A 72,089-nucleotide genomic window follows, 5' to 3' on the forward strand; every position below is an offset into this window, starting at 1 on the left:
TGTATCAAATAAGTTGGCTAATTAAAGGAACCCTACTATTTTGCAGGGATTTCTTTGCCTGGTTGCTTCCAAGACGGTGCCAGTTCTGCTATCTTTATTTTATTTCATTAACGTCTATTAGATAAATGTGTGACTGAATATATTTATAAATACTTCAATAAATAAGACCTAATTTTAGAAATTATAAGCATTTCCCATAAATAAGTTCATAAAGAAGAAAAAAATACTACCAGAATTACCATAGACATACTAGTATTTTTGCTGAGACCCTACCACTGTGTGAAATTTGTATAGTTACTTTTGGGAAAATGTGATAAATCAGGGATGTGACAAGTGGCCAAAACATCTTTTGACTCAAAGTCATTTACTCTGAAGAATCCTAGGTGGTGGTTTTGAGAGATGTTACTTTGGGAATGATTGATAAAAATTAACATTTAATCTTTGCTCTCTGGCTAGAAAACAGCTAAATGCCCAGTGTGAAACCTCTAAGGTTTGGGAACTATGTAATACAGAGTGAATTAACCTAGATAGTATGAGAAAAAGTTTAAAGTTTCCATGTCAAGTTTAATTTTTTCAAAAGGATTGACTCAATTTTTCTCTGAAGTTGAAAGATCTTTTTGTCTCAAAAAATTTTGGTGGAATAAAGTAGTGAGTGAATGCTTGTTGAATATATCACTTGCCCCCTTCCTTGGTAGCTATCAAGAAACCTGCAGACACATTGGAGAAACCATTTAAGTATATAGGGCAGGAATGAGAAAGAATAGATTTCAAAAAAGTATATTTAGGGGGCCAAAGCAAGACATGTGAGAAATAAGAAAGAAATGAGGGCAACCTCTTCAGGTCTCTTCCCGCTGTGGGAACTTTCTGACCTCTCAATAAATCCTGCTTTCTTTCAGAAAGCAAGAAAGCAAGCAAGCAAGAAAGAAAGAAACAAAGAAAGGGAAATGCATGGCTTTCAAACTTGGGCATCTGAGTGGCTGGTGCTGACATCAAGTCAGTTAAGAGTAACTGTTGTCATTTCCAGGTCTGAGAAGAATGATGTTGGCAAATTAATGGGTATTGAGATGAATCTGTAGATTCTGTAGGATGGATATCTTAACAATGTTGATTCTTCCTACCCATGAGCATGGAATATTTTTCCATTTGTTTGTGTCTTCTTGGATTTCTTTGAGTAGTGTTTTGTAGTTCTCATTGTAAAGGTCTTTCACTTCTCTGATTAGGAAGATGCCGAGGTATTTCACTTTTTTGTGGCTGTTGTGAATGGGATTATGCTTTTTATTTGGGTCTCTGCCTGCTTGTTATTGGTGTATAAGAATACAACTTTTACACATTTATTTTGTACCCCACGCCTTTGCCGAAATCCTTTATCAGTGCAAGCAGGTTTTTGACGGATTTTTTTGGATGTTCGAGGTATAGGATCATATCGTCAGCAAAGAGGGATAACTTGACTCCCTCTTTTCCTGTTTGAATACCCTTGATTTCCTTCTCTTGTCTAATTACCCTAGCTAGGACTTCCAACACAATGTTGAACAAGAGAGGTGAGTGGACAGCCTTGTCTTGTTCCAGTTTTCAGGGGAAATGTTTCCAGTTTCTGTTCATTTAACAATATGTTAGCTGTGATTTTATCACAAATGGCACTTACTATTTTGAGGTATGTTTCTTCTATACCTAGGTGTTTGAGGGTTTTTTATCAAAAAGTGATGCTGGATTTTATCAAAAGCCTTTTCTGAATCTAATGAAATAATCACATGGTTCTTGTTTTTACATCTGTTGATGTATTTAATTCCACTTATGGTCTTGCAAATGTTGAACCAGTCATGCATCCTGGGGATGAAGCCTACTTGGTCATGGTGGATGATTTTTGAGATACGCTTTTGGATCTGATTTGCTAGAATCGTGTGAGGATTTTTGCATCTATGTTCATAAGTGATATTGACCTGTAATTCTCTTTTTTGTTAAATCTTTACCCCATTTATGTATCAGTATGATGTTAGCTTCGTAAAATGATTTGGGGAAAATTCCATCTTTCTAAATTGCCTGGAATACTTTAAATAGAATTGGTATCAGCTCCTCCATGTATGCTTTGTAGAATTCTGCTGGAAAATCAACTGGTCCAGGGCATTTTTTTTGTAGGTAGTTTTCTTATGACAGAGTCAATTTCCTGGGATGCTATTGGTCTATTTAGTGTCTCAATGTCTTCTTGTTTCAACCTGGGGAGGTTGTGTGATGTCAGAAAGTCCTCTATTTCATTTAGGTTATCAGGTTTGTTTCCATATAAGTGTGCATAGCAATCTCTGATAATCTTTTGTATTTATTCGGGGTCAGTTGTGATTTGATCTTTTATATTTCTGATTGCATTTATTTTGGCCTTTTCTCTCTTTTTCTTGGTCATTCTGGCTAGGGGTCCATCAATCTTGTTAATTCTTTCATAGATACCAGCTTTTTGTTTTGTTGATGTTTTCTATGATATTTTTGTCTTTTATCTCCCATATTTGGGATCTTGTTTTGGTGATTGGGATTCTTCTGCTAAGGTTAGGGTGTTGGTTGTCTTCTCTTTCTAGCTCCCTTAGGTGATTTGTTAGGCTCTCAACTTGTGATCTTTCAATTCTCTTGAGGTGTACTCATAGAGATATAAATTCCCCTCGTAGAACTGTTTTCATGTCATCCCAGAGGTTTTGGTAAGATGTTTCTTCATTTTCATTTGTTTCCAGGAATCTTTTAATTTCTGCTTTGATTTTAGTGTTGGTCCAGTAGTTGTTCAGCATCATGTTGTTTGGTGTCCATGTCTTTGTGGGCTTTGGGGAAATGTTGTTGGTGTTGATATTTATTTTTATTCCACTGTGGTATGAGAAGGTGTATGGCAATATTTCAACCTTATGGAATACTTGATTTATGGCCAAGGATGTGATCAATCTTGGAGTACATTCCTTGTGGTGATGAGTAGAATGCATATTCTGTGGTTGTTGGGTGGAATAATCTGTAGGTATCTATTAAGTCTGAAATTCATATGGAAACATAAATGACCAAAAATAGCAAAAACAATCCTTAGCAAAAGAAACAAGCAGGAGGTACCACACTTCCAGACTTCAAACTTTACTATAAGGCTACAGTAATCAAAATAGTCTGGTATTGGTACAAGAACAGGCATATAGATCAATGGAACCTGATAGAGATTCCAGAAGCAAAGCCTCAATTTCTCAACCAACTCATCTTTGACAAAGCCTCCTACAACAACCACTGGGGAGAGGAGAACCTATTCAGCAAATAGAGCTGGGAAAACTGGCTAATCTCATGCAGAAGATGGAAACAGGACCCCTACCTATCAACATACACAAAAATCGACTCTAAATGGATCAAAGACCTAAGTGGAAAACCTCAAACTATAAGAATCCTAGAAAATGCAGGAGGTACCCTTATGGAAATTGGAACTGGCAACCAATTCCTGATCAAAACCCTAAGTGCCCACACCATAAGAAATAAGATAGACAAGAGGGACCTCATCAAACTGACAAGCTTCTGCAAAGCCAAATAAACCATCAAGAGAGCAGGGGGACAGCCCACAGAATGGGAAAAAATAGTTTCCAACTGTATATCTGACAAAGGCCTAATATTTAGAATCTACAAGGAACTCAAATGCACCGAAAAGAAAAAAACAAACAGTCCCATTAAAAAGTGGGCAAGATATGAATAGACACTTCTCAAAAGAAGGTATATGGGCAGTCAACAGACACATGAAAAAGTGCTCAGCCACACTCATTAGCAGAGAAATGCAAATCAAAACAACCTTGAGATACCACCTAACCCCAGTAAGACTGCCCATCATTAATAAAACAAACAACAACGGATGCTGGCAAGGATATGGATAAAAAGAAATGCTTCTATACTGATGGTGGGAATGCAAACTAGCACAACCTCTTTGGAAGACAGTATGGCGATTTCTGAAAGAACTAGAAATTGACTTTCCATATGACCCAGCAACTTCCCTATTGGGAATATACCCAGAGGAACTCAAATCATTCTACAAAAAAGATACGTGCACATGCATGTTTGTTGCAGCTCTGTTCATAATAGCAAAGACATGGAACCAACCATGCTGCCCATTGAAGCTGGACTGTAAAAAAGAATGTGGTACATATACACAATGGAATATTATGCAACCATAAAGGACAAACATGGACTTTGCAGCAACTTGGATGGATTTAGAGTCGATTATACTCAGTGATCTATCACAGAAACAAAGAACAGAGTACCATATGTTCTCACTCATAAGCAGACCTTGAACAATTATCATAATACTATAAGAAAGGGATTGGCAGTAGTGGGAAACTGCCAGGGGAGGGAAGAGCACACCTCATCAACAAGGGTACCTGCATAATGAACACTTGTCTACCTAACCCTGAATTGTATCCCACATCTTTAAAATTAAAAAAAAGAGTAACTGTGAATCAGGTACAAACTATAATATTCTGTTGATGATACACTAAAAGCCACCATACAATTCACCAATGCTAAAGAAAAAAAAAACTTGTACTTCTAAAGTTATTGAAAATACAGTAATAACTGTGAAGTTTCCAGTGTTGAATGGACAGAAGAATTGCCCAGCAAGAGTGGATAGCAATTCTGGGCATCCAGAGGAGACAGGCAGTTGGTATGTTTGTCTGATGCCTGAAGGAAATATCAGAGTTAGAGATGTCAGTGTGGGAGTTGTCACCTTTATGTGTTATGTGTTACCGGTGCCTTGAAAATATATGTGAGGGTATAAGAGAGAGGAAAGCATGGCAGGGAAAGATCCCACAGGACACTACCAGCTCTTACCTGGCTGGTAGAGGAGACAAGGAAAGAATCACCAATAATATACAATGAATATGCAAAGCGAGCTATTGTAGGATCCTCAGAGCCAAAGACTTGAAAAGGAGAGACTGACCAGCCCCGTATACCTATTAAACCCACACGTGAAATGAGACTAAGAGGTTTCTCAGCATTGGAGAGAAGAACATTCATGGTCCAAGCAGTTAGAAAGACCCAGATGTACGTCATTCAATCGGCCAATGACTTATGACCAGTCCCTTAACTTTTCTGAGCCTCAGTTCTCTCATCTAAAAAATCAGGATAATGGTAATTAAACTCCTTCTGCTCACCTTATGGGGTTATTGGAGTTTAATGACAAGTGCATATGAAAGTCCAGTCCATTGGGAACTAAAAAGCATGAATTTATATAAAGTTTTACCTTAGCTTTGGAAGGCAGATGGATGATTGTTAATAAATGCTTGAAACTAACAGTATATGAGAAGAGCATTTAACTCTTCATTGATGAAGCTTTTTAAACTGTAAAGACTGAAAAACACTGTGGTGTAATTTTTTCAGAGAACATGTTAGTCCCTCTCTAGATGCAATAGCCCTGAGCTGAAATTCAGGGCCCTCAACCCAGGCCTTTCTCATCGTCTGTGTCTGTCTCTGTTGTCAGTGTGCCACAGCCGGTTGTGATTATTTGATGCTAGGTCGGCCTCCCTTCCAGATTATAAGTTCCTTGAAGGCAGACCATGCGTATCCATTGTTCATCTATTTTTGTCCGTGGCCTCCAGCACAATACTTGGAACATGAAAGGGGCTTCATAAATATTCACTGAAAGAGAAAAACTTAATAATAACTCCAGGTTGATATTTAACCTTACCCTCACTATAAGAGAACAAAATTAGATGGTAAATTTTCCCTAAATCCTTACGGCATTAATATTTTCCTCAGACTCATTAAGCCATACCAAGAAATGCTTGATATATTATTTGGAGTAGATAATTATGAATGTACATAGAGATGAAAGTCACAAGTATTTGCAGTCATGTCTAATGGGTTTAAAACCTTAAAAGATAGCATTGCCATTATATAATTTCAAGCATTTATCACTGGCAGAGTAATTGCCTCCACAGATAACTAAAAATAACAGCGTAGGCAGCAAGTGAAGCTCCAATCTGGAAAAGATCTTTGACCTCATGTCTGTTTATGTTGCTGCTTGTCCCTGAGCCCACCTCCATGTGTCAACCCTCACTCACCCCACCCCCAGGTAAAAGATACTAGGTAGCTCTCACCCCAGATAAAGTATGCAAGAACCTTAAGAACAAGAGTGATGACTGCAGAGGTAACTCTGGCACCTCAAGATGGGGCATCTTTGACCCACAGCAACTGCAACCTACAATTGACCCTTGAGCTTCTGGAGGAGACGCTGAAGGTCACCAGAGGATGAGCACTATTTTGTTCAGTTGGTTGGGTAACAAAAACTATAGTTATTATTTGTAGGGGCTTGTTATAATTGTTGCAAAATATACTCGGGTTCGTTGATTTCTATGACCTTATGTACACTGCTTATCTATATAAAAAATTACATTTGAGGTGTTTTTTCTTCCAGTGCTATCTACCATCCTTGGAAACTTGGAAATAAGTGGCTCAAATTCAAAAGTCAAATGTCACTTAAGCAATGAGTACCGTCAGGGAGCAGTAGGCATGACTCCACAAGGGGAACAATGTGAGTCTGGTTTAGAGGCAAAACTGGATACTCCTCAATTAATTTTTTTTAATCATTTTCTCATAAGTTAGATACCAGATATGCCTCCAGACAGCCAACCAAGAAATGTCCCTCTTCTAGGAATATCAGGAACAGCTGGAGTACTAGAAAGTTTACATTTCAGGCTACCCATTTCAATACAGGTCACGATGGGCACAAACACCAGCACTCTGCCTGGTGGGGACAGTCTCCATCAGTTACCTTTGGATCCAGCCTGAGTGTCTTGTTGGTGTCTCAGAGATGTTTTCATTCTTCAGCATAGAGCGATGTTCTACATTTCATGACTTGAATTGATCTGGTCAGCTATCAGCACATGAGGTTTATCATCCCAGCTTTGGCAATATTATTCAAGCACTAACACTATCACTTTCAACTCTCCACTTTGAAGAGCTCCTTAAGAAAAAAACAAGCCCACAGACAACTTCAGTGATTCACTGAAAGCACACTGTTTTTCTAAAATGATCCAGTGTCACAGAAAAAAAATAAAACAAGAATAAGACAATTTTTAAAAATGTAGGAACTTTGTCACTGCCAGAAAAGCACAGTTCCACAGAGCAGCCTCAAACCACAGAGAAAATAGCAGAAAGGGTAGAGAACTGGCCTGGTTTCTGCAATGCTGTTATAACAAACTTGGCAGCCTTGCCTGGAAAGGCCTCCAATTCAGCAGCTAAAAATGCTTTTCATTTGAGAGACTCTCAGTGTAAGATTCATGGTCTACCCTGAAACACCAAAAGAGAACAGGACAGGACACTAACTCTTCAATAATGTTGCTACTAAGTCTTATGTGGGGCTTCAAAAAGCCATCTTCTTAAGAACTTAATCAGTGAAACTTCCTAATTTAGAGCATATCATAGAAGTAAAAGTTTCATCTCTTGGCATCACAATTAGATTCTTGGATTTGCTGTGCTCCTGTAATTTATGTTATTATCTAATTGGTTTCAGGTTGTATTTTGTCAGAACTCAGCTTTTCTTCATACTTACATCTCTTTTGAGGCACATGTTTATGTCAGTTTTAGACTCTCAGGGAGCATGTTCCTTGACTTATTTTACCTTGATCTCTTTTCCAGTAGTTACTGGATACTGACTATGAACCAGGAACTGTACAGAGTTCCTCATGTGCTATCACTTTGGCTCTTATGATCACAATCCTACAAGGGCTTCATAAGATTTAAACAATGTTCAAGTTCAAAGTCACACAAGTATCAGACCTGTATTCAAACCTAGGGTTGTCTGCTTCTCTGGGTGTCCCTCCCTAGAGTTTTATCATTTTCTCAGTGTGAAATGTTGCCCCTCCTCTCAAACTCATCTTCCAAGTATTTAAGAAGAAAGTGAAAACTTATTTGTACTACAATTCCTTGGACCATACTTCAAGCTATCTATTTCAAGGGCTCCCTGCAGACTTATTTCCTCCAGTATTTTCTCCTGATCATGCTCACAGATCAATATATGAGACTGGTGGAGCCCAAGTTTCATGTGAGCTGAGTTCAGTGAAGTAGTCAAGCTTACCTTAAACCTTTCCCCAAAAGTAAGAGGTGAAGGGTATTATGACAGAGGAGAAAGGAGCATTTATTTCCGGTGTCCCTAGGAAGCGGGTAGCTCCATGTTAGGTGGTGGAGCGGCCGAGGGGGCAGGTCCCTCTGGGTTACAGAGACAGAAGGTTCCTAGGAAGGGTTCCCTACATCTATCTACCTCTTGCTTCCCCCTCACCTCCACACACAACTTGAGTGCTTGCTGCAGGGTAGAGTTAACACACAATGTGTCCTGTGACAGATCATATTTCCCAAACTAAAATCAATACACATTGTTCTCACAGTGGAACACAAGGTTTGAAATTGAAAAGGAATAAGGTCCCCCTATAATTATAGTTGCTTTCTATGAACTGCTTATTACTTGCAATCAATATGCCTATAACTAAAAATGCATGATTGACCTTTCCTAAATTTTATTATAATAGTAAACTATATATATGTGTGTGTATATATATATACACACATACACAGAGAGAGACTACATAATTTGTTCTTTCTTATGAAGACTGTAAATGTTGAAGTAAACTAAGGAAGATTTATAATGTATACATTAATAAAATAAATTGCCTAATAAGTACATTATAATATATACTCCTATACTACAAAGTATAACCCAAGACTCTCTGGAAAAGTCCTACCTATTTATGATTATTAGTCAAAAATCACATTATCAACTCCACCTTTATGGCAAATGGCATATTCTTATAACTTGGCTCAAGATGACATTTGACAAAATTTTCTTAAATAGAATGTGATAACTCAAAATCAACAACTAAAAACAACAGCTCCTCTTGTCAATTATAATTATTTGTTTGCTTAAGCAGAGACCCAATCAATTTCAAGTTCTGCTTTGTAAAGTAAGAAATACAAGTTTAAATTTCATAAGTATGTGATAACAAATATAGAAACTTTTACTCACATTGCCCAAGTTTGTTCATAGTTTAGCCTGAAAGTTTCCATAAACATTTTTGTTGTTATTCCAATTTCTTCCATAACAGAAAGTCAATGATTAGAGCATGGCATGTCAGAACTAATTGGGATCTTAAAGACCTCCTCATTTTATTTCATTGCCTTATCAGCATCTGTTTTCTCATTGTGTTGATTATTCAAAGACAATATTCGTGTTATGCACTGTTCCAAATAGTGGTTGTATCAGCCAGGATGCATTCAGTTACAAGAAACAGAAAACTCAGCTAACTGTGACTTAAACAATGAGGGGAAAAAATGTGTTACTGGATGAAGCAAGAAGTCTAGAGATGATCCGTTCCCAAGAACTGGGTGCCTTGCATCTTTCCACTCTGCTATGCTCAGCAGGGTTGGTAAAGCCCTCCCTTATACTTGCAAGTTGGCTGTAGAAATTCCAGATGGTACATGCAGATGCAACATTCAGCAAAGAGAAGGCATTCCTTCCAGGCTTCTCTTTATATATTCCAAGGGAAGCATTTCCTAGGAGTTTCTTGTACACTTTCTACAATGGTCTTATAGTAATCAGCATTTGCCTCTAGGGCTTGGGAGAAGGGGTCTCTGATGTTCCTATAACCCAATTTCTAAATAAATTCAGTCAATACTCTACTAGGAAGTAAGAAGGGTGTGCTCACTTTGGAATAAATAACCGATAGTTTCTGCCACAGGAGTCCCCCAAAATATTCTATCTTGCCCTACTCACCTTAGGATTAGTATGAGTTTATTTATATCTGTTCAACCTTTTAACATTTTTATCTCCACAGCTTACTCTTGCTTCCAGATTTTTAGGAAGTCAACTAAAATTCTCAACAGATTTTCCTTTTCTATCCTGAGCCATTCTTTTTCCTGAAAAATTCTGAAGAGTAACTAAATATAGAACCATGTGTCCTGTGTAGGCCTACCTAGAAATCACACCTCCACAAGCATTCACTTCTAGAAGAAAATTCACCTGATTTTGCCCTTCAGCAAGGAAACACATCACCACATCCACAAACCACTCATCTAGGAAAGACTAAGCATCTCAAACTTTCCCAGCCACAACTTTTTTCCAGAATATATACATACTCACAGAGTGGTGTAGATTAACTTCACTGCTCTTCACGCTCTTGTCTGTGCTCACAGATTCCCACCAAGTAGAACTAAAAAAAAGAAAACATGCCTTAATGCTGATTCTTATCTAACCAGACTATTTGGTAGCTGAATTGAGTGTGCCTCATTTTAACATTCTTTCTCTCCCCCTCCACCTGATTTGCTTCAGTCCAGGGACTGTTGGGCCAACCATGATTCTCCTGGCTGAAATGAGTCTGCTCTAGAATTTCCAGCTTTTTTGTTGTTGTTCTTTTTACTCTTGGCCCACAGACATAGGATTTGGCTGGTGAGACCATTATTGATAGCCAGGTGGTCATCAAAGGAAAAAACCAGATCGCTGGGAGTGTTGTCATAATCTATAATTTATAAACCCTGTCACTGTGTTAATTGCTCTTAGAAATTCATTATTGTCACCACCACAGCATTCACTGATGAGACATAGGTCAGAGCTCTCTCCAGCTGCTGGAAGAGTGAAATGTGCCCAGGTCTCTGGGGGAAGGGGGTGGGAGGATTTCGACAGACCCTCCCCAGGTGCAAGGGCTTGAACTTCATTAGCTCTTTCCCTGCGGCTGTTTACAGATATGTGTGTGCCAAGATTGCGTACACCTTGGGGAATTTCCACCTAAACTTGAACGGTGAGATCCATAAAAGAATGATAAAGAGACGCATTCTAGTAAGATTATACGAACAGTCTCATCCCGGGAGGTAGTTCCAAGTCATCTACCCGCACCCCACGTCTATTATGTAGAACCCATACATGGAAGCCTAAATGTATGGGAATGTTCAATGATTCTGTTTGCAGCCATCTGCCTTTTCAAAGCATTTCTATTTTCATATTAACACAGCCACAGCTACACTAGAGGGCAGTTGAGCCCCACTTTTATTGCAGACCAAGTCATTGACACAGGTACTAGTGGCGCTTTTGGGAGGGAGGTGAGGAGTGGGGTGTTGGAGGGGGCTGATGGGAGGGGTATATTTATTTTAACATGTCTTCGATAAACCCATCAGTATTTGAGGAAGCTTCTGAGTCAGACTTTGGGGACCCAAACCTTAATTATACAATATAATTGTTGTTAATGGAACATGTACATTTCAACCCAGCAAGAGTGGTGGTGTTTAATGTCAGCATGACATATTTCCCAAATCGTTGTCTTTATTTGTATAAATAGGAAAGAAGCAAAAATTGTATCAGCTCTTTGCATAATGAAGAGGGAGGGAATGTGCAGCCTGTACTATGGTGGCCAGATGCTCTTTTATCTCTTTTCAAATCAACATGCAGAGCTGGTGGTCCTCAAATAGAAAGCATCTTTCCTAAGGGAGGGCAGAACTGAACGTTTGGAATGATAACATTCTATAAATAAATAAAAAAGATTATTAAGAACGCTGTGTAAATCTCCTAGTCAAACACCCCTTCAAGCAACCATCATCAGTAATTCAGTTTGGTCCCTTAATCCCACTGTATACAAATACACAGCATAAATACAGTATTTAACAAGCACCAGAGAGAAGGCAGCACTCTTGCCATAGAGGCTCATTTAGGAAGAACCAGAATGCTTTGCCCCTAGTCTGGTTGGCAACCCCCAGATTTCAGTTCTTGAGTTGACCCTCCTGCCTGAATGAGACATCCACCTCATGTGAGTGAATCTCAGGCATAAACCCCTATTTAAATAAAATCTAAAAATATTAACTTGATTCCCACATCCTTTTTGTTCCACATCAGTGAACTTACAGAGTGTCCATTAGAAGTCACATTACACTTACAAAGATCCACTGGTCTCCTCAAGCCTTGACATTCCCAATAGAGTCTAAGGGGACCAGAGGTGGAGAAGGCAGCAGATCTGAAGTAGCTCTGGTGAAGATCTCACGGGATCTGGTGACTTGCTCTCCCTGAGGCTGTCTAGTTCTCTCTGCTTGTTCTCTGTGTCACTCACTCTGTATGTTTTGTTTCGCTTTTTCTCTTCTAATCTCCATCTCTCCCTCTTTCTGACTCTCTCTCCTTCTCCCCCTCCCTTTCGTCCTCGCTGTTTCTGCCCTTGTAGCTCTGTCTCAATCTTATTCTCCTTTGTTGTTGTTCACTGTCTGGATCAAGGACCTTGGTCAGCAGGGGCACTGGTTCACAGAGAGGTGACACACTCTCTGGTGGTGAGAACAGTCTAAATGTAGTGTCCTGGCTTTCCCTGCTGGCTTCTGGAGAATTGTGACAACCCACAATCTCCAGGTTTGGGGCTACAAATAGGTCAGTGCCCAGTTGTTCTGGCCACCTCGTTACTAGCCTGAATACAAGCACTTTTGGTATCTAGTTAAATGAATGCTGTATTTTGTTCTTTTTTTCTCAGCCTGAATGAGAGACATAAGATGGCCCAGGTGACCCCAGGACATTCTGCCCATTAAGGATGTTCTGGGCGAGAGGCCAATTTTCAAGCAGCCCAGCACAGCATCCCACCACCCCAGGCTGCTTTTCTCCATGCTGATTGGTATGTGAGAAGGCAGACCAGACCACTGAACTCATTTCTCATCATGGACACCTGCCACTAGGATATACCCTAATCTACTCTTCTCTTCTCCTTCAAGACCTCCATTTCAATGTCCCTCCCCTGACAGTTTCCGAAACATTACAAGAGGGACTGGGGACAAGCCCTGAGGACACTCCACTAAGAGTCTGAGGCTCGAAGTTCCGACTCTGAAAACCCAAGCTCAGTCCAACTTGACACTTTAGAACTTCAGTTCACAAGTGATGGGGCCAGTGTAATCCTATATGTGATACATTTCTTAACTATTATCTAATAATACCTGATTTTTCAACTGTTAGCAAAAGTTTTTAGAAGTGTCTTATTCTGAATATTTACATGCTCTTCTTTGTTTTAGCTAACTTTTAAATCAGATATGGTAGAAGATGAGCTGCATTAATTTGCTAGGGCTGCCATAACAAAATACCATAGACTGAGTGGCTTAAATAGTAGAAATTTATTTTCTCACTGTTGTAGAGGCTGAAAGTCCAAGATCAAGGTGGTTTCTTCTAAGACCTCTCTCCTTAGTTTGCAGATCTCTGTTTTCTTGCTGTGTCCTCATATGGTCCTTCCTTTGGGTATGTGCATGGTGTCTCTGTTCAAATTTTCTCTTCTTATCAGGATACCCGTTAGATTGGATTAGAGCCCATCCATATAACCTCATTTAACCTTAATTACCTCTCTACCAGCCCTATCTTCAAAGAGTCACATTCTGAGGTACTGGGGGTTAGAACTTCAGCATATGAATTTGGGGGACAAGATTTAGCCCGTAAAGAGGAAACTTTATATTTTGGATAGTATCCCACATTCTTGCCAAACTTTGCATGAAAATAAATAGAAACTTGTTTTTGTTTTTAATTCACTGTTGATACCATTTTGTAACCATGACATTTAATGAACATGGCAATGATCTTTAAAATTTAGCTATGCACAAGTGAGGTTTTTTCCTCCTGGTTAGAGAGACAGAGAAAGAAAGAAAGAAAAAGATAGTTTTATCTACAGTTTTTTTGTTTGGTTTGGTTTAGGGGAGGGGGTTATTATGGTACCTTATTCTTACAATATTTTCTGCCTGGCACTTTCTTGATTGCTTAATTTTTTGTTTTGTTTATATTTATTGCACTATTTGAATAAGCATTGCTCTTCTCCAGTTCTTTACAGGACACTTTGTGAGAACTTAAAAAATATTAGCTAGTAACAGTCTGCTCACAAGTTGAACAGGCAGATAAGGAGGAAAATACAGGCAGTAGCAGGACACTGCCAGGGGAAGCGGGGGTCACATAACATCAGTAAGGGTATGTGGTCCTAAATTGGGCAAAGTAAGGACCAACGGGAGGCCCAACTTCACTGTACGTTGACCATTTGTGTACCTAATCCTGAATTGTACCCCACATCTTTAAAATAAAATAACAATAAAAAAGGAGGAAAACACATATGTATGTGTGAAGTCTTTCCTATTTGACAAGCTTTCCATGAAACATGATAACCCTAGATGTGTTTCTTCATTTATTTTTTCCTTTAATAAAAGTGATCAGGGAGTTTGGAGTGAGTATGAACATTGTGGATAAATTTTAAAATTTCTGCTTCAGAACTTCACTAATTACACAAAAGTCATCCCAGAACTCTATCTCTTGTACTCCTGTGCCTGTTTCCCCAGCTGCTCAAGGGGAGACAATTCCCTCCGGTATCTGGCCCTCTTATCTCTGGTGGAGCCAGGCACAGTGAAGGATTCTCAGAGGCCGAAGGACCCAACTGCCCAGCAGGGCTTCTCCTTGTGAGGGGGGCCTCTTAGACACAAATAAATTCTTATTAGGCTGGGCACTATGGCTCACACCTGTAATCCCAGCACTTTGAGAGGCCAAGGTAGGAGGATTGCTTGAGCCCGGGAGTTCAAGACCAGCCTGGGCAATATGGAAAGACCTCCTTCTCTAAAAAAATCAAAAAATTAACCATGTATGGTGGTGTGTGTCTATAGTCCTAGCTACTTGGGAGGCTGAGGTGGGAGGATCACTTAAACCCAAGAGTTCTAGGCTATGATAGTCATGATCATGCTACTGCACTCCAGTTTGGGCAACAGAGTGAGACCCTGACTCAAAAAAATTAAAAAGAAAGAAAGTCTTACTTACTATGTACTGGATATTAACTACAGCCCATGGTGTTCTCAGTGCCTGGGTCTGTTTGTGTGATTTCTGAAAATCATGTTTTTAAAAAAGAGGACTTTGGGCCAAATGCAGTAAATAGAATACATGTGATTATCTCTTCTCCCATCTGAATCCTGACCAAAGTGACAGTGAAAGAATTTAAAAGATGTAAACCCACAAGTCAACAAGAACTAGAGAGGTAGCAGCTGTGAATGAGAACTATCAAAACATTTTTGGAATAAAAAGTGATGGAGAAATGGCAATTATCTCAGCAGAGTAGAAGAGGCTGTATCCAGAGAACAGGCAAGTTCACCACAGAACTCTCAAAAGTCTGGGCACTTGCTGGCTATGGATTCCTTGGGAACTGGGGGTTGAGGCATGGGCTTGGAACAGAAATACTGACTAAATATCAGTGTCCATAGTATTTGTACCCAATAGGTATTTACTTCTTCCCTCATCCCGCCTCAGCCTGCCAGACACTAGCTATTCCCCTCTGACCACTCCCAGTGCATCCCTGCTCCATCCGTTCTAGGAGGGTGAACCTGTATTCCTTAAAGAACTTGAACCAGAGAATCTTCAGGCTCGGGTAACAACAGTGTGCTAGGCTGAAAACAAGGCACTTAGGTGAAAACCAGTGTTGTAAGTGCCCATCTTATCTCTGCTCTCAGAACACAGGTATTCAGAAGTATACCATCCAGGTAGGAGAATAAAAGATAATTCTCAAAAAAAAATTGATTGACCCTAGGGACAAGATCCACAGAGACTCCCTTTGAAGTGTTCTCATTGAATAAGCCAGCTCATCTCCTCACAAGTCTTACTGAGGAATAAGCCACTCCCGTGTACAGTCTCCTGTTAGCTTTTTATTGCATCACCATAAATGGACATTTGAGAATCACCAGACATTTGAGGAAGGCCACAAATATTAAAAATAAAAGAATTAAACCAATTTTTTATTTGAGGAGCTAAGAAGATATGGAGGCAAGAGAAGGAGCAGAAGAAAACAAACAACAAAAACAAACACAAATCCTATAATCATTATAGAAAGTTACAAGAAAATGTTCCATTCATAAAACAAGAATAGGATACTTCAAGGTGGGGACTCAAAAAAAAACCCCAGAACTTATTTATAAAAAATTGCATGTTTGCTCTTACTTGTTTAAACTTCAGTCACCATCAAAGTACTCCCATCTGATGCAATACAACTATCAAGATGCTTTCTCCACTGCTCAAAACAGTTTTTTAACTCATCAATTTTGATGCCTTTTAGAGCTTCTGCCATTTTTTATTTCACCTCTTCCACTTCAGCAAAACGTTTCTCTTTGAGGACGTTTTTTCATCCAGGCAAACAAGAAAAGGGGCAGGATCAGGTGAATAGGGAGGGTGGGGCATAAAGGTCAGGCCATTTTTGGTCAAAAACTACTGAATACTCAGCGCAGTGTGGGCAGATGCCTTGTCATGGTGGAAGAACCAGTCACCTGTTTGTCACAACTTGGGATGTTTCTTCCACTAACTGTGATGTAACCTTTTCAAAACTTCCAGATAAAAAGTTTGGTTAACTGTTTGATCTGGAGGAACAAATTCCAAGCATACTACAAGAAGGCCACCCTCCAAAAGATAATTCTAATCTTTTGGGTCCCCCCTCTTATAAAAAGGTATAATCAGTATGAGAAAAAAAAGTTTGAGGAATTAAATGGGTAATAATCAAAATAAAAAGATTCAATAGAGCGCTCAGATGATAAGGTTGAATACCTCTCTTCAAAAAGTCAAAGAAAAGGACAAGAAGGAAGAAGACAGAATTAGGGGATCAATCCAATGTGTTCAACATCTAAAATTCCAGGAAGAGAAATCTGAGAAAACAAAGGGGTAAAAATAATCAAAGAAGTGGTTTAATTTCCCAGAACTGAAAGACATGAGTTTCCAGAGAGGGCCTAGCATTCAAAATGTAAGGTATATTTTGTTAAACAAAATTAACAGATAAACGGCCTAAGCAAATATTATACAATTTCAGGATGCCAGAAATAGAAAAGATCTGAAGTTTGCAGAGAAAAGAGCCTATCACAAAGAACAAGGAATAAAAATGGCATCATGCCTCTTACTAACAGCACTGATGCCGAATGGCAATACAATATTCTGAGGAAAAACAGTTTTCTGTCTACATCTCACCAAGCCAGGCTTTTAACCAAGTATGTACGTAGAATAAAGAATTTCTCGGATGGACAAAGACAAAAACTATGCCGTCTTTTGTTGTTGTTTTTTGGGAGGGTTTCACTTTATATTAATCTTTTTTTATTATTTTTAAAGATGTGGGGTACAATTCAGGATTAGTTATACAAGTGGTCATCGTACAGGTGGAGTATGGGCCTCCCTTTGGTCCTCTCACTTCATCTGTTTTGAAATCAGGTACCTTTATTGATATTGTGCCGCCCCCCCGCCCCACCTTTCTTGGCAGTGTCCTGCTACTGTCAATCCCTTTCTTATAGTATTACGGTAAATGTTCAGGGTCCACTTATGAGTGAGAACATGTGGTACTCAGTTCTCTGTTTCTGTGATAGACCACTGAATATTATAGACTCTAAACCTTCCAAGTAGCCATGAAGTCCATATGTTTATCCTTCTTTATGGCCGCGTAATATTCCATTGTGTATATGTACCACACTTTTTTAATTCAGTCCAGTTTTGATGGGCAGCATGGTTGGTTCTGTGTTTTTGCTGTTGGGAATAGTGCTATGCAGTCTTTCTAAAGACACTAAGAAACTAACTGCAGCTAGTACTTCACCAAAGAAAGAAAGAATAACAAGGTAAAACAAAAATTAAAATCCAGGAAAGGACAGAAGGGAAAATAAATCCCAGAATAACATGGAAGAGGAATCCCAAGACAAATGTTCAGTTAGCCTGAAGAGCAACCAACACAGACTGCAGAAATTTGGAGAACTAGGAGAAAAATCTCGGAGCTGGGGGTGGAAGCCAGGTAGGAGAATTCTAGATTATTTACTACATCTAACTTATAGAAAACTATATGAGAATTATTTACACAGCTGTCAGAGGATTTGAGGAAAATTAGTACTAGGTTCACAGAACACTAAGCAAATAAAAAAAGGCAGTTATTAATTCTGGGGAAAACATTGTACAATAAGCTGGAAGTAAATATAGCACTTCTTTCGGTCAGTAGTAAATAATATTTACATAGCTACAATAATGTAAACCCTGAATATGGACTATAAACATGCTAATGAGCTGTACATATGTTGAGAGTGATTAGAGAAAAGTTTCATGACCATAATTTGAAGTACATAGATGATGTCTCAGATAAATCAAAAGTTTGTAATATTAGCAAATTATTTCTAAATGTATAGGTACAAAAGAAAAGAGTTAGAAGTAATTAACAATGGATAGATAGAGTATAGGGGTGGGGAGAAGTGGAATGGGGGTGCTGTGGGTGTGACTAAGCCTTTTGGTGGTATTGAATTATTGAATTTTTGTTTTTACTTATCTATTTGTTGTTTTTGTTGTTGTTAGAGACAGAGTCTCCCTCTGTGGCCCAGGATGAAGTGCAGTGGTCACTTGAAACTCCTGATCTCAAGTGATCCTCCCACCTAAGCCTCTCAAGTAGCGAGCATGGGGACTCACTATGTTACCCAGGCTGGTCTTGCCCTCCTGAACTCAAGTGATCCTCCCACCTAAGCCTCTCAAGTAGCAAGGACTACAGGCACATGCATACCCAGCTAACTTTTGTTGTTGTTGTTGTTGTTGTTATTGTTAGAGTCTCACTATGTTACCCAGACTGGTCTTGCACTCCTGGGCTCAAGTGATCCTCCCACCTCAGCCTCCCAAAGCACTAAGATTATATGCATGAGCCACCACACCCAGTCAAATTTTTAAAATTATGTTCACAGAGATGACTTGAATAACTATAAAAATAATACTAGTTAAATGAATAAATAGAAATAAATAAGTGAGGGAGAAAGACAGGAGAATGCATAGGGAGGCAAGGTTTGAATGAATCATCAGGAAGCCGTCTGTTGACACTAGAAGCAAGGAGGAGAGACCCAGGCTGAGCCAAGCACAGGTGCTATGTTGCCAGAAATGGAAGACGGGCATTGGGGAGTTAGGCAGAAAGAAATTGCTTTTTAGATTATGTAGGAAAGATTCTGGCTTGAACTGCGAGAAAAATAACATTGGAACTAAAGAAAATGTACTGACTTCTGGGAGAGTCTGGCAGAAACAAACCTGCAATAGTCGTGAGCCAGCTCCACATTGCCCAACTGCAGGGGACACTATTCTCATCAAACTCCAGGTGACCGGTGCTCCCTGGAGTTATGCAGGTGTACTCACCAGCCCTGTGGGTAGATAAAGAGGTCCAGGAGTTAAGTTTTTCTTCTTAAATTACAACTCAACTCTTCAATTATATTTGGTCTTTGTAACTACCTGCCTGTCCATAACTGTATCTGATAATTCTTCAGACCTTCAGCAGTTGCCCTGACGAATGACATTGGTGCCTTAGTCTTGAGAAGATTTGCCACTAGGAGAAATAATCAACTACAATCCCCCAAGAAGGAGTTCTTAAATCCTCAAGTAGTAGCAGAAGTGTTAGCAAAGCAGACAGTAGAGTCGGCTTGGCATTGGGTTTCACAGCCTTTCCCTAACAAAAGTGAGAACTCTCAGGCAGATCACTTACCTAACCTTACCGAAGTGTCAAGATGTTTCTTGAGAGAGGGTTTGGGCCAAATAAACTATATGGACCGTTCCAGCTCTTGAACACTTAGCTATATCTAAATTACACTCTGCTGAGAGCAGCAGCAGTCTCATGTCAGAAGTCCTAGGATATGGTTACTTTGCTGGGTTCCTCCATAAGATTGGGTGTCATTTTACAGTATTTCAGGTTCTGCTCAAAGGGATCCTTCTTTGTGCTACAGAAGCTACTATCCTCAATAAGATTTCCTCCTTTTCTTCTGATTTTAATAACTCCATAGTGAAGAAATAACATAATTCTCTACTGGTCACTTTTGGAACAGATGTTTTGGTAACAAAGGTTGTCACATGGCATCCTTTGGAGTGTCCCTCTTTATTTCACTTGGGTTGGAAAGTGACTAAAAAGACTTCACATGTAAGATAATATTCCATGTAGTTGCTTAAAAAAAAAGTGCTAGGTGGTAAAAAACAAAACACACAGGGTTGTAGGCTGGCCATCGATTCAAGCTCTAATCCTTTTGATCCACACATCCTCCACTGAGCTTATGGAAGCCCACTTATTATTAATGCAGTGCCCCAGTTGACAAGCAATGTTGTCATTTCCACTTTTCTGAACTAGAGTAATCAAGACTTCTGCAATCAGATTCCAAATTTTCTTTTCAGCCTTTTCTTCTTCACATACTATACCAAATGGTTGTTCCCTGAACATGACTTATCACTTCTAGTTTTTCACCCTTTTTTCTCAAAATTCCAAATCCCTGGAATGTTTCTCCTTTACTTTATATTTGGAGTCCTATGCACCTTTTCAAGTACACCAGACCCTCATGCCCACCCTAGTACACTTTCCCCAAACCTCACTGGCTGAAGGGTTGACTGCCCCCTAAGTTTCAAGGCGCTTATCCCCTCTAGCATTTCATTTTATACATATAAACATTTTAAGCTCTTCTTCTATCATCTTGAATATTACTTAATGTTTCCTCTATCTCTGATAGTCTCACAACATTGTAAGTGCCTTAAAAGCAGGAAACGACTTTTATACTTCTTGATCCCTCCCACAGCAGTTGGTATATCCCTCAATAAATATTCCTTTATTGTGATTATTATCATTACTGAATAAGATATGTTTCAACAAAAGACACCTGTCATAGGTCACAATGGACATGAATAACACTCAAAGATCATTTTTGCTCAATGTAACTAATCATCCAAATTTGATGACTTTCATTACCAGAAGCCCAGAGTTCTAGGGTTAGCCACATCCTGCTTGACCTTAGCACAGTATTGGCCAGAGCATGAGTATGAGAAAGAATACCCAATGGAGCTTGGTAGTTAACTGGATGGAATCTAGAGTCAGATTCCACTTTGAAGCTTTGAGCAAGTTATTTTATCTCTTTGAGCATCTGTGTCCACCTCTGTAAAATTGTCCTCTCCCCACCATCCAAACAAAAAGAATTCCCCTTTGCTTGTTTTTAAGCTTCTTTATGATTCTTTTATATTTTGCAATTATTCTTTCACAGTAGAGTTCTACACAGGACTCTGAAGACAATCACAGAAATGAATCCAAACCTCAGTTGGGTTGACAAGACAATTACCTTGGCCTCCCCATTTACAAGTTCCATTTGAATGACTTTGGTTCCTTAGCATAATAAAAATACTTCTAATAATAAATGTGAGATTTCCACAGGAAGATAACAGTAAGAGTATGATGGTTGAAGATAATGTTTTACCAAATTTTTCTGGTCAGCTTTTCCTCACCCCGTGGGGAGGGAGAGGGGCAGACAGCCTACTTCTGACAGAAACTCATCTCTTGACCGTAACTAGTAACGGTTGCAATTTACATATTGAATATCTGTTTTCTGCTGGGGCTAAAAATTATATATTGAACTATCTTTCTCCTGGAACTGCCCTGAACTCTTGATATTCGGTTCTCAAGAGAGGGAGGCCGCTGGGGGCTGTGATCAGTCTGTCTGCAGGCTGGAGCCCTGTCACAAGGAACCACTTTTACTGTCTTCCATATCAGTGTAAGACAAGAGAAATGACACAAGAAAAAAACTGTGCACTCAAAAATCACAGTATTCATCTAGGAGTCTGAAGAACCATTTGCTACCCTAATGATCATCTAGTTATACTTGGGAGATTAAGGAGAATGGAAGAGTAAGAAAAAAAGTGGTTCTCTCTCTCTCTCTCTCTCTCTCTCTCTCTCTCTCTCACACACACACACACACACACACACACACACAGAACAAGAGAGGATAGAGAAAAGAGGGAGAGAGAGAATGAGAGAATTGATTTGAAAAACTAGTGTGGAGATAAAATACAATATATCCTCCGAAGCCTCACAAATGGGTGACAAGCCACACAGCAGCTGTCCTGCAGAAGGGCTTTGATGACTTAATCCTCCAGCCAGACAACAGACCTGGAGTCCTGGAGCTAGGCGTGCAGCAGCTGCACCCTGCCTCTACCTGCTGCAACTGAGATCTGTCCTTAAGGTGCCCACGAGGCTACGTTTTCATGAGCTGCCTCAACAATTGATAAGTCGTTGGTCGAAGTGGAGATGTTCACAGGTTCAGACCTGAATCTTGGTCCTTAAAATGAATTGGAAGCATCTGGCTGTTTTGCTGTCTGTAGGTAATGATGCAGCCGCGTCACACACCCAGATGTGATTCTACATTTCTGCAGCTGTTCTGGTGGGAGTTCCAACACCCAAAACATCTGCTGCTGGGACTCTGTGGTACAATTCTCACTCCATCTCTCTGGGTTCTTATTCTTTTCCCAGAAAATGTACTTTCTTTCTGCTCAGTATTTTTCTATTTTGCAAAGGAGTTATTCCCAGAAAAGGGATACCACCAAATATATGCAACATGGAAGAGAAATTCATATCATCTTCAAAATTCACAGGCAAACTGGGGAGGGGGGTGTGATGCTAATTTGTTTTATGAGGTTTGATGAGATAGAACATTATAACCAGGCAAAGAACTCATAGTTTATTGCACATTTAGAGGAAATGGCTCTAATAAAGTCACTTCTGTGTGTTATACAAAAGGGGCATTGTGTTTAACATTAACTTCTGTATGTTGAACATAAAGGGAACACCTTTAAACTCGAAAATGCTTATCTCCAGGATATTTGTCAGCATCATCAAACTGCACACATAAAGCTCTCTCAGAATTACATATTCAGTAGATAAAAGACCCTCTTAAAGCACAATTCCTTAAACATTTTAGGTGATAATATAAATTCACACAATAGTTTTGAAGATCAACAGGAAATATCAAGAGTTATAAAATATTCACTTTGACCCAGTAATTTCTGGGAATTTATCCCTAAAAAAATTATATATGGAAAAGACTTGTACATAAAGATGCATATCGGGGGATTAATTACAGTGAAAAATGGATCTGACCTATTGTCTCAAAATATGGAACTAGTTAAGCTAATATGGTGTCTCCACTTCCATACGATACATGGAAAATCAATATGAGGGACTGAATTGTTCCAGCTGTTCAGGCAGCAATTAAAAAGATATTGACTGAAGGCAAAAATAATATGGGAAGATGCTTCTGACATATATTAAGTGAAAAAGTAACATGCAAAGTTGTGTGTTCTGCTCAGAATCATATCAAAACTCAACATTTGAAAACGATCCAATTTAAGTTCTCCAAAACAATCAGAGCTATTATGTTTGAGTGATAGAATTGTGAGCAAGTTTCTTCTTTTCTCTATTTTCCTACTTATTTATGAAGTGGTAATATTACTTGAATCAATAAAAAGACCAAAAAAAAAAAAAAGCGAGTCCCTACAGTATGGCCAAGACATGGAATCCGCCAAGGCAAGGGAGTCTGAAGAAAAGCACGACCAATTGAGTATGAGGCATGTCATCAAACAAAATCTGGAACTAGCAGACTTCAGAGAGAGGCCTGTTTCCCCATCACAACCACAGCTTTCTGCCTAATTTCTCCAGCATTTTAAAGAATCCAGAGTGAAATGAACCCAAGATTCTGACTTCCACCCGACCGGACTGGAAATACAGTGACTGATCATGAGAAAACCAACCCAGTTTCAGAGGACACTCCTGAATAGCCACATATGGGGAAACTTATTTTCCTTAATTTCAGTGATTGAAAAAAAACGGGAACGAGGCTCCTCTCTTTGGTTCCACCAGGTAACTTTTCCAAGCCGGCAAAGCTTGGGAGGGGTGAATCTAGTACTCGAATCTCACTGTACCCAAATGTCTTTGCCAACTTCCTATTAAACTTGAAGGAGAAAAACAGACAAGCTAATATTGCTTGGGGCTGACTTTTTTAGTAACCCTCCTCTCAAATTTTAAAACAGTACAACTAGTTTTTTAATATCCAAAAATAAATGGCTATTTCTTCACATTTTGGAGGACAATTTTCCTTTAGATGTGAAAAAGAATGATTGAGTGATAGTAAACTGATTAATCTCAGGATTTCTCAAGGAAATGCCAACCCAGCATCCTCGCCCTCACATACACCATTATAATTATTTGATTTCCTGTCACTGCAGACAGTTTAAAAACTGAAAGTAAAGAGGAGACATGGAAAATCAATGTGAGGTGCTGAATTGTTCCAGCTGCTGCAGCTCTGTTAATTACATCATATTTTCATGGAGACATTCGGCTCAGACGTGCCAAGTGCCCGCATCTGGAGTCATCGCCTGCCGTCCTGTTGGGGGAAGCGCCTCTCCCCAGGCATCGCGGTTAACTGCAAAAGGACAAGCTACCCCAGGAAAGCAGCTTGTACAGACCAACTCTCTGAGGCAAAATCCGGATGATCATCGTGTCTTCCGTTACCATAGAGATAAGAGGTACTGGGAGCTGGAGAGGGGCCACTTGAGTGCAGGATGCGGGTTAGTATGCGCAGTGCGAACCCAAGGAAAATGAAAGTCTGTTCTACTTGGATGGCCAGGCCTTGGTGGGCTAAGTGGGAAAGAGCCGAGAGGAGATGAGAGACGGCGGGGGAGCAGGCAGAGAGAAACAATGAGAGCGAAAGGACAGGGCTTAAAGCTTTGTGAAGTGCCAGGCCTCGGGAGAGCCACAGTGGATTTCCAAGACAAAGTCCTTAGAGCGCCTACCCTCTTACCAGGACAGTAAAATGAAGCCCGCAGCACTAGCACAAACTTCATGGATTATTTCAATAATGGCTCTTCCACATCGCTTTGCAATTTAGACCCTTCCAAAGCCCTTTCTGGTTTCCTTTCCTTCTCCCCATCCCATTTCCTTGCCTTTTTCTTCTCTCACATCCTTCCAGAAGTTTTTAAGTTCCCATTTTCTTTCCAGCTTTATGGGTGCTGGGGCTAGCTTCTTTATCCAGGCATCTGTTTCAGCACAATTCATTGCCTTCCCCTCCCTTTGTTTTTCTCTCTACAGTACCTTCTTCCCTCATTTACTTCTTGCTATTTTTTTCTCATTATGGTTTTTTTGCACAGCTGTATAAAAAAAAATCCAGTGTTATCAAAGACACTTTGAGACCTTCCTTAATGTCCAGTCCCTGCTCCCTACCTGCCTGCTAATGTCAGAGTCTGTCTTAAGCACAGTCTTAGCCCAGGCCTGAGATTCTCAAATCCTACATTACACAGAGAGGGTCCTAGGGTTCTACACAATTTTCATTTTATTATTTAAATATGTACTTCAGATGTGTGACACCTATCTCGTATACTCTTCTCCCTACCTGCACAAAACTTTACACATTTTAGTGTAAATTAAAATACATTACATTTAAATGTACACACATGTATTATATATAGTACATATGTGTAATGCCTGTAAATGTGCATTACACTCCATTTTTAGTGTAAATTCAATATAAATTGTTAAGTTTAGAAACTTACAAGTTTTAACATATTGTAGACTCATGTACCAAGTAAATCATTTTGTGCAGACTTGGGAATAAAGATTCTCTTGGTTACTAGAAACTGTATCATTGTGTAGGAATGTTGTAGGGTTGTACTGATATTTGTATAAATTGGAGCTGGTTCATGTAAAATTGCATAAAAGCACATAAGTGAAGGGTTCGAGAGGAGTTTTTGCCTCTGCTTGAGGTTTCCTTTTTTTTGCAGGGTAATTGCACTAGTGCAATAGTAAGCCAGGTTTTACCATGTCAGAGAATGTTGTGGTTCTCATTTTAATATCCTGGTTGCTTTCTTCAGTGACTTTTCAGTGAGAGAAATTTGAGTACTTACTAAATAACATGAGTGATCCAACCTTAAAATATAAATTTTATGTTACTACCCACGTGAGAGTCCAGCTCAGTTTGATTAAAAGAGTCTCTTAAACTTGTAAAGCCAGCTGTCAATAAACTGGTATCATTTATAGCTGTTTATCTGAGCAAATCTGCTGGTTCCAAATGATCTAAGGCTGGAAACTTTATCTGAAGCTATTTGAGTTAATACAAAAATTAGAAATCAGGGGTTACAATTTTATAATTTACCAACTTTATAAAGATAATTGTTATAAATTTGAAATAAAATACATTCATATATTATTATGTAGTTTGGCCTTATGAATTAGAGTTTCCACTTGGATTTCATTTGAAAAGAAATGCTAGCCAGGCTCAGTGGCTCAGCCTGTAATCCCACGCTTTGGGAGGCTGAGGTGAGTGGATTGCCTGAGCCCGTGGGTTCGAGACCCACCCGGGCAACTTGACGAGACCTCATCTCTACAATAAATCAATAAAATTAGTCGGGCATAGTAGTACGCGCCTGTAGTTCCAGCTATTTGGAAGGCTGAGGTGGAAGGATCGCCGGAGCCCAGCAGGTCGAGGCTGCAGTGGCCAGGAGCAGCCACTGCACTCCAGTCTGGGTGACAGGGTGAGACTCCAACTCAAAAAAAAGAAAAAAGAAAAGAAACGCTTTGCTAAACATATATATGTGTGTATACACACACACACACACACACACACACACACACACACACACAGTTGAGAACCACTGGCTTCACTACTGCCCACTGGTCCCCTCTTTCTGTCTCCACTTCTGATTTCAGCCCCAGAGAGACCCAGGGCCTGTATCCTGCCTCCCTACTGACAGTCCTTGCTTTTCCAGGCTATTCTTGGCTCTCTGTCTCCTCCTCTCCTCCTTTCAAACTTGATCCCATGGCTCTTTCCCCATAAGTCTGGCCATTTTGCTCTCACATGATCAACAGACTCACAATAAGGTGGTAATTTTTAATGATTTAAGGGGTTATCACTGCCTGGGAGTGGGGAGGGGTACAGATTTACATCGTACCCCAAACTCCTCAAATCTTAGTGAACCAATGTAGAAAAGCAAACCATCACAGTGAAATTGTAAGCACTTTGACATTCAGAAGAGCCTATCAGAGGCAACTCATGATCAACCTCATACCTTTCAAAGTGTTCCCAAACTATCATCTGAGGACCCCAGCATCAGAACCACTTGTCAAGTGCTTACTAAAAGGGTGGATTCCTAGCACTTAACCTGAACTCACCAGAGGCTGAGACCTGAAGCTGCCTGCTTAACAAATTCCTCAAATAGCTGCACAGTGAAGTTCAAGGGTCGCTGCCACCATTGTCTGCACGTGGGTGTAGAAGACCAGGTTTGAGTGGGGACACTGTCTCTGCCTCTGTGGAAGATGCAGGCTGAGCGGCAAGCCAGAGAAGGGAAGAAGACAAAACAAGACAACAGACACACAGAGAGAGGCGTGATACCTAGTGAGCATTGCAAAAAGGAAAAGAAAGACAATTCAAGTTTCCCTTTCTCCAGTTCCAAATTAATCGGTCAGCTGTGGCAGAGCAGACACGGGTTGGAGACAGTCTGAACCACAGAGGCGGCAAGCTCCTGACACATTCTGGAGGAACAGACAGCAGGAAAGGGAGGGTCATGCAGGGCAAAAAATGGAGAGGAAACCAGAGGCTGTGTGGACTGGGGAGAGGTACCAAACCCTGCTTCCTCGGCCCAGGTAGAAAGAATTGCTGAATGTGCTTCCTTTTCAACGCTGCTGCTTGGCAGCCCAGGATTGCCAAAAGGCCTGGGCAAAGAGCACTTGAGCAGAACAAGCAGGGTCGCACTTCCTCGGGCTGTCATTTGCACCTCTGTTCTCCCTTCATAAAAATCTACCATGCACTCCAAAAGAGTAACTAGGACACTTCGTTTTTATTCCACATGCATCTCATTTGTCTTCAGTAGGTTCTTCCATAATCTCATCATTATTGCTATGGCCCTCGGAGGACAGCTGACTTGCATTAATCAGCCAAGCCCCTCATCGCTCACCAGATTCTTTACACTTTTACCATGCCCTGGGGCACCCTAACTTACTTGAAAAATTAATAAACCTCCCCCCTCTTATCTTACCTTATTAATGTCTGTCTTTGTAACCCATTATCCTGCATATCATCAGAGATCACTGGAGGGTGCGGTGATCACCAGTGTGCTCCCCCATTTCTATCCTAAAACTGGAACACCGCCCCCCCTTCCCTGAATGGCCAGAAAGAAAATAGCCTTCATGGGCCAGCAGGGTGTTTGTTTACCAACTCAGATGGCACCATAGACCACAGGCAGGAGAATTCTTAGGCTTCAACTAAAGGCTATTAAGGCCCATTAAGTTGTTCTCTCCTCCTCCACATCCCTCTCCCCCTCTCTTGTGCACCCTAGTAAATCTGACTCATTAGCTTTAGATGTTTTGAAATACTGGTACATTAATCACTTGTGTTTGCACACTGTTTATGTGGGTTGTTGGTCATGGTCGGTAGTTATACTGGCTGTCTCTCTTGCTTACTTAAAGGTACAATCCAATTGAAAATAAAGATTTTTGCAGGTTTGCTCATTACACACAGTGTCGGCAGCTGGTGAGTGTCTTTTGCAATTCATCAGAGGCCTCCCAGACCACCTGCTCTCGGCATCCTGCAAACAGCTGGCTCCGGGTAAGTACCATAAGCTATTACCTTATACAACAAATAAATAAATAAATGGATGGATGGGTAGACAAATAAATAAATAAGTTGAATAGTTGGCCCTGAATCACTGCTTCTGAAAAAGAAAAGTCCATATAAAAAAAGAAAAATATATATTCATTTCACCCCTCTGAGCTTCCATTTAAATGAAAAGAATAAAGGAGGGAGAGAGGTGAAAGTCCCAAAACTTTGAGTGGAAATATTTTGTCATTTGAGTAACAAGGCAATCAAGAAAAGAATTTCATGACAGACTGGCAATGTGCTTTGGTACAAAACATGAGAAGAGAGGGGATTAAATTGAATTGAATTGACTACTGGTTTTTTTCTTTTCTTTCTTTTTTTTCTTTTCAGAAAAAGTCATAAGGAGGCTTCATGGAGCTTGAGCTAAGGTCACCAGATATCCCAGGTTAAGAAGCCAATCCCAGTTTCCAAGGTTGTGATTGCTTTAGTTTTCTGTGGCTTTTACCCCAATTTTTAACCCTGAAAATGATCCCCGGCGTGACCATACCCTGCTCCAGTCCCTAAAGAAAAGCTAGAAATGGTGGGAGCAAATGCCAAATGCTGGGATGCTGGGCACATGGCCATGGCACTTGCAAAGAAGAAGGACAGGGCTAGAAAGTAGACAAGTTCTTGGCTGTATTGTAGCACAGAACTTGACAGGGGCAGACTAAAAACCAGGTGGGGTCTGGGGAATGGGTGCTCAGCAGGTTGTCATTTTAAGGTACTTCTGAAGTTTATCACAGACAGCCAGAGACTTCTCTGAGGTCTACTTGGAAACTTCTTATAATGTGAAGCTGAGTCTTATAAACACCACCCAGTATAGCCATGATCCCCACAAAAGGGACAGTTACCTATGACACATAAAGCATGGCAAGGTAAACTCTATTCAATGGGGGCTACTACATTGGGATTTTTTAGTAGGGGAGAGCACTAGGTCACAACTCTGAATACTGCAAAGAAAAGTGGGAATTGATAGCCATGGAACAGAGTGGGGGGTCAGCGGATGGGAAATTACTAAGAGGAATCATCAGGGGTAAGGGGATTCTGCCTGAATTGACCTAATAGGATTCCTGCTGACAGCAGGCAGGGTGACCAGACATCACCCGGAGTTGTGGTAAAGGATGAGGAGCCCGATCAGATGTCAAGGGTGATTAGATATCAAGGGCAGGGAATTTCGTCTAAACTGACTTAGCAGGATTCTTGCTATAATTGGACAATGCCTGGAATTGGATGAACATAAAAGTGCAAAAGTCAGGGCCTAGTTGGATTCAGAACAACCTAATTAGTGTTTGGTCAACCAGAGAATCTTTGTTATCCCCCAGAATGATTTACTCTGGTCTCCATGAATCGATTAAAACTTAGCCGTGTTGTTTTACCTTGTCCTTGTAAAACTGGAAGAGAATTCTGGCACAGGGCAAGTGCCTAACTGACTCACCGTTTATGCGCTTCGTCAATCAAATGCCTGAATAAAGCTCTTGGAAATCATTTTTATCTCATGATTGGTTAAATTCTAATTCAGTTTTGCAACTTTATTCTTACCACTTTTTTTTTTAAGTAAGAGTGTTTATGGATTGAATTAACATGGGGAAAACTTTTGCATTTCGTCAAATTGAAAAGTTGGAAAATAAATATATATCTTCCTAAAATTGTCACTTTAATTCTTTAAGAAACTTGCTGTTAAAAACCTAGCTACTTTGTGTAGCTAAGAACCAGTAATATCAGTGGGGGGGAGGGGTTGCTTGTCAAAAATACAGACACCCAAAATCATAATCTACATTTTAATATTTAAGCTCCCCAGGTGACTTGTTTATACATTAAGGGTTGACAAGCTCCTTGCCCTCTTCTGTACCCTTGATTCTTTTAGGTCAAATGTATCTGATGTAGATTGCCCCCAGCCCAGTTCGTACTAAGGTGATCATAAGATTTTGAATAAGAAAATACAAACCAAGCAATTTTCTCACCAGTTCTTTGGAGATGCAGCAAAATGTGGTAGAAAAGAAAACTTAGATTAAGAAAAATCTGGGTTGGCTTTCTGATTCTGCAACTTAGTAGAATCCTGACTTTGGGCTAGTCACTTCTCTGAGGCTTAATTTCCTTCCTCACTTGAGAGAGGAGGGAACAGCAATTCCAATGCCTACCTTCAGGGAAGTTTCAGAAATCAAGGAACTCCTTTGTGTATAATCACATACTAAGCTCCAAAAAAGCGTCACGTGTACAATTAAATTGTAGAAGTAATAGTAGTAAGTGACAGAAATCTTGGAGGGGGCTCGCTCACCAACTGGATGAGAATGACAAACCACCTGAGTGAAGGAGGAGAAGAGGTGGACTCTAGTATCTTTCAGTGCGGCAACTGTTCACATTTTCACTATTGGAGACGGATGCCCTGCTGATACGATATCTTTAGTGCTCGAGAAGCAAGGGCGATATGTTAAATGAAAGGAATTGAGTAGGCATTGCTGAGGGCCATTGATTTATTGAAGAGAGATTATAACCAGTGCAGGATGACTATTCAACAATTCAAGAAAACTAATGGAAGCTAGAGGGTCTTCTAGGCAACATTCACGTAAATGCTGATCTTAGGCAGTCAGTGGACAGACAGAATGATCAGGCTCAGAATGTAATTGCCAGAGTATCAAAGCTTCAGAGAAAGCTGAATTCTCATCCTGGAAAGTTTCCTATGCTGAGATCAAGGCTCTAATAAGAAAACCATAGGGTCCTGAGACTTGGAATCAGAATATCTGAGTCATGCAGTTGAGATATTTTAGTTCTCAGATTCCCCTGAGCCCTTGGCCTGCAGAAGAGTCCCACTCCCCTCTGTTAGAAATAGTGCCCTGCAACTTGCTCCCAGCTCATTCAGAGGCCTAACATGAAGCAATATTAATATGTCACCAAGACCACCTCAAGTTATTCACTAGGAGGACTCAAAAGACTCAGAAATAGCCATACACACAGCTGTGACTTATTACAGCAAAAGGATGCAAAGCAAAATCAACAAAGGGAAAAGCCCATGAAGTAAAATCCTTGGGAAACCAGGCACTAGCTTCCAAGGGTACGCTCCAAGAAGAGTCACACAGGACACACCGAATTCTCCCAGCAACAAGTTGTGACAAGATGTAGAAAATGTTGCCAACCAGGGAAGCTCATGAGAGACTAAGCACTCAGAGTTTTACTTAGGGGCTTCTCATGTAGGCAGTCTCTACCTGGCATATACCAAAATTTCAGACTCCCAGAAAAAAGCCACATTGCTTCAACTTGAAGCATATTGTTGGTACAAACAGTTTAGGCATGGTGAGCCACTCTTACCTATTCTAGAAATGATAGGAACCCTCCTAAAACCCAAGTTCCCAGATGCCAGTCAAGAGCCAAACTTACAAACAGGCCTTTCAAAGAATAGCAGCCAGGTTTGCTATATTCACTGTTTTCTGTACTATCAGTAATCATTCTTATATAACAAACCACCCCCAAGACTTAATGGCTTAAAACAACATTTATTTGCTCACAATTCTGTGGACTAGCTTGTGTGGCTGGGATGAGCTGAAATGGTTTGTCTGTGCGCCATGTGCTATTGGTGGGCTTCTCTCCTGAGCTCACTGTCAGTTGGTCATCTGGCTGGAGTTGGCTTGTTTCCACATGTCTCACTTCCACATATGGCAGTTGGCTGGGGTTATAGATCAAAAAATGTCAGTTTTCCTCCATGTGGCCTCTCCAGGTAGCAAACCTCATAGAACGGCCACTGAATTCCAAGAGGATGAAAAGAAAAGTTGTGTGGCTTTTTGAAGCCTCAGTTCGAAAATTCATAAGGTTGCAATATCACTTCCAACTCTACCTTATAAGTCAAAGCAAGGTATATAATCAGCCCAGGTTCTACATGGTAGAGAAACAGACTCTACCTCTTGATGAGGGGAATAGCAAAGAAATACAAGAGGAATTTGGTGCCATGTTTTTCAAATTACCACAATGCTTGTGCCAGTCATCAATGTATTGCCTCGTGGCTCCAATCTATCCTTCTTTGCTCTGCTTTGCGATCCTGGGGCTAGACCTTAGAACCACTCTTTTCTTTTCCCATGGTATAGTATATCAGTAAAGGGCACTGGGGAGACACTGCAAGACCATAGCCAGAGGAAGGAGCTTCTCTGATTGGTTCCATTGTGCCTTTCTTCTTTGCCCTGACTGCCAGTAGACCAGCATGCAGGAGCCCTGGTAATACTCACCTCACCAGCTCTCATGGACAAGTTCCAGCCTTCCTGCACCCTCCAGTAATTTTCTCCACCACCCAGTGGGCTGCTTCCTGCAGACCAGCTCCATCTGTGCCTTCTAGTAAGTTTCTTCATCACCAACACAGTGTTCCCATGGCAACCACATCCTCTCTAAGGAGGTCTGGATCTCAGCCTCAAAGGAAGAGGATGAAGAAGATATCTCTTCTAAGTATTTTGTCTTTCCCTCAGCCCTGGCAGTCATAACTGCTTTCCACATGTGGCATTTTTTTTTTTATTCTTACAGTCTTTTTTTACACCTTTTTGTAGTTAAATATGTTTTACTACTGAATATTTCTTTGAGTTAAATTTTCTGTGTTTCATTTACTGGTATGCTTTCTGTCTCCAGATTGGACCCTGATTGATGCCAGGCCTTAAAACACAACACTTGCTCCCAAGACGTCTCCTAAGAAACAGACAAATGACAAGGCTAAATTTCAGCACACCTGAGTCAGGGATGTCCTGGGTCTGCTAAGATGACAGGGACTATCTGCAAGCTCTGGCTAATGTGTACTGGCAGGAGTTAGGAAAGTGTGCATGAGAGGTGTAGCCATGAGACAAAGTTGGACAGAGGAGAATGAATTAGTATGGGAATACTCTTTCATGATACACAAGTATGGACAAATATACCAGACAGCACTAATACGGCAAGGATGACTCTTAGAAACTTGGAAGACATCATGGCTCATCTGAGTGACCCAATGAATTAGAAATGCCAAAACTGATCAGGCAAATGGTCTGGAAAGGGAATCCAAGGCTCAAAGAAGTGAATATGCTAAAAAGGATGTACTAGGTACATCTAGAAACCTCCTACCAGTGAGCAATGTGTCATAGGAAGATCCAGAAAACCTTAATGGGCCTGTTTAGTACATGAATCATCACAGTCTTAACCAAATAAAAGTTTTCCTTGCAGCGGCTGTGCCAGATGTGATATCTTTATTAAAACAAATGGTTTGAATGTGTCCTCTCCAAAACTGAGGTGCTGCCAATATGATGGTATTAAGAGGTAGAAGCTTTAAGAGATAATTAGGACAGAAGAGCTCCTCCCTCGAGAATGGAATTAAGGGCCTCATAAAAGGGGCTTCATGCAGCAACATTGGGCTGGCTTGCCTTTCTGCCTTGTGAGAACACAGCATTCCTTCCCTCTGAAGGATGCAGAAATTTTGGAAGCAGAGAATAACCTTCACCAGACAACCAAACCTTGACTCTGGACTTCCCAGACTCCAGTACTATGAAAAGAAATTTCTATTCTTTATAATTTCTATTATTTCTAAGTTACTCCGTTTGTGGTATTTTGTTATAACAGCACAAAATAGATTCAGAAACCAACCTTCAGCACAGCCATTACTATTGAGTTGGCTAACTTTATGTTTCCATTTCTATCAGAAAGATCAGAAAGCATGGGATGGTGAACAGTATACTGTTATGGACTTTCCCCAGGGCCTTGTTAACTGTTAACTCCCCTCAGTGTCTCTGTCATAAGATGGTCCAAAGGGACTTGGATGGTCTGGTCATTTCACAGAACATCATATTGGTCTACAATATTAACATGATATGACATCATGTTAATCAGATTGGTTTATACAAAGTGGCAAGTGCTTTGGAGTATCTTGGCAAGAGACATGAGCTCTAAAGGTGGAAGAAAAGCCCTAAGAAGATCCAGGAACCCTTTTCTATCAATGAAGAGCTTACAGGAATATGTCAGAACATTCCTTCCAAAGAAAAAGACAAATTAATGTGTCTTTTGCCCTTTTAACATTATTACTATGTAGGTGCAATCACCACTCTAATATGAACCAGAAGATCCATCAGAGTACCTGTGACAGAAAAAAAAAAAGTTAAAAAGCCATGTAAAATTTGTGGCACAATATCCCACTGGGAACTGCCTTGTCCAAGGTTACTCTCCCTTTGAGCAAGAGACAGCCCAAAACCAAAGACTAGCAGATGTGGGGGACATAAAATCTTAGCCTTTGCTTCAAATTGGAACAATTCTGAAGAGCCCTCCACCCCATCCCAGAAATTCCCTCCAGAGCTCCATGGAGAACCAGGTGGGGTCTTAATTGCAAATGCATTGCAGACCAGCCTCCCCCTCCACCCACTGCTGCCTTCTTCACATCTGTATAGACACATCTCAGGAGCACCCCCAATAAACCAACTGCATGCAAAACTCATCTCAGGATCTGTTTCCAAGGAACCAAATCAAAAACAGCAGTCACTGGAACTCTGACTCTCACCCTCTCTATTTACTTCTTTCTCTTTACTTCTTGTAATCAATGTTGTTACTGTTCAATACTTCCTGGTAAGATTTCCTCTGAAGAGAGAAAATGGCAGAGGCAGAATTAGCTGATGTCTCATACTTGAAAGAACTCCATGGGTTCATTGCCTTATAACAAAACCATTACCTGCTAAAGCTTGATCCGAACTTTAGACTTTGCTACGAAGTATAGGGTGCTTTTTCATATATTACTGGCAGTGCCTTCCAGCAAAATTTAAAGAAGTGCTGTAAGGTCATATCCATCAGAAAATGAGCAAAATCAACTAATCATAATTATTTAATCAACTAAATTAATGAATTTAAAATATCAATGAATTAAACAAACTTAATCAATTCATGATGTCAACCCTGAATAGGAAGTAAGGAATAGTGGTCAGATATGTGATATATATTTGCAGAACTGTTCTAGAAATTATATAAGGCTAAGTATTAGGAATGGATAGGAGCAGAGGAAAATGCTGGTGTAAACCGTATAACTACTACATAATTGGTTATGGTGGTGAGAAGTATGGGCTTTTACTGGAGCAGAACTCTGGGGTTAGAAGCAAGGCAAAACAGTTCTTCCCTCAAAAGAGGTAGCACTGCAAATATTTAACCCATATGATTATTGGACTGCAGCAGCATGTGCCTTCTTGATCTTGAGGGCACAGAATAGGTTGCTGAAGAATCCAGATCCAGCTGGGATGCCAGACACAAAATTCTTTTGAGATTGGTAACTTAAGACTCTCCAGGAGAGCAATGGCAGGTCAAGTCTTTCTCATACTGCATCACTCTGACACTGGCTCTTCTTCCTCTCTCTTCCACATTTAAGGACCCTATGATTACATTGGACCCACCTGAAAAATCCAGGCTACTGTCCCCATCTAAAGGTCAGTTAATTAGAAAACTTAATTCCAACTACTACCTTAATTCTTTTTTGCCATGTAATATAACATAGTTGGCCATGTTCTCTGTCCCAGGATGGGCAGAGACCTGCAACAGCCCCCTCGGACATGTTCAGCCTCCAACCTGAGACCCAGAGGCGATCGCCACATGCTCTGGGATCAACCATTGCTGATCCAGAGAGGAAACTTCAGGAGCAGACACAGGGAAATGGATGCCCCACCCCCACACTGGACCAGGCACAGACACATCAGATATAAGTGGAGGACTTGGTGGCAGCAGCTACAGCAGCAACAGCAGATGATAATGAGCTGGGTGAGTCAGGATTTGATTCACCCTCCTCCCACAGCAGTCTGCAGGGCTAAGAGCCACCCAATAGGCTACAAGAGAGCGGAGGGGAGGGGCTCGAGATCAGAGCCCACTTGCTACCCAAGTGACAGCCAGAAGCAGCAGCAGCAGCAGTGCTTGGGAAAGGAACCTGAAGTTCCAAAAACAGCCACAGAGGAAGCTCTTTTTTTCTCCCTCTGTTATTGTTTATGCTTTAGTAGTTGTTCTGGTTTAGTTTGTTTGTTTTTTGGTGTCTTTAGTTTTTCTGTTTGTGTATGGGTATTTTTGAGGACAAGTGCATCATCAGATTTTTTGTCTGTTTGCATGTTTGTTTGTATGTTTTTGTTTTTTCCTGTTTTTTGTTTGCTTTTGTTTATTTGTTAGTGTGCCTGTTTTCCTTCTCCTTAACCTCTGTCTTCATCTTCCTTTAGTCTCTCTTCTTCCTTTTTCTGTTATTCTACTTTTACTTGCCTCATTTTGCTCTCAGGGGGCATACATATGCCTCTACCTCATGGACAGATCATAAGGTGGTGAGATGTGGGTTCCTGGGGGGCCCACACACCTGTCAGTGGATACTGTGATCTGCAGATAGCTTCTGAACCACAGCTCCCCAATCACACCTTAATCAAATCTCAAAACTGCAAAAAGCACAACCCTCTATCCCCAGTCCAGCTTCAAAATTGAACAAATCCAGAAGATCTACATACTGAAGAATAGGGGATTGAGCAAACAGAAGTGAAAGCTATCACTGAACAATGGAATTAAAGAATGGGGGGGAGGGAGGAGGAAAACCATCACAAATTAAGAAGAATCAAAGAAAAATACAAGTCCCATACAGACTCCTGGGAAGACAGCACCTAAGAATACAGACTTCAGAACTCAAACAATTAAAATTCCTCAAAATGGCTGGTCCCAAACCACAAACCCAGAGATCAAGATACTAATAAAGAGAATGAATAGAGAAATGAGGAGAGACAAGAGGAAATAATGAAGGAGTTGATAACCCAGATAAGGCAATAAAGAATACAGTAAACAAAATAAATAACAAACCAACAAGCTTGGAAAGCAGAATTAACCAAGAGAAGAAAGAATCTCAGAGCTTGAGGACCAAAATATGGAACTAACCCAAACTATTAAAAACATAGAAAAGAAGCTTAAAAAGACAGAACAAAGCCTCCAAGAGATGTGCAATTATATCAAGAACCTAAGATTAATTGGCATTCCTAAGGCAGATAGAGAAACAGAGATGACCCTGAAACAAACATTCCATAAAATTATCCAAGAAAACTTCCCTCATCTCATCAGAGACATGACCATTCAAACACAAGAGCCACTGCAAGATATCAAATGAGAAGACCAACTCCTAGACACATAGTAATTCACTTACACACAGTAGGTAGAAAGAAAAAAATCTGAAGGGCAGCAAGAGAGAAAGGTTAGACTACTTATCAGGGAAGACCAGATAGAATAGCAGCAGACATAGCTACAGAAACACTACAGGCTCAATGAGACTGGAGTCCAATCTTCAAAGTACTCAAAGATTAAACAATTCCAACCAAGAGTTTCCTACAGGGTTGAGCTAAGCTTCATCAGCGATGGAGAGTTAAAATCTTTCCCAGACATTCAATCCCTAATAATTTATGCTGCCTCCAGACCAGCTCTTCAAGAAACACTTAAGAAAGTATTAAACACAGAAGAAAGAAAAAAAGAATGACCACACTCTTCCCAAGAGTACAGGAAAAGGATTGAAAACACACACATATATCAACCCAAATATCAAAAGGAAACCAACCAACAAACAACAACAGCAGGCCCTATAAGAACCTCATGACAGGGATAAACTCTCACATCTCAATAATTAGCCTGAATGTGAATGGACTGAATGCAGCACTGAAAAACATAGAATGGAAAAACGGATAAAAAGAAATGATGCAACAATATGCTATCTTCAGGAGACTCATCTCACTAAAATGGAGACTCACAGACTCAAAGTAAGAGGATGGAAAACAAATTATCAGGCAAACAAAACACAAAAGAAAGCAGGAGTTGTAATCTTAATATCAAACAAAATATTCTTTAAGTTATTAAATTAAAAAAGATATGGAAGATCACCACATAATGATAGAAGATTCAATCCATATAAGAAATATCCATCCTAAACATATGTGCACCCAACATAGAAGCACCAACCTTTATAAAGCAACTTCTAGGTAAACTAAAAAGAGACATTGACTCTAACATTATTATAGCTGGGAACTTAAATACCCCAAAACAACCCTAGATAAATTATTGAAGCAAAAAATCAACAAGGAAGCTGAACTCAGTGGCTCAGCCTGTAATCCCACGCTTTGGGAGGCTGAGGTGAGTAGATTTCCTGAGCCCCCGGGTTCAAGACCTGCCTGGGCAACTTGGCGAGACCTCATCTCTACAATAAATAAAAAAAATTAGCCAGGTGTGGTAGCGCGTGCCTGTAGTTCCAGCTACTTGAAAGGCTGAGGTGGAAAGATCATTGGAACCCAGCAGGTCCAGGCTACAGTGGACGGGAGCAGCCACTGCACTCCAGTCTGCATGACAGAGTAAAACTCCAACTCAAAAAAAAAAAAAAATCAACAAGGAGATCTGGAAAATCAACTTGACGCTTGATCAAATGAACTCAACAACCACAGAATATACATTCTACTCATCACCACATGGAATGTACTCCCAGATTAGCCACATCCTTGGACATAAATCAAGCATAAACAAATTCCATGAGACCAAGATACTGCCATGCACCTTCTCAGACCACAGTGGAATAAAAATAAAGTTACCAACAAAGTTACCCCCAAACTCACAAAGACATGATGCTGAACAACTCCTGGGTCAACACAGAAATCAAAGAAAAAATTAAAAGACTAATGGAAACAAATGAAACTAAAGACTCATCTTACCAAAACCTCTGGGATATCATGAAAGCAATACTGAGAGGGGAATTCATTTCTTTATGAACACACATCAAGAAAATGGAAAGATCACAACAGCCTAAGAAATCAGTTAAGGGAACTGGAAAAATAAGACCACCAAAACCCAAACTTCAGCAGAAGAATCAAGATCTCCAAAGTAAAAGCCCAAATACAGGACACAGAAGACAAAAATATCATAGAAAAAAATCAATGAAATCAAAAGTTGGTTCTTTGAAAGAATAAACAAGATTGATGGACCCCTATCCAGATTGACCAAGAAAAAGAGTGAAAAAACCCAGATAAACATAATCAGAAATGCAAAAGATTGAATCACAATGGACCCTGAAGAAATATAAAAAATTATCAGATTACCTGTATAGAAACAAACTTGATAACCTAAATGAAATAGAAGACTTTCTGACATCACACAACCTCACAAGGTTGAAACAAGAAGAAATTGAGACTTTAAATAATCCAATAACAACCCAGGAAAGAGACTCCCTCATAAGAAAACTACCCACAAAAAAAAAAAAGTCCTGGACCAGACAGTTTTCCAGTGGAATTCTACAAAATAGACAGGGAAGAGCTGATACCAATCCTACTGAAAGTAATCCAAGCAACCGAGAAAGACAGAACTCTCCCACAATCATTTTATGAAGTTAGCATCACACTGACACCCAAGGCAGATAAAGATCAAACAAAGAAAGAGAGCTACAGGCCAATATCCCTGATGAACAAAGATGAAAAAATACTCAACAAAATTCTAGCAAATCAAGTCCAACAATACATCTCAAAAATCATCCACCATGACCAAGTAGTCTTCATCCCTGGGATGCAGAGCTGGTTCAACATTTGCAAGCCCATAAATGTAATTATATACATCAACAGATGTAAAAATAGGAATATGATTATATCACTATAGGCAGAAAAAAACCTTTCAATAAAATCCAGAATCCCTTCTTGATAAAAACCCTTGAACATCTAGGCTTAGAGGGAACATACCTAAAAATAGTATGAGTCATTTACAATAAATCCACAGACAACATATTGCTAAATGGACAAAAATTGGAAGCATTTCTCCTGAAACCCAGAACAAAACAAAGCTACCCACTTTCACCCCTCTTGTTCAACACAGTGTTGGAAGTCCTGGCTAGAGCAATCAGACAAGAGAAAGAAATCAGGGGTATCTAACTATGGAAAGAGGAAGTCAAGCTATCCCTCTTTGCTGATGATATGATTCTATACCTCAAAAATTCAAGGGAAGCTATCAAAAACCTTCTTCCACTGATAAAGGACTTTGGCAAAGTTGCAGGGTACAAAATCAATATACAAAAGACAGTAGCATTATTATATACCAACAACAAACAGACAGAGAACCAAATAAAAAGCACAATCCCATTCACATTAACAACAAAAAAATGAAATACCTCACATTCTTCCTTACCCGAGAAAGGAAAGACCTTTACAACAAAAACTTTAAAGCATTGCTCAAAGAAACCAAAGATGACACAAACAAATGGAAAAATATTCCACGCTCATGGATTGGAAGAATCAGCATTGTTAAGATGTCCCTCCTACCCAAGGCAAACTACAGATTCAATGCAATACCCATTAAATTACCAGCAGCATCATTCTTCTCAGACCTGGAAACAATGCAGTAATTCATATGGAATCAGAAACAACCACAAATAGCCAAACAATCCTCAGCAAAAGAAACAAAACAGGAGGTATCACACTTCCAGACTTTAAACTTTATTATAAGGCTACTATAATCAAAACTGCCTGATATTGGTACAAAAACAGGGATATAGACCAATGGCAAGGGATAGAGATTCCAGATGCAAAACCTCAATTTCTCAACCAACTCATCTTCGACAAAGCCTCCACTAACAACCACTGGGGAGAGGAGAATTTATTCAGTAAATGGTGCTGAGAAAACTGGCTGACCACATGCAGAAGATTAAAACAAGACCCCTACCTATCACCTTACTCAAAAAACAACTCTAAATGGATCAAAGACCTAAACGTAAAAGACACCCTCATTGAAATTGGAACTGGCAACCAATTCCTAATCAAAACCCCAAGTGCCCATGCCATAAGAGATAAGATAGACAAGTGGGATCTCATCAAACTGAAAAGCTTCTGCAAAGTGAAAGAAACCATCAAGAGAACAGGAAGACAGCCCACAGACTGAGAAAAAATATTTGCCAACTGTATATCTAACAATGGCCTAACATCTAGGATCTACAAGGAACTCAAACATGCCGAAAAGAAAAAAACAAGCAGCCCCATTACAAAGTGAACAAAAGATATAAATAGACACTTCTCAAAAGAAGACATACAAGCAGCCAACAGATACATGAAAAAATGCTCAGACTCACTAATCATCAAAGAAATGCAAATCAAAACCACAATGAGATCCCACCTAACTCCAGTCAGGTTGGCCATCATCAATAACTCAAAAAACAACAGATGCTGGAGAGGTTTTGGGGAAAAGGGAACACTTCTACACTACTGGTGGGAATGTAAACTAGCACAACCTCTGTGGAAAACAGTGTGGTGATTCCTAAAAGATCTAAAATCAACCTCCCATAGAACCTAGCAATCCCCCTTCTGGGAATATACCTGGAGGAATTCAAATCATTCAACAAAAAAGATACCTGCACACACATGTTTATTGCAGCACTATTCACAATAGCAAAAACATGGAATCAACCATGCTGCCCATTGAAAGTAGACTGGATTTTTAAAATGTGGTAGGCTGGGCTCAATGGCTCAGCCTGTAATCCTAGCAATTTGGGAGGCCAAGGCAAGTGGATTGCCCGAGCCCACGGGTTCGAGACCAGCCCAGGCAACTTGGTGAGACCTTGTCTCTACAATAAATCAAAAATTAGCTGGGCATGGCACGCGCCTGTAGATCCGGCTACTTGGAAGGCTGAGGCAGAAGGATCGCTGGATCCCAGCAGGTCGACTCTGGGGTGGCCATGAGTGTGCCACTGCACTCCAGCCTGGGCAGCAGAGTGAGACTACAACTCAAAAAAAAAAAAAAAAAAGTGGTACATATACACAATGAAATATTACGCAGCCATAAGGAAGGACAAAATTATGAACTTCACAGCAACTTGAATGAATTCAGAGTCCATAATACTCGGTAATCTATCACAGAAGCAAAGAACTGAGTACCATATGTTCTTACTCATAAGCGGACCCTGAACAATTAACATAATACTATAAGAAAGGAATTGGCAGTAGTGGGAAACTGCCAGGGGAGGAAGTAGGGGGTGGGGCACACGTCATCAATAAGGGTACCTGATCTCAAACCAGGTGATATAGAGACAAAAAATGAGGCCCAAACGTTACCTGTACAATGACCATTTGTATTCCTAACCCTGAATTGTACTCCACATCTTTTAAATAAAAGTTTTAAAAATAATACCAAGAGGGGGAAAAAGACTTCCTAGGAGCAGAAAGGCTCACAGGATTAGCTACAAGACTCAAAAAAGGAGGAAAATCAGTCTTACTTGTGATCCAAAGGAATCAATTGTAAAAATAAAAGCAATTAGGACTATTTGAAAATCAAAAAAAGATGATTTATTACAAAATAAATATATAAAAGTCCATAGTGTTCTCAAATAAACTATAAAGCATAAAAAGCAGATCTCACACTATATGTGTGTATATGAGCAAGTGGGGGGTTACACAGTTTGGGAAATAACTTAGCAAAAAAAAAATCAATATATCTGCAGAAACTCAATGGGAGGAAAAACCCTTACCAGTCTTGACTTGATGCCCTCAGATCCATTCCTCACTCCTCCTCTACTCTGGTCTTAATTCAAAAGACTGACAACTCCAGGCTGCATTTTCCTAGTCCCTGCATCAGCTTGTTCTGGCAGGACTTGACCATTGGGAGGCGCTGCTGGGAGAGTAAATTTAGGAAAAGAAATCGGGGTATTTTGCCTCCTCCTTTTGTGCCTCAGGCAGCATCTTAAGTAGAAACTGTTTTCTCCATGGCTCCATCTGCCACTGGAAAAGTCTTTCAAGCATCTAGTTTCTGCCAGGTGACACAAGTCACTGGCACTAGTAATACTGTCTCCTTTCTGACCCTCCAGCCTAGAGTCGGAATTTCCTGTTAATGTTCATCTCTGGGTTGTCTCACTGTCCCCTCTTGGCCCCCTCAGCTCATTCACCACCCATGTAACCAATTTCCCAGCATTTAATTTCCTCTGTTTAAAATACTTGAATGGTTTCTCTTTCCTGCTTAGACACTATTACAAAAACCAAAAAAAACCCTTACTTCTGAGGGATAAAAAGAAGATGAATTTAACTGTTGGAAAGGCCAGTTTTTTGACTGCAGCCTCTCATATCCTCTTTCCTTCATTTGCACCTTCCTTGGGCAGCCCAATGGCTAAACCAAAAATGTAAACATTCACCATATAGATCAAGATATATAAGGAGGGTCCAAAAATTGCTAAATAAAGCATAGAGCAAAAACACTACAGAAACTACGTATTCAGAACAAATAGCAGCCTAGGATAGGAATGTCCCTATTCAAAGATGACCAACAGGATGCCTAAACAATAATTCTGTAACAACAACAAAAAGAAGAAATGAAAAATAGTATGTCATGAATTAAGAACAGCTTAGTTATTTAGTCTAGGAAACCAAATAAATTTTTAGACAGCTACTTTGCCTTCCCAAGTTAATCAAAGAAATTAAATGAAAGATAATAGAATAAAATATGCTGTGATAAAAAGGAAATTCAAAAAGTTCAGTAAATAATATTTTAAACAAATAACATAGAACTTAAGATGGTAATAGAAGCAGAATAAAATCTATAGAATTATAATGATTCCATAGAGCATAGGTTTGCAAAAATCACCCAGAAAAAGATAGGAAAATTATTTATTTATTTATTTTTGAGTTGAAGTCTCACTCTGTCGCCCAGACTGAAGTGCAGTGGCCGCTCCTGGCCACCGCAGCCTCGACCTGCTGGACTCCAGCGATCCTTCCACCTCAGCTTTCGAGTAGCCGGAACTACAGGCACGTGCTACCACGCCCGGCTAAATTTTTTATTTTATTGTAGAAATGAGGTCTCGCCTCCCCAGGCGGGTCTTGAACCCTCAGGCTCAGGCAATTCACTCACCTCAGCCTCCCAAATGCGCGGGATTACAGGCTGAGCCACTGAGCCCGGCAGGAAAAGAATTTAAAAGGTGAAGGCAATTGGATGTATGGTTGGGATGTGGCAGACTAATAATAGAGATCTAATACTACACAAGTAATTGTTATGACTGAAGGAAATTTAACAAGCAACAAACAGTATTAGAATTCATGACAGAAGAAGATCTTTGTGAAATGAAAAGAAGCTTTTATCTGAGGAATGCAAGCCCACTTTCATTATCAGACCCAGGGAGGCATTGAAATGTAATAACAGTCACATCTCACTCCCCCTCTGAGCTAAATAATTACCTCTTGAGGCTACTTGTTATGTGGGCTCTAGACTAACTGACACCAAGTAGCCATAAAATGCCATACACTGGACACTATAATTAATATCCTATAGTTCAACAGTGTATAACCAATCACTAAACAATATTATTTCTGTAAACCAGTGAGACTTTCTGTTAAACAACTTTGTATCAGCCCACTCCTCATCCTCCTTTGCCTTTAAAAACCTGTTTGTAACAAGGGCCAAGGAAAGCATTCCCCAAGGCAACTTGGAAGTGTTTTCCAGGCTACAGTCTACAACCTTGGCCTAAATGAACTCCCTATCTTCAATTTTGCCTCTGTTTTTTTCTTTAAGGCAACAGAAGGAAGATTTATTACCTAGAGTTCAAAGGACTTGTTATGTATCAGCAAAAATTATCATCATCATCTCACAGCAAATGAAATTCTTACATACTTAGACATTTTGCCTAAGTCTACTGGTTAGACAGGTTTTGGCTGTTTCTGATAGATGTTTTAAGGTTATAAAACTGTTGCTTCTATAGTATTTTTGCTTAATTTGTCTGTGAGTTAAAAAGATAAAAGCTGACTAATGAAATACTCCTAAACTTTACACACATCTTACTGTTGGGTCATTAGTTTTAAGTTTCTAAATTCTGGGGTCTAGACAAGTGACTATGGTGAGGTCTGAGAAAAACACCAGGGCTTCATTCTGCTTGGCCCTGCTTGGCCCAGCCCTCTTGACCATAATGGGAGAGATGAGTCCTCTGGGCATTGTCCTGAGCTCTGCATAAGATACATAATTAAAATTGTTTACTTCCTAGATTTTTCACTGAAAATCAGGGTTACTAAGAGTTAACAATATAAATAATATACATAATTAAAACTACTATATATAAGAGAAACAATTCTGTATACAAAGTGTAGAAGAAAAGTAGGGTATGTTTTTGGTTTTAAAAAAAGTTATAAGAAGGCATGAAAATGTGTTTTTTGTTAAAGGGAAAGTCTAGTTTAGATTCTTTAAGTTGTTTTAAATTGAAAAAATTATAAAACTAAATGGATATAAGAAGTTGGGAAAATAATGGAAAAAAATTGTAAGAAGTTTTCAAATGTTTATGGAAATCTTATTTTGGACAGTCAAAACTGAGATTGGATGGACTTGTTTATAAGGTTTTATTAAGATGAGTTTTAGCATTAACAATACACTAATAAAAGGTAAAAGTTGGTTTTGTCTTTTAAATAAAATTTTCATGTAATATTAATGAGATAATAAAAGATTTGTGCTTACATTCTGAGTAAACTGCAATTAAAAAAAAAAGAGGAAAGAGAGGGAGAGACAAATTCATTTTACCTCATAGTGCCTTTATTAGGTCTTATGAATATTTAGAAAATTGAATCTCCTCTCTCACAAAAATTAAAGGTTTTTGCTCTTTGAAATCTTAGGATTATCACTTTGGCTAAATAATTATTATTTTTATAGTAACCTGTGATCCTATTTTGAACAAACTTTCCAAAATCAAAATTTCAAATTCCAAATTTAAGCTTTTTGATTTCAAACTAACTTTTTGGAAGTTAAGTCCCCTGGAAGTCCAAGAGAGACATATTAGGTTTATTTGGTGTATTGAAATCATATGGAAAACATCTTCAAATATCAAATTGTGCTCAACTTTCTTTGGGTTATATTTGTATAAAAGTGTTAGTAATATGTATTCCAAATTATATGAGATTCCTAAAATTCTGATATATCCTAATATACTATCAGTAATAATTTTGATTATTATGTTAAATTGATGTATATCACAAAAATAACCAAATTCCTTTGTCAATTGTGTCTTTAACCATGGCTATTCTAAGACTTTTGTCATACACAGTCAATTATTGTTTTACCTTGATTCTTCTCAAAAAGTGACTTATAATTAGCCGCAGTTCAAAATTTGCTTCTTCTTAAAAGAAGTTCATTGAAAGGACTCTCACAAGTACTCTTGAATATGGGTTTCTGACAACTTTCAAAATCATACTATTGGACAAAAAAAGAAAAGAAAAAACCTTCCAGGACTCCAATTAAAAAGCTAATGAATTCATGAGGATTAGTAACTCAACATTAAGCAAAGCAAATATTAATTACACAGCACTAAACTGATAAAGAACTAAAATAATTTTTTATGACTTTCTGTTTAAAACATTGCTGATTATTCTTAGGTTTTGTTTTCTGGAATCAAGAAAACTTTTTTCTGTTTATTTTTTGAGAAGCATCATTTACAATAAATTGGATAAATTATACTTTTGTGAAAAAAATGGAAACTTTTACCTTTCTCTCTAATTTCTCCAGAATTTGGATGCTATTTGTGAGTATTCTTAATTTATGACAATATAGTTATTGGCATAAGTTCAATAAGAATATATTTTCTTTTGTAACAGGACACAGTTGAAAACACTGATTATTTTACCTGGGCTTTGACTGGAATGGCATATTTTCAGATATAACCAGACTGCTTTTCAGATATAACCAACTGCTTTAAAGGTTGACTTTATAGGAAGAAAAAAAAAAAAGCCCCTTGGGACGATTGCCTGGGACCTTGTCTACATTATTTCTTTACAAGTTTCCCAACCTCTGATAAGTAAAGAATGTCACTTTATGACAGGACCAGAAACCTCAAGTTTGGGACCTCAAAAAACTGAATCCATACAAGTATTGCAGGCATAGTTTAATGAAAGATCCTTGGCTCAGTTAGCCCTGAAAGACTTTTGAAAGTCTTATCTGAAATTCTTTATTAAATGTTTCAGCAAAGTCAATTTCAAAAAAAGCCTGTGTGGTCAATCACAATTTTTGTTGTACTTTATGCAATCAGGCCAAATATAATAAGACTATAACTTATTTTGCAAATAAATTGGTTCTACTGATTTGTCTTTGGTAGGACTGGGAAACTGATGGGAGAAAAATTATGTTTCAGAAGAAAACTGTATTACGCCTGTTATTAGATTCTAGCCTTCTCCATTGTTTTTGAGTTTTTATTATTTGCTTCCAATTTGTACTGAATACTGAATTCTTCCCTGGTTCCAAACTAATGTTTCCAATTTTTTTCCTGACTTGTAATTACTGAAATTAAAACTGTGTTTCCCTAAAGTCCAGCAAGCTGAAGCTAGACAGCTTGACAAAAATTTTGAAAAATCATTACAACAACTAAATGTATGAACTGGCTTTGTGCCTACTAATGTATAGACTACTCAGAAAGTTCACTGGAAAACCTGATGCAAACTGCAAATCAGGAAAAGTCTGTAAGATTATCACCATCTCACTTCACCTGAAGATGCTTCAAGCCCAACATCTAAAATTATTCTCAACTAGCTTCCCTCTGGACTTAAAAACTAAGTTTTTGGGTTGTTCTAACCTTTAGACTTTGTCTTTCTTTTATTTCCACAGAAATTCCTCTTATTAAATATCTGATTGCTCAAACTATAAAGTCAGGCCAACTTTGCTGGAAGCCAATCGGCAGCACTATTGCTTTGCTGACTTTGCTGGAAGCCAATCGGCAGCACTATTGCCTAAAATGAGACACAGCTGTTAACAGTTTAACTAGACTGGCCTATTCTCAGGACTGAGAGCCTAGTTCAAAGGACTATAAGACAGCCAACCCATCAGCCCAATTTCTGGACAGTGAAGCTTCTAGGGGAAGTTTCAGAATGGGGAATGTCGGGGTTCAGAAAACACTACCCCAAAATGAAGGCCTCAGATGCAGCCTCAAATGCAAAAGGTTTTTCCTGACTTTCTCCTGTTTTCCTGTCTCCCAGTCCCACTCTCCCTCAAGGATAACCATAGAAACTAGAATCCCTCTTCCCCAAGACAAGTTATAGAAACCAGAACGTTTTTTCCCCACAGCTAGCCACAAAACCTAAAAACATTACTCTAATTTTTCCTTCTCCTTTGTATATAAAACTGGCCATAAAAATTGATCTGACCTACTTGGTTTGACTGTAGGTTATAAAAACCCAATTTAGAGATAGTCCTGCCTCATACCCAGAAGGAAAAAATGCTCAGAAAGGCCAAGAAGAATTTAGACACAGAGTACTTGCTGGGTTTTCTCCAATTGGTCTATTAGCCTTACCTCATACCCCTTTTGTCCAATCGTATTTCTACATGGTTGTCCATACTTGTTGAACCCAAGCATAAAAGCTGACAATTTCCCCTGTTTCTAGGGGACTTCATTCTGAAGGCTCCCATGTACAAATGTTAAATAAATCTGTATGCCTTTCTCCAACTAATTTGCCTTTTGCAAGTTGATTTTTCAGCGAAATTTCAGAGGACCAGGGAAAAGTTTCTTGGCTTCTACATATGTATATACCAGACACACACACACACACACACACACACACACACACACACACACACACACACACACACACACACATTATATATGTATGTATGTGTGTGTATATATATTTACATTACATTTGCATTATATATGTATTTATGTGTGTGTATATATACATATACATATATGAGTTCATGCTGGTACCTCCAATTCCAATCTAACACTACAGGGCTTATTTTATCTAAGATTACCAGATAAAAGATAGGATGCCCAGTTATATTAGAATTTCAGATAAACAACAAATAACTATTCAGTATGAATCTGACCTAAATAGTGTCCTGTATTTTTATTTACTAAATATGACAATTCCAATTTTAGCTCTCTATTTCCATTTTTTCAACAGTAAGACATCTGATTCCCATTATTTCCTACTATATTTCTCAATACCCCAGGACATAGCCCATCTCTTAACCCTACATACCCCCTTGTCCCCACCTTGAACATAGGTCCTGATCTCTACTTGGCTTTCCTACTTTATTCTGGTCTGCTAATTGCCTTTTGATGATTAATGAAGGAAGGAAAGGAAAGAAGAAAATGGCTTTAAATAATGAACAGGAAAAAGAAGGGGAAACATGGTAACCACAGGAACAACCTAAAATCTCAGTGACTTACCACAACATTTATCTCTTGCTTGCAGGTCTCCAGGTGGGCTACAGCTCTGCTGTGCTCAGCTGAGCTCTGATGGGCTGCTTGTGTCTTCTCTGCCATGCCACTGTCCAAGGTTTCTTGGACTGCAGCCACTGTCTAAGGCTTCTTATGCCAGGGAACAGAAGCTCAAAGGAAAAGCCAAACTCATGGTGCCTCTTAAAGCCTCTGCTCAAAATCAGCTACTGTCCCTTCCATCCACACTGCATTGGTCAAAGCAATCTCACAGCAAAGCTCCAAGCCAAGAAGACAGGAAAGAAAGTACACTCTGCCCACTATAAAGTACAGCTAAGTAGTTAAATCAGAACAAGTAACGCAATCTACCACCAATGAACATTAAGTAAAAAACACAACCAATGTAACAACCATACATAAAGAATAAAGACATCAATGGGAAAAAAAGCCTCTCGTACTGAATCAAAAAACTAAACTCAACTGAATTCTGTATAAAGGAGAAACACCCAAAATAAAATAACTCAGTATATTTGAAAAGAAAAAAAAAAAAACAGTGGTAAAAAGAACAAAGGAGCATGTTTAGACCCCAAATCTCTGTGCAGAACTCTATATGTAATTAAGGAATTACTTAATCTAAAAATCAGAGGGATCTCCTTCCCCAACAAACCATGTTCAAAGTCTCAAATTCTTTTTTTAAAAAAGTTTAAACCCACACTTAACAGTAATAGAAACAGGAGAGAGAGAGAGAAGACAGGTCTATACTATATAGAGATTGTATATAACATTTACAAAAATTGGACCATATTACATTACAGAGAAATTCCAGCTGAAAAGTACTGTTCAGACCATATTCACTGACCGCAGCAGGAAAAAATATACATAAATGGATTAATGTTATAGAAATAAACAAGGAATGAAATTCACTGTTGAGGGACTATCCCATTCTAAATTTCACTGGTAAGGGAGAAAAAAATCCAAACTACAATTGTAGAATATTTTAGAGGATAACAACAATGGGAACACTGCATATATAGGTTAAAGCTGGCATTTTTAATTCAAAGGAAAAAGATGTTGGAACAATTAGCTGGCCTGCTGGGGGAAAAAGGTAAATTTAGTTCCTTACTGCATAATTCCTTATGTTAGATTAATTCCAGATGGGTTAAACATTAGAATATAGAGAAGGGAGTTCATACTTAGCCATAGACTTTGTTTATGGTTTAGGGATGGCCGAGACCTTTGTTTACATTAAACCAAAGGCAGAAACTAAAAATAAAATTTAAGAAAATTTGTATATTATGCTTTATTAAAATGTAAAGTTCTGAAAATAATGACTAAAATAAGTTAAATTCTTAGGGAGATATTGCTAATATTTTTAAACAAATGCTTAATAGGCCTAATATACTAAAATGACATATAAGTTCATATGAAAAACTGAAACTCAACCAGAAAAATAATTGCACATTGCATACACTTTAGAAATGAAAAATGCAAATGGCCAGTGATTATATAAAGAAATGATCAGCCTTGATAGTAATGAGTGCTTGTGTGTAAATGAGCATGTATATTGATGCACAGATAAATGTCTGGAAAGACAGACATTAAAATGTTAACAAGAGTATCTCTGGGGTGGGATGAGCATTCAGGGTGAGTTTTATTTTCTTCTCTCCCTTCCTCTTTTAAAAATCAGCATATATTCATTTTATATTTTATGATGAAATTATTCAGCATACTAAATATATACAAATAAAAACTTAGAAATCTCCTTTTATTGTTTACAAAAATCCTCAAAATCCATCTTTAGTTATACGGTAGAAAAATACTACTTACTGACAAGGGAGAGCCAGGCTCGGTGGCTCAGCCTGTAATCCCACGCCTTTGGGAGGCTGAGGTGAGTGGATTGCCTGAGCCCGCGGGTTTCGAGACCCACCTGGGCAGCAAGACCTCATCTCTACAATAAATTCAAAAAATCAGCCGGGCGTGGTAGCGTGTGCCTGTAATTCCAGCTACTTGGAAGGCTGAGGCAGAAGGATCGCTGGAGCCCAGCAGGTCGAGGCTGCGGTGGCTGGGAGCAGCCACTGCACTCCAGTCTGGGCGACAGAGTGAGACTCCAACGACAACAAAAAAAAAACCTTACTGACAAGGGAAATGTTCGCTTTATATTAGAGGATTAAAAAAAGGCTACAAAATGATCATTTAAATGTTATTTTATAAAGGGGATATACTGAATAATAGTGATTTTTCTCTAGTGATGAAATTGTAGGTCAGTATATGTCCTTCTTTGTATTCCAGTTATCTATAATAAATATTTAGGGAAAATCAATCGTTTTAAATAACAAAAGTTATAACTGCTTCAAGTAGCAATTCCAGACTATGAGGCCCCCATAACTTTTGCAAAGGATGGGGTTCCCAGTTTTTTTCCCCAGGAGCAAAGCAGGGGTCCCATCAGAAATGCAGAGTACTGAAGAATCCACCCCAAAGACACGATAAGCCAGGCACAGAAAGAAAAGTACTTCATGATCTAATGTATATGTTGAATCTAAAAAAATAATTGAACTCATAGAAGTAGAGAGTAGAATGCTAGTTTTGGGAGGATGGCAAATGGGAGATATTGGTCAAAAGTTACAAAGTTTTAGTTAGACAAGGAATAAGATTGAGTGATCTATTGCACAACATAGAAACCATAGTTAATAATAATGTACATTTCAAAATTACTCAAAGAGCAGATTTTAAATGTTCTCCCTGCAAAAATATAGTAAGTATACAAAGTGACAGACGTGTTAGCTTGATATAGTCATTCCACAATGTATTCATATATCAAAACATCACATTGTACCCTGTAAATATATACAATTGCCTGTCAAATAAAAATAAAATAGAAATAAAACATTTAAAAATAGGAGTAGAGCTGTTTATCTAGCATCTAAACCTTGAGCAGCAATCCACACTCAACAAATATTCAAGGGGCACTTTCTAGTACCAGCCGTGAGGGGAGATAAAATAAACCCCTCTCTTTGTGGAACCCACAGTCTAACAGAAAAACACAGTGAATACATAATGTGAAGTGTGCGATGACAGATGTACATCTGTCCAACCCAGAAGGGAAGATGTACATCTGTCCAGCCCAGAAGGGAAGATGGCATGAGGGAGGCAGACCAACTGCCCCAGTTCACCTGGGAGTGACAGGTTTCCTGAGACATGGGACTTTAAGTACTAAAACCAGGAAATCCTGCCCAAACTGGGACACGTTGATCCCCCCCTAGAGTGAGGTCTGGGACAATTTCAAAGCACAGGTTCAGCCTAAGTAAAGTTCTGAAAGATAATCCGGTATATTGTAAGAGAGAGAGGTCCTGCCCTGTGGCTTCCTCCCTGCCAGGGTCTTTGTCAAAAAGGCAAAGGATTGCATAAGAGAACAGAGCAGGCTTTGCAGTGGGTAATGTTCTGCCTTTTGGGTTACCAAAGACCTTCCAGAACTGGGATGAAAAGGGATTATATCTTGACAGAGGCCCTGAATCCTGCTTCCCACAGAGGGAAGATGAGCCAGGCCTTGTTCATGATGGATGGGCCTGCTGGTCCTTGCAGAGAACACCAGCTGTAAGGCCACCATGCCATGCCACCGCAGGGAGAACATTCACATAGAAGGCAGCTGTAGGCAGGATGTTGCAAGTTAGGTAGGATAGCCAGTAGGATAGGTAGTTCTATAGGATATGGAGGGTTTCTTACCTGGTCAGTCTGGGGGAGTTTCCTGGAAGAGTCCCATAAGACAATACAATTCAACTCTGAATAACCCATTCATCCTTGCCCAGAGAAGAGTCCTCTATTTGCAGAGGAATAAAAACAAAGCAAGTTCTTTCACTCTATGCCTCTGGAGGAGACAGGAACAGGTTGATGTAGCACCAGGAGTGATTTCAGGTTGAGCAAAAACAGGGAAGGAATTAAGCAGGGGAGTGACCTATTCAGTAGGTGATCTGAGAGCAGAGTCTGAGTGGACACTGAGTCAAGGAAGGGGGGTTTCCTGGGGATTCCAAGAGAGATACAAGGTAGCCAGCTCTATAGAAAGGGGTGGGGGGAGATAGAGAGACAGCTGGCTACAGATTATGAGGGCTTGACTGAGTTCACAGGACTCCATGACATCTTGTTCACCTAGCCCTGTTATTGGTCCACCATATGCACGGTTGCTGGCATCTTTGACATCGAGAAGAGGCCACTTGGCCCCTGACCAACACTCTGACCACAGGGTTAACTGAAAGAGTAAACTGGGTTTCTATCTTTTCTATTTCTAAAGGGCAAACAAATTCAGTAAAGTTAAAACCTCTGTCACTTCTCACTCAGTCTGCCTACCATACTAACACTTAACACAATTATGGTGCGTTTGCTATTTTATGAAAAGGGAGAGTTGGCATTTCTATACCTTCTTCTAGGACCATCTCTCTGTGATCAAAGAGGACATGACGTCTCCCACCTCTGAGTGGTCAGTGTTATTTCCTGTGAATATGGGAAAGCAGCAGGTCAGAGTTCCTAGTATAAGATAAGGATCCCCTGGAATATATTTCAAAAACTTCAGTAATATTCTCCCTCAAGCCAAGCGAAGATTTGCTTAGACAAATCTTTGTTGAGGAGAACAGAGGTCAAGTGCAGTTTGTACTGAGACTAACTCAGGGGCTTCTCTAAGATACACTGTAGCCAAGTTGGGCACAATGGCTCACGCCTATAATGCCAGCACTTTAGGAGGCAGAAGTGAGAGGACTGCCTGAGCCCAGGGGTTTGAGATCAGCCTGGGTAACTTGATGAGACCTCATCTCTACAATAACATAAAAAAATTAGCTGGGTACGGTGGCATGTGCCTATAACGCCAGGTACTTGGGAGGCTGAAGCAAAAGGATCGCCTGAGCTAGCAGATCGAGGCTGTGGTAACCATGAGTGTGCTACTGCACCCCAGCCTGGGTGACGGAGCAGAGCTGTGGGTGGAGCACAGGGAAAGCATAGGGAAAGATTAAGTCACAAGAGGTTAGCATCAGTGGGAGGCTCTGGCCACCCTAGGTCAGAAAGGCAGGGAAAGGAATGAGGATCCCTGGAGGCCAACGGTGACTGGAGCCATGGGGAGGGGCTGCCCACGGGAGGTGGGGTCACAGAGGAACCAGACTCTCCCAGAAACAACACCAAAGAGGGAGGAACAGGAGGGAAGTGCCTGAGGGTGGGATAGAGAGGATACCTGCCAGAGTGAGCCTCCTGGGGACAGAGTAAAGATGAAAATGTGAGCCTAGGCAATGGGGGAGCTGGAACACAGCCCACACAGAATAACTAGCACATAGCTTACACATCAACAACAAAGAAACAAAGCAGGAATCTCTTGTGATTTCCCTGTGAAAATTCCCCACCATTTAAAAGTGATGTTTTCTTGTTAATGTTCTACTAAGAATGGGGGGGAGAACCAGCCCCTAAGCATCCAAATGAGGTAAGCATGTTGAGTTTTGATGGCATCATTGGCCTGCAATTTCTGTCCTGAGGAAAGCAGTCAGAAGGACTGAGACCATGTTTCCCTTTTTAGAAAGGTTGCCCTTTTGTGCTGGCAGGGACACGGCAGCAGGCAGAAGGCACCTCTCTGTCATCCTCCCCCAGAGATAGACGAATCTGTGCCAGTTCTGGGTCCTGAAGGCTTTCACCTTCAGGCAGAGGCAAGTAATACCCAGGTTATATTTAGCACTGGCTAAATAAAATAAAGGAAATAAAAAGACAAACCTTTTCACTTGGTTTCTATCTCTTGATGTCCTGAAATTTATATTTCATTGCAATAAAAAAGAAATCAAAGAAAGTCCTGACCCAGAGAGCAGAGCTATCCCTAATTCTCATGGATCATAAAACACCCCTTCTTGGAGATCTATTACATACATACATTATTAAAATCTCTAAGTAGTCCTCCAGAAAGAAACCCGTTTAACTCTGCTTAATCCAGGACTTCCCATACTTATGTGAAAATAGAACTTATTTTTTAAAATCCAAGTACTCTTTGGAAAATACTATGATGTTCTGTAAGGTGTACTTTTAGGGTCTATGTTTGGCAGGTGACTTAGCTTAGCTGTGCAATAATTCTTTCAGACAGCAGAAGAGTAGGACCATGCTCAGTGAGAAAGGGAAAAGTCATCAGGAGGCAAATTTACCAGAAGGGAAAAGATTGGTGTCACAGCCTGCTAAAAAGAAAAGATTTAGTAACCTCCATTTAATCCACTTGCGTTTAAGGGAACAAAGACACGCCCATCCACGCTAAGAAGTAGTTTGCCTGATAGTAACAAGAAAGACTTCAAAGAGAAAGGAAATCTGAGGCATATGTGGGAAAGGGAAAGAGAAATGGCATTTTAGGAAGGAGGGGTGCCTGCAACTTCTCAAAAGTGGCCCACAGTCATTGCATGTGGAGTGCAGCAAGGCTATTGGCCAACAAAAACAAAACATGAGCAGGTAGCAAGGACACCTAAGGAGGGCAAATGATCAAGAGAGAGGCTGAAAGTCCAGGATTAGCATTTTAAATCTGATTCCAGAACAAGTGAGGGCCATAGAGACTTTGGTGAATCCTGAAAACGAAAATAACGTGCATTGCTGTGCATAGGATACCTTGGAAGAGGACCAGACAGAGTTCGGAGGGTCAGTTAGAAGGTTGTAGTAGTCCTCATTAAAGAAGGCAGGCACCAGGACTGAGACTCTGGAGCTAGAGAGGCAGGGATGGATCTGAGAAGTAACAAAGCTGAAAACTTGATGTCTTACTGGAAATTGTTAAAAGGGACTAAGGAGGCAAGGGAGTTGAAAATGAACTAAGTTTATGAGCCTAGCGTGGAATTTGAGCCTTCAGACTATAATCTACCCCATCTTGAATTTCTTGGCAATTTCCTCTTAGTGCTTCATCATACTCTGCTGTCAGCTGGTTTCTACACTTCAACACCTTCTGTGCCCATCAGCTCCAATGCCAGAAGCAAAGGCAGCTGGGTGAAGCAAATATAGCCAGAAATAATAGAAATCCAATAAGAAAGGAAGGCTGGAATGCATTCTTAGGAGCAAAAGAAAATAAAAAAGATGCCCTAAGACAATCTTATAAAAACCAGACTACAGATCAGTTGTATCATGATCTTGGGCCCACAATTCTTCCCGGACCCAAGAACTGAGCTAAACCCAATACTGCCTTCACCTTGGAGACAGAAAAGCTCAGCTGTTATTCTAAATGACCCTGGAATACATTGGTGCTCAAATGGATGATGTTTAAGGAACCTTCTACACATGCCTGGAAAACATATAATTCCATGTCATAATGTGTCTTATCTCACAAGCACATTCTGATAGCACCTAAACTCGATATCATCACAGGATCTAAGAAGCATTAACTAGAGCTCAGCGTCCACTAAAATAGATGACCAATGACCTCAGCTGGGTCATGCAGGAGAAGTACCTGTACAGGTGCATCAAATATTATTGTACCAAAACATCTTCATTATTTCCCCAATCTCTTTCACCCACCAAACTGTTGGTGTTTATCCAGTCATCCTCCTCATAACCCAAACTCAAATTTGTGGCCATCTTTGAGCTCTCTCTCCTCTTTGCTCAAGTTTTATTAGTCCTGTATCCACAATGTGACAGACAACGCTTCTCTCCTTTCCATTTGCACAAAGCACTTTCCAAAAGTTGAGGCTCCCATCATTTCCATCATGCTCTATTGTTGCAGCACCCCCAAAATAATTTTATGACATGCTTCTTATCCCCCAACTCCTCTGTGTAAGCCAGAGTAACTTCCTAAAGCACAGTTAAGGTCAAGCATATCTGGTTCATTCATAACTACTTGACTCCAAAATGCCCAAATTCTGCTTTGCACAAGATATAGTTGCAGGGCATTAAATGTTTCCATTTAGTGCGCCAGATTAGCCTTCGCGACCTATCATTAAGAGATATATCTCCCCTTATTTACTTTGACTACAGTCTTCACCACAAATATGTCTCCACTGCTGCCTATTTGCCTTGGTGGCATTATTTGTATGCCATATAGCTTTTTCAAAAATGTAAGAACTCACAAGTAGAAAATTATCTCCACCTGTCAAAATCTTAGCAACATCATCAAAGCCCTTCTCACATGCCATGTACTCTGTGGCACTTCTGCTAAATCCCTTTTGCCAAAAGTAATTTCTCCCTCTTTTGACCTCTACAGAAGGTTTCAACAAAATCTGCATTGTATTAGTGTTAATTACATTCATATCTTAACTCCCCTTTTTGAATATAAGCCCCCTGAGGGCCAAAGCACAGCCTTCCCACATTGTCACATCCTCCTTGTCTCTTAGCTTAGTGCCCTGCTCCACAAATGTTTACTGTTTAGTGATCAGATAAATAAACAGTCTTAGTTAGAACCCACACCCCCTTAGCAAACTGGAAATAAGTGAAGAATATGGAATATCAATGGGAGGCATCACTCCAGCTGCTGCTACAACACTGTTAATTACACAATACTTTTATTGAGCAATTCGGTGGTAATTCTTGCCGCTATTCCTCCTTAATAAGATCCATTGTGCACCATAAAATAGTAACTGGGATGCAGTTTGTATTCCACATGCATCACATTTCTTTTTAGCAGGTTCTTCCATATCCATAATCTCATCATTATTACTATTACCCTCAGAAGACAGTTGACTTGCATTAATCAGGCCTGCTGCCATTCCCTTGCCAGATTTTCTGCGGTTTTATTGTGCTTTTGGACATTTTAATTAACTTGAAAAATTAATTTTAAAATCTTACCTTATTAATGCCGTGCTCCCTTGGAAATCCCTCCTTCTTGTTTATTATCACTGACCATTTGAAGATGAGGTCATTAGTGATTAAAACCCCGGACAACTTCTCCACCATCTTGCTGCAGATTCTGTGCTATTTTTAAATGGGATGAGAATAATAATCCAAACTTGTAAGCAGTAGGGAGGGGACTCTGTTGCTTGGGGAGTTAAAAGACTTATAATTTCAATTATGCCATAACATTTACTCCTCAACTACTGCTCCCTACAGAAGCTCAACGACGTTGGTTTATTAATGCCATATAAGGAAGTTTTGTTTTACCCAGTTGACAAACTGAAATGAGCAAGGCACCAGATTTGGTGAGTCAAGAACCCTGACACATGGCCAAATAAGCAAGAAATGGGATAAAACTAACTTCTCAATCTCCAATGCTCTATCTGGACCCTAGGAAATATAACGGAATGGTCATTGAACAACACAAGTTCTTCCATTTCTAAACAAGAAATGGCAGCATATCACAGGCTAATTCCACTTGGTGGATAGTGGCTTTCTGGTCATTATAACGAGAGTGTAAGGCTGTATTGGAATCTGCCATAAAGAACATCCTTATCAGTGAGAGCTGCCTCCCATGCATACAGGATTAGTGAGTGACAGCAGCATATCTTTCTTCCCCGCTATAAAGACTTGGTACCCTTTTGGTATAATTTACAATAGTGATTCTCAACTTCTGATTATGAGAATTTACTCTTAATTTTATAAAAAGGGCAGACTCCTAATTCCTCATATATGGTGTCTGTTGAAATAGAAAATGAATAACGAAAAGCTAGTATGAATTCAGTAACTACTAGCATCCTTATTTATGGACAGTAACTATCACTACCCTTAGAACATATGGCTCATATACATGCAGGATATATTATTTACTTGGTTTATAGATAATATTTGGTATGCCAATGTACTTGTGTGCTCCTTGTATTAACTCTGGACCCTAGGAAATCAGCCCCCCTCACTCCTACCCCTCTGACCAGGGGTCAGATGCTTACCAACAGAGAACCACTAACTTTAGTCATACAATTCAAGAAACAAATATTCAAACCAAAACACTTACATAGATGTTTAACTTTGAACCTTTTCAAGAGAGGGTTTATTTTTACTATGAGCCTATTTTAAATGCCTACATTTTTATAGAATAATGGAAAGATAGAGAACAGCTCTGTTCAGTTGCCTCCAGTCTGAGCTACATTAGCCAGCTAACTACGGCACCTGTATTTTTGTTTTTGTTTGTTTGGTGTTTGTTGTGTTTTGTTGTTGTTGTTGTTGTTGTTGTTTTGAGTCAGGGTCTCATTCTGTGAGATCATAACTCATGAAGGCCTTGACATCCCAGGATCAGACAATCCTTCCACCTCAGCCTCCTGAGTAGCTGGGATTACAGGCATACACCACCACACCCAGTTACTTGTGGTCTTTTGTTGTTTTTTTGTTTGCTTATTTGTTCTTGTAAAGACAAGTTCTCCCTATATTGCTTAGACTGGTCTCAGACTCCTGGGCTTAAGCAATCCTCCCACCTTGGCCCACCAAAGTACAAGGATTACAGGCATGAGCCACCGCACCCGGCCCGTAAGGCACCTTTGATTGTAAAGAACAGATTCCCAACAAAGCTAGTTTATTGTAAGAATATTTTAAGGATGCAGAGTAATATGACAAGACCCATTTGCAAAGAGTACAACCTAACTCAAGTTCCTGTTATGTCATTTACTAGTCAGAATTCTTCAGTAACTCATCGACCATCTCAGAGCCTCAACTTGATCACTTATAAAACGGAGGTAATATAAGTGTCTGGATCATAATGTTACTGAGACTATTAAATGTGCATCAAGAGATTATTAGCCTAGTGCTTGGAACATAATAAGTGCTTAATACATGTTAGCCAGTAATAGCAGCAACAATAGCAATAGAGGTAGTGGTAGAAGTGCCATTGGCCCTCATGGGAACCATATGAGCTCAAATCTCCAAATCTTCAAAGCTTGTCTTTTCGGGAGCTACAGAGTCTCTTACCAATTTGCTCAGTTCTCTTCGCTGTGGATTATCTTTCTCTTAGTTTCCTAGTTTCTGCTCTTGAATAATTTTGCCTGAATATACCCTCACCACTAGAATAGAGTGCCCATGAGGGCAGGCATTTTGCTTAATTTTGTTCCCTATGGCTTCATACAATGACGGCACTTATGAGGCCTTTAATCAGTCGATATCTGCAGAATATGTGGGTTGTCACGGCACCCACTCTGAATACAAGTTCACATGATCTTATGAATGCTGGCACCCCAGCTCTATCTGGAAGACTCAATATGTTTTCAATGATGTATTCCAGGAAAAAGGATATGATTGCCCCAAACATGGATCTGGTGTCCATTGTATTCAACTCATTAGGGGCCAAGTAGGCAAAGTCACATATGGCTGCCCATCCTAGAATAAAATTAATGGAAATGATAGAACACTAGAGCATCTTTTGTTTATATAGTATGAAAATTCAGCAGAGAGACCATTTAGGGCTGGTAGGAATTAAGGATGTCTTCGTGGACTAAGTGGTATTTCAGGTGGGTTCTGAAAGATGGGTAAGGGTTTGATGAGAGATTATTTATATGTATAAGTCATTAAATTTTGCTTAATATCTTACAGTGAGCAAAGGCATATTCTGTCATTCTAATATAATTTTTGTTTAGTTTCTACTATATGCCAAGTTCTGTAGTGAACCCTGTTAGATCCTGCTTTCAGGATCTTTCTATTGGTTAAGGAGAGAAGACCTAGAGATATGAAAACAAGAGCTCTATGAGTTCAGGAAGTGCCAAGAGCCTGTTAGGCTAGAACAAAAGTAGAGCTAGGCCTCCTGGAAGAAGTGAGACTTGTACTAACCATTAGCTCAGCATGAATAGGGTGAGAAAATGAAGAGAATATGACAGGTACTCTTCATGGCTCACAGAAAGTCTATTCCCAACCTCTTCTACCTTACCACTTCCATTATAGAGACTAGAAAAGCTACATGCTCATTTCCAAGCCTCCCTGAAGCTCAGGGGGACATAGGACTTCCAGCCAATGAGACACAAGTGCAAGGTGCCATGGATTTTGGTGTCCTAATGAGACAGGCATCACTGGAACCCTTTCTCCTGACATGAACAAGGCTGTGATACCTAAGACTGAAGAAATGTTCCTGCAGTGTCAAGTGGAGTCTTTGCATGAGAAAAGTGAGCTCCCTTAAACAGGCCTAGGCATACAAATTTGAGGAAACCTCTCCCCACGGACTCACCCTTTACATCTTGTTTTTGATAATTTGTCAAAAACTGTTCTTATAATCCTAAATGTTTGTTTCATTTCCAAATTTAAATTCAGAGTTTTTTCTGCTTTCCTAAATAAATTGGTATAATCCTTGAACTGTCACCTGTTATCTCTGTCATGATTTACTGGGAATAGATTCAGTCCTCTCAAAGTACCTCCTTCACCAAGTCGATGTACCTTCCCTACCTCGGCTTGGTCTCGAGAGCTCTCTGGGGATGAGCACTCTGCTCATGACTCATTAACTTTTTTTCTAAGTATGAATTATTTTTAAGAAATAAATGAATAGGTGGAAATGCTTTATTAACTTTGAGGAGGAGGCACAGAATGTCCAAATCTGGCTCAATATGTAGAAAATCAGCCATGGGTTCAATATCGATGACAACCCATCATCTTGATACACTGACTTCATCTTTGTCTCCAGAGTCAGTGAACTGATGAAAGTGATAATCTTAATAAAAACTGAAAAAGATCTCTACAGTTAGTAGCCCTGCACTTTTTAAGGGTCCTGATAACCTCTGTCTTTAGAGGCTAAGTGTACAAGAGCTACTATTATTTCATAGGGTAAGAGTGAAGGACTACAATAGATTGAGGTTGTATCCCCCCAAAATTCATTTAGCCCTAATCCCTAAATCAATGATATTAGGAAGTGGCACTTTTGAGAGGTGATTAGGTATGAAGGTGGAGCCCTCACGAATGAGATTAGTGCCCTAACATTTAAAAAAAAGACTTCAAAGAGCTACCTCGTCCTCATCCTTCCACCTCATGAGGACACAATGAGAAGCTGGCTATCTACGAACTAAGTAGTAGGCCCTCACTAGACACAGAATCTGCTGGTGCCTTGATCTTGACCTTCCCAGCCTCCAGAATTGTGAGAAATAAATTTCTGATGCTTATAAGCCACCAAGTCTGTGGTATTCTGTTATAAGCTTCCCAAATGAACTGAGACATCAACAAATATTTTTAAGTACATAATCAGGACTGGGACTCAGAGTCTACTAAACTCCCTAATTCAGAACAAGCAGGAAGAGAGAAGAAACTTATGCCTGGAGTTAAACCCTTCCCCTGGAACTTCATAGGTGCTAGAGGAAGTGACCTACAGCCAGGTAGGCCAGGCTCCATGTTGAAGGGTCTTGGGCTTGTTTCAGTCAATGGGTTTGTCCTATTCACGTGTGTATACTGCTGAAATGCAAGAGTTCTAGAGTCAGACACCAGCTCCTCCATGTCCTAGCTATGTGATCTTGAGTCGCGTTATTTAACCTCTGTGCCACCAGTAATAAAGAGTTGTGAGGATAAATTGCTTTAATTTATCTGAAAGGATTAGTGCACCACCTTAAACAATGTAAGAAATCAACAAACATTGGCTCTTATTATGTTATTATTGTTGTTATTATTATGATTATTATCAGTAGGTCCAGAAGGTATCTCTAATGTCTGGAAAACACTTGGTTAACACTGAACAAAGCAAAGGAAGGAACAAACAATAAGACAATGATTAACTGGATTCAGTGGGTTCTGGAGTAAATCCTTTCCTTGCAGCCTCATCTCTCTTTGAAAATACATGTTCATTTTCAAATCAGTCTTAATATTACAATTTGCAATTTTTTTTTAAATTTCTGGAATAAAATTTCATGGATAAAATATTACAAGTGTTAATGTTTAACAAATGAATGGTTACTTAGAAATGGGAAGGAGCACTTATTAATCCTCATTGTAGGAAGATCTGTTTATAATACTAATTTGATTTGTTGAAGGCTGAGAACCCAGGTTGTCATATTCATCCAGAAAGAGGATACCTCTTAAGGAATACGTTAGAAATTGGATATGCAGCTTCAGGGGACTGTGTGTCCCTTTTAAATGTCTGTTGAGATCTTCTCAAATAAAGTAAGAAATAAAAGAGCTCCCGAGCTTGTCCATTTCACAGTGGGAGGAGCTGCTTGAAAGAGGCTTTTTAGAACCATCTAGGAACGCTGAGTGAGTAAACAGATGTGGAAAAAAGGTAATTAACACCAGAATTCTAGGTAGAAGTAAAGGTCAAGCTGGTGGAAAGGATCAGACAGTGACAACAATGACCTGGGACAGACAGGAAAACCATGAATATTCCAATCTTGACCCAAATAAAAATTAAGTCAGCAATAAGGAATTAACTGCTTTTGTGTATTTTTTTAAACACATCACCTATGTATTATGCAAATTAAATACAGAAAATGAAGCAAAAAGATGTATGTACTATAATCTAAGTTAAAAGTATTATAACCTTAATATATATATAATCTTATACCATAATACCTTAAGGTTCAATGGGACACACTTGTGGCTTTAGCCTGGAATCATTTCTTGGGACCTGAATCTCCTTATTCAGCTAATCTTTTCTGTCTCCTGATCAAGCCCACCAAGAGGCTGGCTTTTAGCTTTCGTCTCGAGTCAGTTCAGAATGTGTCTTTCCCATTACCCACCTAGTTATAGCCTTAGACTTCATTTCTGCTGAGACCACCCTCTAGGACAAGATGCCTGGCACGTTTAAGAAATGGCAGGTATGCCCTGTGAGTTGAGTGCATAGTCCCCAGAAAGTGGGAGCAGGTAGTGAGACTGGAAGGAGAGGTTTGGTCCAGGTGGAGGAAGCTCATGAAGTCACACTAAGGAGTTTAACCATAGGTTATATATATGCAGGTTGAGGTCTGGTCTCTAGAGCACTAGATAATCTCTGTACCAGATATTCCTTTCTAAAATTAACTTTGTGAATCTATAGTTTGCATTCAAGATATTGTTTAAAGTTCATTGTGGTTTTTTTTAATGTGGTACCCAATTTAAAAAACAGTTAAATGCCATTTTACCTTGTGTTAGTAAACATGCATATATATTTTTTTTTTAGTTGAAGTCTCTCTGTCACCCAGACTGGAGTGCAGTGGCATACTCACCAACACCACAGCCTAGACCTGCTGGGTTCAGGTGATCCTTCCGCCTCAGTCTTCCAAGTAGCTGGAACTACAGGCATGCGCCACCACACCCAGCTAATTTTTAATTTATTTATGGTAGAGATGAGTTCACACTAAGTTGCCCAGGCTGGTCTTGAACCCCTGGGCTCAGGCAACCCTCTTGCCTCGGCCTCTCAAAGTGCTGGGATTACAAGCTTGAGCCACCATGCCTGGCTATGTTAGTAAATATTTTATAATAATGTCATTCTTATCCACATGTTTGCCTCCTATAGAGGACACATTATCAATTTGTACCATAAATCATATAGTTGATTCTTGATTTTACTGCCTCTCCCATTTTGACAAGAAAATTTTTTTCTTTAATATTTCACACTGCTCCTCTCTCGCCTACACAGATTCTCCTCTGTTTATTGATAGCACTGTCCCTTGATTCCCACTTTCCCACTGCCTGTGTTCATGATTGTTCTTATCTCTTCGCTAAGGAGCTCTGTCTTGTTCTCATGAGAGCCATATTATGGTTGTTCAGGTCCCAGAATTTCCAAGACCTTCCATCCCAGAGATCATCACTATCTGAGAGATTTCGGAGTTCCAAAGCTCAATATTTTGAGAGAAAGAACTTGATTGGCTTGGCATGAGTCAGGGGACTATCCTCTGTCCAATCAGGTTAGGGGAACTGGGCCATATGGCAGACACAGGCCAGGAAGGAAGCCCACTCTTCAAGCCAAGACTGTAGGGTACTTCCAAAGAAAGAGCACGGGCCAGTTATCATCTGTGGCATGCTTATTTCATATCCCTTCTTCAAACATGAATGCTTTACTTATGGGGGTAGTTTTGTGGAAGCTAAAGAACTAATAAAGAAAAAGAAACCCATTAGCACAATTTGATTCTAAGTGCATTGTTGCTGATTGCAGTTTAATTCTAGATGAGCTGTTATTCTTACTTAACTGGGAAAAAGAGACATAATAATTTCAAGTAAATGAGGAGATGGACCATAATTCAAATTATTGTTTGATTAAAGCCTCTAGACCTGAATTAAAATGTTAATACCAAGGGGGAAAGTGTATTTTAAGTACAAATTCAGCTTATTATATATGTTATCAAGATATTACTCGGGTTTCCATACTTCTTAAGATCTAGATGCCATGGCCTCAAATCCCACTTCACTCTTGTAAAAAGTCCAATGGATTTCTATCCAGGATTTCTGTGGGTTCCTAGTCACCTTTGTCTCCAAGTCCCTACCTCCACTGATTAGATTAGATTATGGATCGACACACTACCAGCATCTGCAGCATATATCATTCCCTTTACACTGTATTAAGCTCAGATATGGATTCTACCTCTTTCCGTCTTCCCAGCAAATCAAAAACAACTAATATAAGGAATAGCAGATTTCAGTGAACATGTAGGGAGATAGAAGGTGACATCCCCACACCAGGACCCTCCTGTGGCTACCCAGCAAGTGGTCGACCCAGAGAGCGAGGGCTCTGCCTTGAGTCCAGCAGCAGCACCCAGAGAAGAGGAAGCTGAAAACAGAGACATAAAGACTGGGGAATTGAATGGCCAGGCCTGTAGATGCCACTCAGCAAAGACCAGGAAGGCAGGGAGTCTGACGAAGGCACCTCCAGGGTTATTGCCATCAGAGGTCTAGAAATCCAGAGCACAGCCCAGTAATAAGAAACCTAGGCTAGAGTTCGATATAACTGAAGCTCTTTGAGTCATCCCTCACCAGTAGGGCATTCTGACTGATGCTCACGGCTCCTGAAGCCCAGAGGCCCAGAGGCTATGCTCTGGTAGCTGAACACCCAGCAAGAGTCAGTGTGTTTGTTTCTAAACCTGTTTATATTATGTACCTGTACACCACATGACTCGTAAATAAGAAAATAAGTAGAATTTGTGTTTCTCTGAAAACTAAGTTGAACTATTTGGAAAGACTTGTTAGTACAAATAACTAAAAAACTTGCAGTCAAATTATTGTTCAGAAAGACACTTGTAAAAGAGCTGGATTCTGAACTCAGACTTCATCTAAAATTTTAAATTCTTTTTTCACTAAAAAAAAGAAAAGAAATTGAAAGAAACAAACCCCAAAATATCTAGAATGGGCACACACTGTATTTTAGGTGTGATTTATACACATAAACCTATGAAAAACTCCAAAGAGAGAACCATAAAGAAAAGATCTTAGCCCTATATCAAAAGGATGTGGATATACTGTTTGCTTCGAATTTTTTGAATCCTTATTTTAACTGTATTACTTTTAATTAATCCAACAATTTGATCATGTCAAAGAAGAGGACTTACACTAGGCCTGAGAATTTGGAAAGCTGGTGTTGTGCTTCATGGAGAGTTCTCTGTAGTCTACAGATTCTCAGTCAGCAATTACAAAGTACAGGATCTGGGCTCAAGGAAGAAATCAGGAGGGACTTAGGTAGCGAATAAAAATCTATGTCAAGAGGAGGCTCAGGGTGGGAACTTAATCTTAGAAAGATGCTTAGGAAGACACAAAGGACAGGACACAATGGAAATTAGGCCTATGACTAGTGTGGGAAGCAGAGATTAGTTCAACTCAACCAGGTGCCCTTGCTTCAAAAGTCCAAATCCTGAGTCTAGTTGGCAGATACCGGGGGCTACAGCTGGAGTGATGGGAAGGGAGAGGCCAGTGGAAGTACACATGAGTTGGTCTGGCTGAGTCACCAGGGACCATGAAGGTGACCTTCGTTCAAACCTCACTGGACAAGAATAGAGATAGTCCTATCACAATACTTATTGGCCTACAAGGGAAGGAACCAAAAAATGGAATTTATTTATTACAACTTGTGTATTTGTTCCTATATGTTTAAATTTTAGTCACCTTCAAAGTACTATCCATTTGATACAATGCACCTATTGAAATGCTTTTTCCACTCTCAAAACAGTTTTTGAACTCATCAATTTTGATGTCTTTTAGTGCTTCTGTTGTTTTTTGTTCTATTTTTCCACTTGGGAAAATGTTTCCCTTTGAAGACTTTTTTCATCCAGGGGGTGATAAAAGTCACTCAGGGTGAGCTGGGGTGAATAGGGAGGGTGGGGCACAGGGGACGTGCTATTTTTGGTCAAAAACTGCTAAACACTCAGCACAGTGTGGGCAGGTACACCTGTAAATCACTCATCATAAAATGGGCAAATGAGTTGAAAGAATCTCCCCCCAAAAATTCACTGAAGCTGAACACAGCCTCTCAAACAACACTATCTGGTACACTGATGCTGGTGGGTTCCTAGAACACTTACCTAGCAGGGGAAGCCTGTGCTAAAGACAAGAGACCTACCCAAAAAATAATTCTGGGCTTTTTTGGGTCCCCCTCATAGATGTCTTGTCTTAATTGAGAATGCCTCCAAAAATTGACTGGTTCTCAGCCTGCAGGTGGAGAAATGATGGATTCAACTCTGAAGAGGTGAAAGAGCAGAAAGAGAGGAATCCATACAGAACCCAGTTGTTGAGACTTCTCTTGAATCCTTCCATCTCCTACCACCAGTCTCGGGTGTTTTCAGGACTCAGAAAAGCCCTGGTGCTCAGAAAGGCTCTAGAACCCAAGGGCTTGTGGTGACTTCAGGCTTAGAGTGTTCGTCTGAGATTCAAAGCTCAACGGGCTCAAAGTTGTGACTTAGAGCAACTAGCACTATTTAAGGTGCACTTATAGCTGTGTAGACACCTGTGACCGGCCTAAGCTCCAAAGCTTCACTTAGAAAGATGTTTCTATGAGAAGTCTATGTCTCCAAATGAAACTGTCCCTTTCTCCCATGCATACACCCCTATGTGCACCATGACTTTTCTTAACTCACGAGGAAGAAAAAACTGAAATGATATCGAGCTTGGCTTGGCTCAACATGGATGCCTCACATATGGCATGACTTCACACTGAATAATACAAATTTAGGAAACTTGTGTCAGATTATTGGGTGGCTGTCCCATTACTGCCATGAGACCAGACCTGTGATTGGGCATGTGACCCTTTAGTGAGATTTAGTCTTTAGGGAGTCTCCTGTTTCTCATTGTCACTTTTAGCTGCATATTAACTTTTTTCTCTCCACCACTTATTTCTTCATATAGTGGTAAATGTGACCACCATCAGGTCTTGAATTTACATCTTATCAGCACTGCTATCTAAGAGACAAAGAGACCTATCTCTTAGCTCAAGAAAGGATTGTTATTGGCCCAGTTTCCATCACCCCATGCTATAGTCACTCACTGTTTTGTGGTCACACTGCTTAGTACTCATTATGAACTAAATTAGTTTTATTTCTTTAGTGTGTCTATGTTATCTTAACTGACAAATAAAAATTGTGCATATTTATGGTATACAAAAATGACATTTAGATACACATACACACATTGTGGAATGGCTACATTAAGCTAATTAGCAAATGTATCACCTCACATGTCATTTTTTGTGATGAAAATACTTAAAACTCAATATGTCTGTTCTCTGTCTTCCTGACTGGTATGTAAATCTATGAGCGTAGACATATTTCTAACTTGTTCACCATTGTATCCCCTGCACCAAAGCAATACTTGGGCACCTAAGAGCTACTCAAGAAGGACTTCTCATTCAACACACCAGGAATCCAGCCAAAAACCAAGTCCATTCACCATTTAAAAATCATGTTTTGGGCCAGGCACAATGACTCACACCTATAATCCCAGCACTTTGGGAGGCTGAGGCAGGAGGATCGCTTGAGGCCAGGAGTTCAAGACTAGCCTGGCCAAGATAGCAAAACCTCATCTGTACAAAAAATTTTAAAACTAGCCAGGTGTGGTGGGTCACACCTGTAGTCCCAGTTACTCAGAAGGCGAGACAGGAGGATTGTTTGAGTCTTGCAAAATGAGATTGAGGCTGCAGTGAGCTATGGCTGTGCCTGGGTCACTCTAGCCTGGGCAACAGAGCATGACCCTGTCTCTCAAAAAAAAAAAAAGTTTTTTAAATCATCTCTTGGGAAAAAATGGCAATGTTAAGTGAGAAGGAAGTAGATATAAAACTGTATTTCCAATATAATTCTAATTTATAAATAAGCATAGCTTTAACATGCTATGGAAAGGGTAAAATCTCAAATCTCAAATGGAAAAGGTAAAATCAGCAGGAGCCATCAGACGATAGAGCCCACTGCAGACCCTCCGTTCATCCAAAGGTCATGAGGAAGGAACCAAATGATGAAGGATGCTGTACTCCACTGTCTGTTTGGACACGTATCCAGATGTAGGGTTGTCAGACAAAATACAGGATTCCCAGCTAAATTTTATTTTCAGATAAACAAGTTTGGGTGGTTTTTTTTAGTGTAATAATGTCCCAAATGTTCCATTCTAAATAATACTTGAACATTATTTGTTTATCTGAAATTCTAATTTAATTGGGTATCCTGTATTTTTATTTTCTAAATCTGGCAGCCCTAGTCTCCAGGTATCCCAGTGCCCACCCAGGGAGCCACAGTCATACTAAAATAGTGTGACACATAGAGCAAGAGCAGGAGATAGGGCCTTGAGTCTCTCTCAACTTCAGGCTGATGTGAAAGGAATGCTCCAGATGTTCCTGCAGGTTCCTAGGGGAGGATGCAGATGGTGTCTGCAGGGTGACCCCACAGTGGAGGCTGAAGAGTGGGAAGCCCAACCAGCTCCTGCGTCATCCATGGCCAAGACTCAGAGGATCTGTAACCTGGCAGAGCTGAGGTGGGGCCGAACCTGCAGGACATGGTCCACCTGACCCTGGCCACATCCAGAAAAGAAGCCCTGAGACATGCCAGCTCAGACCCTATAGCCACCTCAGCAATGTGCTGGAAAGACAACAGGCATCTTTGAAGAAGCCAAAAGAATTCCTGAGGAGAGTACATGGACTGGCCCTGGATCCTTCCCAATTGCCTGAGAGGCTTAGATGCCATATTGCAGAGGAAGAAGATGGGCAAATCTTTGAGAAGAGAGAAGTCCTGGTAAAGAACTCAAAGTTCAATAGTCCTGTATTCCCGAAATAGTGTTTAGGGTCAAGTTTTTATCCTTCTGCCATCAGTGAAAATGCAAACATCAGAAAAACAAAAACCAACAAAAATGAAAAATACCTTTTGTTTTTCATTCTAAGTGTCTGTACACACACATGTAAGAGGGTAGAGACGTCTTCTTTGGGAGAACTGACCTTTTAAGATGGTAATTTTCGAGACTCTTTCTTGGATATGAAAAGTAAGGTACCCTGGGTGTGGTCTGAAAAGACAAGATTAAGAGGAGAATTAAAATGTTCCATGTAACAAAGTAACCTGACTTTCAGAACTTTCTCCTAAAGAGCCATAGATTTGAGAGTCCTGGCTGAGGAGTTATGGCCCCTGGGTAGGAGCAAATCTCAGGAATATGAAGAGATGTTTAGGGCTAAAGGAAGAAGCAGCCTTTAAGAAATATTCCCTTGTTCAAGATGGCTGGGGGATGTTTATGCTTAGAGGTGTCTAAGCTTCAGTTGTAATTTGTTCTCTGTTCTGGGCAAGGTTCTAATCTAGCTTCCTCCATTAACTGCAAGTCTTCAGGAGAATCCATGGAACACAAAGGCTTGTGGCATAGTCACTAGAGACTTAAAGGTTCCACAGTGAAAATTTGAATTGCCTTCCAAATTGTGCAGTGCACAACCTGCACACTTATAGCTGGCAACTGTAACTGGACCAGGAATGAAAATAAAGAAACTTTCCTTCTGCAGAGTGCATTAGGGCAAGATGCCCCTCAAGATGGAGGGCAAGGAAGGCTAAATTATATTATTACCTGGAATAAGATACAACAAAATGTGAATAGTGACTATCTCCATGTGCTGCAATGAGTGACTTAGTTTGTTTGCAGTGCTATTGTGCTCTAATCTGTGTTCGTTTTGTTGCCAGGAAAATTATTAAGAATCAAATACATAATCACACATGAGGCAAATAGCAATGTCTGTGGAATGACCGGTGCCCAGCCTCTCATCTCTGGATGCCAGCTAGGGTCTGAGTCATTTGACGCTCCACCTGCCTTGGTGTCTGGCTCAGGAACCAAGAAGGGCAAGCCTGCACCCAAAAGATGCCAGTGCCCACAGCAAGGAGGATAATGCCACCATGATGGTGGTGAATGGGAAGAAGGGTAGGACTGTGACTGGAGAAGACACGCTTGGCAGCAGAACCCAACCACAATCTTCTGTGTTTGGGGGCAATGCTATTTCACCATAGCTGAGACATATCAAACTACCTCTAAATCTTAAGCAAAAAGTTAAGAAATGAGGAAGTGATTTCATATCCTTATCTAGTACATTTCTGGAATTTGCTTTCATTACTCTTTGTAAAAGTAGTGTCTGTCAAAATTAGGAGGTGTTTGCATCATGAAATTTCTAATCTTTAAGAAGAATTAGAGGCCATGCAGTTGAACTTTCTCCCCTTGTAGACTGCACACTTAAGCCTCAGAGAGGAGATAACACAGGACCAAGATTCCACAGCATAAGAGTCAGAAGCCACAGAGAAACAGCACCATGGCAATATGCATATATCTAGAAAGAGATTTATTGGAGGAGAGAGGTATTGACTCATGCGACTATAGAGGCTGGCAAGTTCAAAATCTGCAAGGTAGG

The sequence above is a fragment of the Carlito syrichta genome, unplaced genomic scaffold (genome assembly GCF_000164805.1).
Source record: "Carlito syrichta isolate Samal-C Ts95f unplaced genomic scaffold, Tarsius_syrichta-2.0.1 Scaffold113526, whole genome shotgun sequence".
Taxonomy (NCBI): domain Eukaryota; kingdom Metazoa; phylum Chordata; class Mammalia; order Primates; family Tarsiidae; genus Carlito; species Carlito syrichta.